This window comes from Silene latifolia, chromosome 7, assembly GCF_048544455.1.
Source record: "Silene latifolia isolate original U9 population chromosome 7, ASM4854445v1, whole genome shotgun sequence".
NCBI lineage: Eukaryota > Viridiplantae > Streptophyta > Magnoliopsida > Caryophyllales > Caryophyllaceae > Silene > Silene latifolia.
The window spans coordinates 111,028,906-111,100,994 of NC_133532.1; the positions used below are offsets into that span (position 1 = coordinate 111,028,906).

General features: G+C 38.2%; 1 protein-coding gene and 1 non-coding gene across 2 annotated transcripts; one reads left to right on the plus strand and one right to left on the minus strand.

Moving 5' to 3' along the window:
* The first annotated feature begins 15,117 nt into the window (after positions 1-15,117).
* On the plus strand, positions 15,118-15,224 carry LOC141593805 (small nucleolar RNA R71). The gene has a single exon (XR_012521867.1). It is a non-coding gene; the product is annotated as a small nucleolar RNA R71 (small nucleolar RNA).
* A 3,821-nt stretch (positions 15,225-19,045) lies between these two features.
* On the minus strand, positions 19,046-20,535 carry LOC141590519 (protein FAR1-RELATED SEQUENCE 5-like). The gene is made up of 4 exons (XM_074411107.1): positions 20,369-20,535; positions 19,959-20,277; positions 19,419-19,864; positions 19,046-19,145 (listed from the first exon to the last, which is right to left on the minus strand). The coding sequence occupies exons 1-4, from the start codon at positions 20,533-20,535 to the stop codon at positions 19,046-19,048; spliced, it is 1,032 nt and encodes a 343-aa protein (XP_074267208.1).
* Between the last annotated feature and the right edge of the window lie 51,554 nt (positions 20,536-72,089).

A 72,089-nucleotide genomic window follows, 5' to 3' on the forward strand; every position in this document is an offset into this window, starting at 1 on the left:
CAGAAAGTGTAAATGTCATGACATTTAAAGTGTGGATGTGATTAAGAAGAAAGTGTAAATGTCATGACATATGAAGTGTAAACGTGAGACATAGTGAACTGTAAATGTCGTGAGATATTGTGAAGTGTAAATGTCATGACATATAAAGTGTAGATGTGATTAAGAAGAAAGTGTAAATGTCATGACATATGAAGTGTAAATGTAAGACATAGTGAAGTGTAAATGTCATGATGTATAGTGTAAATGTGATTATATAGAAAGTATAAATGTGATGACATAGGGAGTGTAAAGGTGACTAAATAGGAAGTGTAAATGTCATGATATATAAAGTGTAAATGTGAATATATGGAAAGTGTAAATGTCATGACATAGGGAGTGTAAATGTGAGACATAGTGAAGTGTAAATGTCATGATGTATAGTGTAAATGTGATTGTTGACACCACTGACCCACGGTGGTTCCAGAGGTGGTCATACTTCCCCTTGACCCACTGCATCAACCACCACAGCCACCTAAACCCGACAACAACAACAACAATCAACTCTCCCCTGTTTTGCTAGGAAGTGTAAATGTGATGACATAGGGAGTGTAAAGGTGACTAAATAGGAAGTGTAAATGTCATGACATATAAAATGTAAATGTGAATATATGGAAAGTGTAAATGTCAGGACATAGGGAGTGTAAATGTGAGACATAGTGAAGTGTAAATGTCATGATGTATAGTGTAAATGTGATTATATAGAAAGTGTAAATGTGATGACATAGGGAGTGTAAAGGTGACTAAATAGGAAGTGTAAATGTCATGATATATAAAGTGTAAATGTGAATATGGAAAGTGTGAGACATAGTGAAGTGTAAATGTCATGATGTATAGTGTAAATGTGATTATATAGGAAGTGTAAATGTGATGACATAAGGAGTGTAAAGGTGACTAAATAGGAAGTGTAAATGTCATGACATATAAAATGTAAATGTGAATATATGGAAAGTGTAAATGTCATGACATAGGGAGTGTAAATATGAGACATAGTGAAGTGTAAATGTCATGATGTATAGTGTAAATGTGATAATATAGAAAGTGTAAATGTGATGACATAGGGAGTGTAATGGTGACTAAATAGGAAGTGTAAATGTCATGACATATAATGTGTAAATGTGAATATATGGAAAGTGTAAATGTCATGACACAGGGAGTGTAAATGTGACGAATTATTGAAAGTTTAAATGTGAAATTTTATTGAGTGTAACTGTTATGTCTTTGTTGTCACATCTGCCAGGTCTTCATCCCGGTCTTATCTAGCAATAATGATCATTATAGTTGTGCATGCATAAACTTCGTATATGAGCAGATAGAGTATTTGGACAATCATCGCTACGACGATGATTTTGAGAAGCTTCCATATTTTGGAATTTCGCGTATTGCGGTAATAATTATAAATAGCATACCTTAATTTGTTCTTTAGTGTATATGTATTCTGGAATTGTAAACACTGTTTTTAAATTGACTATTTTTTTGAAATACCTTTTATAGTGTGATTTAATGGGCGAGTATCTGGAGTCTAAAGGGTTTGTCAGAGGTTCAAAGGCCGCCGGGTTTAAATTTGTCAATGTCGAATTTAAATGGCAAGGTAGGGGGTATTCTGCGTTTGATTGCCGGGTGTACATGATGATACACATGCTGCTTTTCAATGGGAAGCTTTTTGACTGCGATTTAGGTGAGATGGACGTTATCAACCTCGTCCGGGGTGAAGTGATGTCGATCCTTATCCTGAGTGACCATAACAAAGTGAGGAAGAGCGTTCGCGTAAGGATAACCCAAGTCAGGCAAAAGTACGGTCAAGGTTTGAATTCGGTCTCCAATGCTGCACAGAAGCGGAGTCTGGACGATGAGGAAGAGATTACGTACGATGCGGCCCGTGTGCGACCCACCCCTAAACGCGTAGAAGGAAGCCATGTGGTCAATCCTGTAGCCATACCGGCGGAAAGCAGCCCCGTCGTTATTGGAGCGTCAGTGCAGTCTTCAGGTAGCCAACCCTTGTCAGCCGTAAGGAGCCGTCCCCGGGCCGGGGGGGATGGCTTGGATGCTCAATTGATTGTGGGGGGCTGGCAGTGCGCGAACTCTTGTTGTCTCGACCTTCTTACGGAACAATCAAACTTTGGTCAGGGGTGTATGATCACGTCGAAAGCATGCGGTGGACTAATGCTTGTTAGACGACTACAACTTTGAAAATTCGTTAGTATCTCTCAGACTCTTACAACAGGGCCAATTAGTTACGATATTTAATTTTAACTATTTCTCAATTTCTTACTACTATACGTGTGTTTCATTGCAGCGAATCAATCTCTTGGTACAGTAGGCATGTCGCGCTACGCCGGTCCGACATCATGTCCATGCTTCCTGAGGTTGTAATGTCGCATGTTGTCATTGAGTCCTGGGCTGTTTTACCGAACCATTTGGAGTCTGCTGAATACTTACTTCCTAGGATGACCTTCTTTGGGATACGTCATATGGTACCCCCTCTGCCTAAAGCCTAAAAGTTATACATTATTTTTACTTTTATTATATAGGCTCACTCACTTCTCTGAACATGAATGTATCATGCAGCTTTTGGATATACGTGAAGCAGGCTCACAGTCTAATAACATCACTGATCGGCTGTATCACATTTGGGATACCTTCATCCAGGACTGTGATAAAACTTTCAACCTGAATGCCGAGTTTATCTTCGTACCTGTCAACATTGGTGGGCACATTGCATGCGTATGTATAAATTTTGGACAACAAACTGTTGATCTCATTGACTACCAACATCATGCCAACTGGGATCAGTCTGAAATGTGCAATGTTACTCGCCAAGTGGTAAGTCTGATGCCAATAAATCATTTTCGAAGAGATGAACAATAGATGGTTTATTTAATTATTAGTGCTTTAATGGCAGGCATCAGCTGTTAGCGATTATTTGGATGTCAGAACGGACAATGGGTACAAGATTACTAGCTTTGAGCATCGGCAAATCCCGTTCAGGCGCCAAACACCCCTTCCTAACATAACAGAATCAGGGATTTTCTGTATGATGTATATGCTGATGTACGAGGGTCAACCTTTTGAGCATCCAGACTTGGAGAGGAAGAGGAATCGACGGTACTTGGTAGTCGAGTTGGTGGCGACGCTTGTACTAGCTGACATAAATGTCAACAGAGACGTTTTTGAAGCAAAGTTGAATGGGTTTATCGCTGGAAAAGAAGATTTATGGGCCAAGTTACAAAAGAAGCGCAAAATTAAGGCTGTGTTATCGAAAAAGTAAACAGTTTGTGGACATATTTTTGATTGAAATGTATTTTGTTTGGCAATGTTGAAGTTAGAAAAGAATGTTGACTATTTGTATTTTGGTTGGCAATGTTTACACAAATGTGTGTAATTTTTAAATTGCAAGTGTAATCATTACAGTAATGAAGTGTAATGGTAAATTAAACTAATGAAGTGTAATGGTTGACTATTTTTTGGCAGTTATAATCATAGTTTTTTCAAAGTATAAATGTGACTAAATTGCAAGTATAACCGTTAACACACTTGCAATTTAGTCACATTTACACTTTAAGTGTAACTGTTAACACACTTAAAGTGTAAATGTTAACACTGAAATTGAAGAATAGTTTCATTCAGATGAAACTATTATTGACAGTGTAAACTTTATCATACTGAAAGTGTGAATGTAAACACACTGAAATTGAATTTCAATGTAATTGTGGTGACATAGGAAGTGTAAATGTGGTGACATGGCAAGTGTAAATGTTAACACCAGTTACTTGAAAATAAGTGTAACTGTTACTTGAAATAACATAAGTAATCCAAAATAAGTTTTAAGTAACACAATGTTTGGCTATCTAATAAAACAAAGAGATTTTGGCCTTATGACAGTGTAACTCTAACGTTGGTGTTACTAAAAGTTACACCAACTGCAGTTCAGAGTTACGCTGCCATGAGACCAATTCCTAATCGCTCGCTCCAGTTATAGCACATCAAAGTTTTAAGTTACACACTCAAAATATATAGAGCAACATTTGTCACTGCTCTGACGTCTATTCTTGTTCTGATTCCAGCTCTTCCTCCTCCTCTCCTTCATCCTCTTCTGGTTCAGACGACCCTTCGCACAATGGCGTGTGTGCTGAGAAAGGGGTTATGGCAGTTCCTCTTGTCGTGATTTGTCATTCTCTTGCAATTCTTACACTTACGTTTGGGTTTCCTAGCCAACACCATTGCTTTTGTTTTGGCTGACAGCAATCTTTTTCCGGTACCCTTGTTTTTCGAATTCTTTGGTGGCAATATCGTCACTACCTCACATGCCGTACAATTCAGAAATTTCTCCATTTGTTGATTTTTATTCAACACTTCCCCGAATGGTGACAGCGACTTTTTAAATGCCCTAATTACAGCGGAAAAGTTGTCAACATCAGCTACTCCTTTGTCTCGAAGGAGCCCTACAGTTTCATGAACTTCTGACCACATTATTGACATTGCAATTTGTTTTTCATCGATGACTTGCACGTTTTCAGTCCCTTCACCATTACTATTGAAAATCCTTAATCGGAGATACTCTTTCATCCATCTATTTACAACATAATCTTCTGGTATAGTCTTTATCCCACTTGCTGAAAAAATCCATATTATATGGCGGCATAGGATTCCGGTTCTTTCAAACATCGTACAACTGCATCTTGCTTTACGTGTACCTGTGTCATCAGTTAAAGCTAGCATGTAAGTGTGAATGTTAAAAATAGTATAACTAATTATATAGAAATTTAAACGAGATAAAAACAGAAACTGTAAATGACATATCATGGAAAGTGTAAATGTCATATGATGTAAAGTGTATATGTCATGAATTGTAAAGTGTAAATGTTAAGTTATTATAAGTGTAAATGTAAACTAATAGGAAGTGTAAATGTCATGAACTGTAAAGTGTAAACGTTAAGTTATTAGAAGTGTAAATGTTAAGTTATAGGAAATTAAATGAGATAAAAACAGAAAGTGTAAGTGTCATATGATGTAAAGTGTAAATGTCATGAACTGTAAAGTGTAAATGTCATGAAGTGAAAAAGTGTAAATGTTAAGGTATAGGAAGTGTAAATGTCATATGATGTAAAGTGTAAATGTCATGAATTGTAAAGTGCAAATGTTAAGTTATTAGAAGTGTAAATGTAAACTAATAGGAAGTGTAAATGTCATGAACTGTAAAGTGTAAATGTCATGAAGTGGAAAAGTGTAAATGTTAAGGTATAGGAAGTGTAAATGTAATATCATGGAAAGTGTAAATGTCATATAATCTAAAGTGTAAATGTCATGAACTGTAAAGTGTAAATGTTAAGTTATTAGAAGTGTAAATGTTAAGTTATAGGAATTTAAATGAGATAAAAACAGAAAGTGTAAATGTCATATGATGTAAAGTGTAAATGTCATGAACTGTAAAGTGTAAATGTCATGAAGTGGAAAAGTGTAAATGTTAAGGTATAGGAAGTGTAAATGTCATATGATGTAAAGTGTAAATGTCATGAATTATAAAGTGTAAATGTTAAGTTATTAGAACTGTAAATGTAAACTAATAGGAAGTGTAAATGTCATGAACTGTAAAGTGTAAATGTTAGGTTATTAGAAGTGTAAATGTTAAGTTATAGGAATTTAAATGAGATAAAAACAGAAAGTGTAAATGTCATATGATGTAAAGTGTAAATGTCATGAACTGTAAAGTGTAAATGTCATGAAGTGGAAAAGTGTAAATGTCATATAATGTAAAGTGTAAATGTCATATAATGTAAAGTGTAAATGTCATATCATTTTAAAGTGTAAATGTAATATCATTGAAAGTGTAAATGTTATGAACTGGAAAAGTGTAAATGTTATGAACTAGAAAAGTGTAAATGTTACGAACTGGAAAAGTGTAAATGTTAAGGTATAGGAAGTGTAAACTACCTGAACTGTATGCAACTTCAAAATTCTTCTTTCTGGATGAATCTTTGACAGTAGTTACCTCTAGCTCGACTCTCTCAGTGAAACCTCATGTTCTACATGTATGATGACCGGGGTTTTGCCGTCACTTCCGGTACCAAAAACTATTTATAAAGAACCAAATAAAAGTAGTATTTATTCGGGTGTCGAACACAAAGATGGCGGGGGTGTATACTTAGTCCGTTTCAAGTCCTATTTTAGTCAAACAAAAGTAAGATGTTGATTTATCTAAAACTAAGATGCAAACAAGTTAAATTAAACTAAATGGGATTGTGTTCAATTGATGGAAGAACTAGAGTTTTCGGGTTCACTTGGGTAGGAGGGTATAAAACAAGATCAAAACAAGACATGGGTGATGACAATGGTCAAGGAATTAAGACTAATTTCCTAGTCACCTCGAGTTCATTAACAAGTTCTCACTTAATTAATATGAACTCAATACTAACATGGCATATAGACCTTCCAATAGCATAAGCATCAAGACAAGCCAAACATGTCAAAGAAAGAGTCAAACTTTCGTTCAAACTATTCTACGAACACTTAATATGCATGAGAACAAGACCGATCGATCTACTAATCATAGCATAAAGACCATCCAATAGCTTAAGCACCAAGACAAGTTAAACATGCTAATGAAAGATTCAACTTTCGTTCAAACATTTCATCGAGCACTTCATATACATGAAAGTAAATACCAATTAATCACCCAATTCCAAATGTTAATAACCCATTTTTACACCCATTAATAACCCAAGATCCCCCTAGACCCTAGATTAGACTACTCACACATGTTCATGGATGAGGATTCAACAATAAATTGCAAAAAAACACAAGTAAACATTGTAAACATGATAAAGATGGGAACTTTGAATGAATAACAATTAACCAACATAAGAAATGTAAACAAATGAAAATAATGTAAACAAAAGATGAGAATTCTACCAACAAAGAGGAAAGTAGCAAGCTTGGATAATAATGGAAGAATGAATTTCTTCAAATCTTCAAATACAACCCAAATGACTATTTGTATACTAATGAGAAATGAAGAACTTGCATAAACAAAGGAAGATTTAAGCTAATAATTAAAGAAAGATTACTTTTTATTGAATGAAAAATGAGAAAGGAAATATTAGGGTTCTACAATATTGAGAGAGAATGATGGACTAATCTAATTTTCTATCTAATGTAAGGTTGTGTTAATATGAGGTGAGAGTGTGTATTTATACTACTAATATAATAATAATAATAATAATAATAATAATAATTAATAATAAAATTAATCGACACTTAACAAAAGAAAAGGGAAGGGGATTTGTAAAAGAGACGCCATAAAAACAAAAGAAAAAAAGGAAAAGGAATGGGGAAAAACAATAAGACAACAACGCAGTCATATGGGGGCCTGTGCCGGTTCACCGGCATCCGGCGTAGGGCACCGGTAGCGAGACACTGAATCAAGGGGAAGAATTGAATGTGCGTGCGTTGTATGCCGGCTGGTCGGCTGCCGGGGCACCGGTAGAAGATCACAAAAGTTGATATTCGAGATTTGATGCGTGTTGTATGCCGGTAGGCCGGCTGCCGGGGTCATGACCGGTAGCGAGTGCATGATTAATTGGACCAAAATGTTAAGGTATTCCCTGCCGGTTTGAGGGCGGCTGCCGGTTGACCGGTATAGGGCACATATGCGGTTTAAATTGAGCGTGAGAATGATGGTGTGGTCGGGTTTTCGGGCTTCAATTGTTGATAATGTTGCTGCTGCCGGTATGATGGTGGTTTGCAGATGAGATGGTGGTAAAGTTCTGGGCTGCAATGGTGAGGTGAAAACGAAGGTGAAAGGTCGAATATGGCTGTTGGGTTTCGGTTGCGGGTTCGGTTTGATGATGCAGGGAGATGGTGTTGGTGGACAAAAATGGTGATTGTGAATGGTGGTGAAGGGAGATGCAGGGGGTCGTGGTTGATGATGGTGAGATGCGGAAGAATTGATGTGGAGATGAACTGATGATGCGTGAATGGTTGTTCAATGTTGTTGATGTTGAAGATGAGGGAATGAATCGTGGTGAATGGAGATGAGCAGGGGAGATGTAAATGGTTCGAGTAGGTGTCGGGTTATGGTTGTTAATGGTGATGAAGATAGTGGATTGATGGTGGGAATTTGGAGGTGATGAAAATGGTGAAGTTGGTTAATGGTGATGGAGTAGTATGGTGTAATGGTGGTTTTTAATGGAGGTGAGTTTATGGGTGAATGATGGAGGTTGGGTGCAGATATATGGTGGGTAAACTGACGGAGTTGCAGGTTGAAGGTGATGGAGGAGAAGGTGGAGAGGAGTGGTGGTCTTTGGCTGGGTTCGACTGTTAGCTGCCATGGACGTCAATGTTGAAGGAGCAGCAGCTGGTGATGGAAATGAGGTTGAAGACGATGAAGGTGAAAAGAGCAGGGGAGTTGCAGTTGACAAAGTCAACGGTCAACATGGGGTCTATTTGGGTGACTCGTTTCCCTTCCAATCATTTGACTCCGTCTTATTTCCGTCTCGACCCAAGTTATTCCTCAAATTCCGTCTCATTTTCCCTTCCTGCCTACACATTATTATAATAAACTATTAGTACTAATATTATACTAAAAACCGACTAATTATTAAATCTAGCTAAAACGACTAATTATTATAAATTAGCTATAATAGTAGCAATGCGAATATTATAATAAAAATACGATTAAATACTAAACATGACTAAGACACCTAATTATTATAATTAAGTTAATAAATGAGCTTTTTAGACATTTAAGCACAAAAAATCGAGTCGGAATAAGGTATAAATGCGGGGTAAAATACAACTAAAATGCTACTTATCAAATCTCCCCACACTTAAACCTTACTCGTCCTCGAGTAAGCTCATTAAATTAAACTAAGACCCGTAATATAAAAGGACTAGATAAACTAATAATATCCGATGAAAGGCAATTAACGGGCCTCCTCCGTCCCTTCAACTCACACTGAAACACAATGAGGTATGCACTCCAATGCAAGGCAAGTGGGGGCTTGCGAAAATTTTTGACACATCCAACATTTAAGCACGAATCAAGATATAAGATGAATCACAAAAAGTGAAACCGCTTTCCTCATCTAAGCGGCCGTTTTACTTTGAACAATTAAAGGTTTTGGTCGGGAGATACCGTCTCATAGTCTTTGCGGGGTGTCAATGCCCTAATTGTGGCTCAAGCAACCTCGAAATGACAACCAAATGCCTAGGAAACAAATTCAAAGGCGGGAAAAGGGGGAAGCAAAGCCTAACCTTCGAGATTTACATGACACATACAAGATTCGACCAAATTGACCCATGACTAAGGGGACCTAGACTACCGACTTCCTCACGGTTTTCACTAGTCTCTCGTTTTCTTTTTAGAACGGGTGATTTTTGTGCAAAAAGTAACCAAAATCACTCAACTACTCGACTCGTGAGACATGCCCGCAATCTAACATGGAATCCTCTCCTACAAGACCATTTATGAGATGCAAAAAAGGAAAACATGCATAAAGAGAAACAAGGGTTGTAACGGGGCTAGGTGACGGGTCGAAACGGGGTTGGTGCAAGCACCATTTTGGAAAAATGTGGAGGTACACATCAAGAAGTTGCCATAATTCCATTTCTTCCACTTTATTACAACAAATGAGTAACGTCTACACCCTAACAAAAATTGGTTTCCCGAATTTATGTAAACATTGTGCAAACCCGACTCACTTTGGAAAAACACGAAAATTATCACCTTATTGCAACCAATGAGTAACGTCCACACCCTAACAAGAAATTGGCTTGCCAAAATCAAGAAAAATTGTGTAAACCCGACTCACTTAGGAAAAACATCAAATGCCCATTAATTCTTGCAACGCCTTTTTCTACTCCATTAATGAAGGAGTGTTGCTTGGCTTTTTCTCATCAAACAAAGTAATAGTGCAAATTTTTTTCTTTTTCATTACATTTTTCTCCTTTTCTATTTTCTTTTCTTTTCTTTTTCTATTTCAAAAACTTCTTATTCCAATAACAAACCAAATTAAGAACCATTATTTCAATTCAAATCATCAACTAGGACTCAAAACACCCTTCTTCATACAACCAACAACAAGTAAGCAACTTTCTTGACAAGGGAAGGTTGTTTATGGTATGTAGCTAGTTTTGTAGGTGCCAAAAGAGAGGTTTAAGCTCAAAAGGGGTTAGCAAAATAGGACCTAGTCTAAAGGGTCGAAAAATAGGCTTATTTGGCAATGTGAGGCTCAAAAGTGAAATGCAACTAATTGTTTCAAAATATGCACATAAATGAACATCTCATGGTCTAAAAAGGAAATGACGCCATGCTTGTGCGTCGTGATGTGACATGCCACGCAAGGAGCCTACTCACACCTAGAGGGGGACCGGGTATGGATGTACCGATCCCAAGGAGGCTCTATCCTCACCTTTGAGTATCTATGTCGAAATCTAGGCCTAGTCTACGGTCTTGGTCTCACATGGTGGTCAAAACTTTCCGGTCTAGCCTCATTTCCCGGGTATTTGCAAGCAAACACCCTAACAAGGAGGTCACAAGGTGCAAGCCGCCAAGAGGGGAAAGACACGACCTAGACAATATCATCATAGAGGGTATCATACTCCCTTCCTAGACCATATTTTGCTCAAAACTTTATATACAAACTCAATGCAACAAGAAGGAAACACAACACATATATACATGTGAGGCAAATGCATGCAAGAAATTGAAATGAACATAAGGTAAACATGCAACAATTATCTAAACCTAGCAGCACGTAAGCAACACACACCAAGTTCGAAAATGGAACATCCTCATCAACATAGCCCATCCTCCTCCATATATCCAACAATATAAAGGAAAAGAATAGTAAAGGAGAAAGAAATAGGAAAGAATAAACCGAGCGGTCTTCTAGTCTCCTAATGCCTCAAATGTCCCGTATGTGCCTGCGCCACTTGTTAGACAAACATATATATACAATGCAATATTTTTGTAATTTTTGTAATTTTTTCTATTTTTAGGCATTTTCTTAAATTTTCTTAAATTTACAAGTATATAATGATATGAACAAATATAGACAATATTCACAAAGTGGATATTTCCCTCCCCACACTTGAAATTTACATTGTCCTCAATGGAACAAAGTATAGGGAGAGAATAGGAAAAATAAACAACATATTTTTGGTGGTTTTTGAATTTTTCGAAATTAAAGAACATGTTTTTGGATTTTTTTGAATATTTGAAAATAAATAACATGTTTTTGTATTTTTAAAATGATGGAATTTCCTCCCCACACTTATTTATTTACATATTTCCAATGGAAATAAATGTGTGGAGGAAATTCGGAAATGAAATACATGTTTTTGGTGATTTTTGATTTTTCAAATTTTTAGTGGTTTTCAAATAAGAATGCAATGCATGATCTAACCTATATGCAATATTGAAATACGATGCAAGCTACACTATATGAATGCAAAGAAAACTAATTTATATTAGCTCCTTTTCTAATCATGTTACTAAATGCAAAATGCGGTAAAAACTTAATTAAAGAGAAAGAGAATATGTACATTGCGGTGGTTCTTAAGTAACTCCACCAAACCTCTTCATTCAAAGACTTCACTCAACCGGGATCAATATCCCGAGATCCCACCAACCTTCCAACTTCAACGCAAGGATCAACAACACATGAACCCTTGTTCTTCATCATCAAAGCATGCAACTTACTCATGGCATCTTGAATCTCTTGCCATTTTCGATTCATTTCTTCTTCAAACTTTTCCTTAGTCTCTTTGTCAACATTAGGGTCACATACCCTATTTACTTTCGATCTCTTCCTCCATCCTTTTGGTTTCTTCTTTTCAATTCTTGGTTTTGAATTTGGAGGGGCATTTGTGCTAGAATCGAACTCGGTTTCCCAAGTCTTGCCCATTTCCCCACACTTATCTTTAACATTCACTTCTTCTTCAAGGAACTTATCCGGTGGCTCATCATCAACTTTTGGCTCACAAGAAATTAAGAGCTCCATGTTCTCATCTTCATTCTCATGGAGTTCTAATGTTTCCACGGCAAACATGTTTTGAACCACGGTTTTCTTTGAAGCATGTGGTAGCTTGAACTCAACTTTTTCCTTCCCAACTTTGAATGACAATAATCCCTCTTTGACATTTATGGTACCTCCTCCCGTGGCCAAAAATGGCCTACCAAGAATGACACGAGAGCGTCTTCCCATAGGGATGACCAACACTAGGGCAGAGTATGGATCAGATATCTGATCCGAAACCATACTTCGGTTCGGATATCCGATCCGAAAATACAAAATTTCATTATCCATGATCTGATCCGAAATGATCGGATATCCGATTTTTACTATCCGAAAATTTCGGATCAATTATCCGATATCCATGATCTGATCCATAAAATACATAAAATAAAATTAGGCAATGTTGCTAATATAATGTCTCCAATACATAAAATAAGGCTGCTATAGCCTATAGCCAGATATACAAGCACTAAACAAAATGCAGGCCGTCTTCATCTTCATCTTCGACTTCTCCCCCTTCTTAGATATACTCATCACAAGCGGAATACTCCTCCGACACCTCTGCAAGTTCTGTAAAATGACAATACATTATACAAACCATAATAATACCCTAAAACTTTGGTTTTCACTATTTATACAACTATTTATACAATTACGGTTATCAAATAAATGAAATCAATGGACAAAGATCAAAAAAATCGAATCAAAATGTAAGATCTGAACTATACCTACCTTAAGATATGCTCGTAGTTGTTGCGTTGTCGTCGACCGTCGTTGTCGTTGTCGAGTCAAAATTAGTCGAGACAAGGTGTCATCAGAATGAGGGATCAGGAAGAAGATGATTTTTGTGGTGGTCGTTTTTGTCGTCAGAAGAAGCGGAGGATGAGGGCGGCGATATTAGATGAAGGTAATGAAAAAGTTTGATGAGGGATTGAGAATTTGAGATTAATCAGATGAGGGAGGCCAGGAATGGAGAAATGAAATGATTTTAGGGTTTTTGGTTTATATATGAGACATAATATGTATGCAATGATGGGCATGTAATGTTGGGCTAACTATTACTACAACTAACTAAGCCCAAAGTTCAAAAATCCAAAAAAAATGCAGATTGGTAATTTTTGCATCGGATATCGGATATCCGAAAAATTTTAACCTACTATCCGATATCTGATCCGTATCCAAAAGTTTCGGATCAGATACTTGATCCGAATTGCTTTTCGGATCGGATATCCACTTTTTCGGATCAGATACGGATCAGATATCGGATCAGTTCAGATAATCGGTTTTTTTGCTCAGCCCTATCCAACACTACAAAATCGGTAGGAATTGAAAGCTTACCAATTTGAACCATGATATCCTTGAGAATCCCATTTGGAGATTTGATTGTTCCATCGGCAAGTTTGATTGTAATGGAAGTGCGGGCTAAGCTTGAAATATTCAACCTCTTCACAAGGGCAAGTGGTATGACACTCACACTTGCCCCTAAGTCATACAAAGCACTATCCACCTTTTGGTCACCAACGGTACATGGAATTGAGAAATTCCCGGGGTCATCAAGTTTGATGGGGATTTCTTTAGATTTGACCACATTGCACTTCTCACTTGAGGCATCAACCTCATGGCTACTAATGTCCACTCTTCTAGAAATGACTTCTTCTTGCTTGGCCAAAGAGTGTTCTTCCATCATGACCATCTCTTCCTTTTCCGGGTTCTCCTCAACTTCTACCATCACATTTGGTGATTCACAATTTCTTCAAGCACAAATTCTTCACTCATAGTGGTTGGTGAAGTCATAATCATCTCTCCCTTACCCGGGTCAACTTCAACATCCAAGCTTGTACCATGAATTGTCATTATTTGATCAAGCACATAGTCTTCTATGCTCTCTTTTTCGGGCTCACGGTCAACTTCTTGAAATGTTTCCATAGCCATGGAAAAGGGAGTAGTGTAAGATAACTTCTCTTGACTTGGCAAATCAAATGACTCTTCTCTTTCCTCTTCAACTCCAACCATGATAGCATTAACTTCCTTTGACTTCATAGGGTCTCTTGGATTTTGCGCTTGTCTTAGAAATACACCCGGTGGTTTTTGAGAACTCATGAGAGCTTGGGAAGCCATTTTTGCTTCAAGACTCTTGATTTGTTGTTGGGTATTACTTGCCAAATCCCCTATCAATTTCACCAAGTTTTCATATTTATCATCTCCCATGGTATTGTTTGCTTGGGGTGGTGGCTCTTGGTTAAAAGGTTGGTTGGAAATTGGAAGAGAAAAGCCATATCCTTGATCTTTAAAGTTGGAATTTTGGTTGTTCCCTTGGTACCCTTGATTGAACCCTTGATTTTGCCCTTGGTTGTACCTTTGATTATTGTTGTATCCTTGATTGAACCCATTGTTGTTGTATCCTTGATTGAACCCATTGTTGTTGTATCCTTGATTGAATCCTTGGCCACACCCTTGGTTAGCTTGGTTTCCTTGGTAAAAGTTTTGATTACCTTGGTTCCCTTGGTTACCCCTATAATCTTGGTATGCTTGAGATTGGTTGGCAAAGTTTTGGTTGGATCCTTGGTTGTTGTTGAATGAGGGTCTAGGTGGACGGTTGGAAAAATTGTTAAATGCTTGGAAAGCATTCACCTCTTGCACATTGTTCCCATCAAAGTTGTTGTAATGGTTATTTGCACATACTTCATAAGTGTGACCCATACCTCCACATGACTCACATGTTGATCTTTGCATCACTTCCTCCATGGATGGTCCATGAGAAGTGGTAGTTTGATTCACTTGGTTCACTTGCTTCTTCTTACTCAACTCTTCAAACTTTTTGGTGAGCATATCAAGCTTAGCATTAGTCTCCACATTCACTAATAATTCGGGAGGGTGCTTGCTTCTTCTCAAGACATTCACTCTTGTGCCATAGTTTGCCTCGGAGTCCACCGTTTTCTTGATTAGAGTAGTGCCCTCCTCATCATCCAAATGATCGAATCCTTCTCCCGCGGAGGCATTCACCATTTCTTTTGTTCTTGGCAACAAGGTTTGGAAGAAGGTTTGTGTGACATACCAATCTGGAATTCCATGGTGAGGATAACTAGCAATGAGGTCTTGATATCTATCCCATGCCTCACCCAAGGATTCTCCATCCTCTTGTTAGAAAGTGTGGATCTCATTTCGGAGCATGGCGGTCTTAGATGATGGATAGTATTTTGCTAGGAACGCCTTGGCTAAGGCATCCCATGTAGTAAATGTGTCCGGAGGGTGCACATTCAACCAACGATCCGCCTTTCCGTTAGAGAGAATGGGAATAACATCATCCTTAAAGTGTCTTCGGATACCCCGTTCTTCTTCATCATTGAGACCTTTCTCTTGAATTTCCGTAGGTGAGCATGAGCATCTTCTTCAATGTGTCCTCCAAACAAGTCTTTTTCAATTAACCCTACTTGGGCGGGGTGCATCTCAAAGTTGTTGGGAGCCAAGGTGCCGAAACTAATTGGGTCACAAGCATCATTGTGGTTAGGACGGTTATGGTCACGTAAAGCCATTGGTGGTGGTGGATTTGGTATATGAGGGGGTGGTGTTTGAGGTGGGCTATTTGGAAATTGGAAGTTGTGAAATGGATTTGCTAGTGGAGAATCAATGATGTCGTTTGGTTGTTGTGGTGGTGCGTCTACAATAGTAGGTTGGGTGGATGAAATTGCTTGGTTTATGGTTGCTTGAGAAGAGGTTATAACCCTTGCAATGGTCCTATTCCTTAAGGCTCTAAAAAGCCTTTCGGGATCGGAGTCAAAGAGCAAAGCTTGGTGGTTCCTCCTAGGCATACAACTTGTCAAACCGTAAGACTCCTAGTGCTTTTACACACTAGGGGAAGGCAAAAATCACACACACTCTACAAGAAGCACACAAACTACACAAACAAGCAAACAACAAGACTAAGACTAAGCCTAAGACTCTAACTAACTAAGCATAACCTAACGCCATCCCCGGCAACGGTGCCATTTTGATGACCGGGGTTTTGCCGTCACTTCCGGTACCAAAAACTATTTATAAAGAACCAAATAAAAGTAGTATTTATTCGGGTGTCGAACACAAAGATGGCGGGGGTGTATACTTAGTCCGTTTCAAGTCCTATTTTAGTCAAACAAAAGTAAGATGTTGATTTATCTAAAACTAAGATGCAAACAAGTTAAATTAAACTAAATGGGATTGTGTTCAATTGATGGAAGAACTAGAGTTTTCGGGTTCACTTGGGTAGGAGGGTATAAAACAAGATCAAAACAAGACATGGGTGATGACAATGGTCAAGGAATTAAGACTAATTTCCTAGTCACCTTGAGTTCATTAACAAGTTCTCACTTAATTAATATGAACTCAATACTAACATGGCATATAGACCTTCCAATAGCATAAGCATCAAGACAAGCCAAACATGTCAAAGAAAGAGTCAAACTTTCGTTCAAACTATTCTACGAACACTTAATATGCATGAGAACAAGACCGATCGATCTACTAATCATAGCATAAAGACCATCCAATAGCTTAAGCACCAAGACAAGTTAAACATGCTAATGAAAGATTCAACTTTCGTTCAAACATTTCATCGAGCACTTCATATACATGAAAGTAAATACAAAGTAATCACCCAATTCCAAATGTTAATAACCCATTTTTACACCCATTAATAACCCAAGATCCCCCTAGACCCTAGATTAGACTACTCACACATGTTCATGGATGAGGGTTCAACAATAAATTGCAAAAAAACACAAGTAAACATTGTAAACATGATAAAGATGGGAACTTTGAATGAATAACAATTAACCAACATAAGAAATGTAAACAAATGAAAATAATGTAAACAAAAGATGAGAATTCTACCAACAAAGAGAAAAGTAGCAAGCTTGGATAATAATGGAAGAATGAATTTCTTCAAATCTTCAAATACAACCCAAATGACTATTTGTATACTAATGAGAAATGAAGAACTTGCATAAACAAAGGAAGATTTAAGCTAATAATTAAAGAAAGATTACTTTTTATTGAATGAAAAATGAGAAAGGAAATATTAGGGTTCTACAATATTGAGAGAGAATGATGGACTAATCTAATTTTCTATCTAATGTAAGGTAGTGTTAATATGAGGTGAGAGTGTGTATTTACACTACTAATCTAATAATAATAATAATAATAATAATTAATAAAATTAATCGACACTTAACAAAAGAAAAGGGAAGGGGATTTGTAAAAGAGACGCCACAAAAACAAGAGAAGAAAAAGGAAAAGGAATGGGGGAAAAACAATAAGACAACAACGCAGTCATATGGGGGCCTGTGCCGGTTCACCGGCATCCGGCGTAGGGCACCGGTAGCGAGACACTGAATCAAGGGGAAGAATTGAATGTGCGTGCGTTGTATGCCGGCTGGTAGGCTGCCGGGGCACCGGTAGAGGATCACAAAAGTTGATATTCGAGATTTGATACGTGTTGTATGAAGGTAGGTCGGCTGCCGGGGTCATGACCGGTAGCGAGTGCATGATTAATTGGACCAAAATGTTAAGGTATTCCCTGCCGGTTTGAGGACGGCTGCCGGTTGACCGGTATAGGGCACATATGCGGTTTAAATTGAGCGTGAGAATGATGGTGTGGTCGGGTTTTCGGGCTTCAATTGTTGATAATGTTGCTGCTGCCGGTATGATGGTGGTTTGCAGGTGAGATGGTGGTAAAGTTCTGGGCTGCAATGGTGAGGTGAAAACGAAGGTGAAAGGTCGAATATGGCTGTTGGGTTTCGGTTGCGGGTTCGGTTTGATGATGCAGGGAGATGGTGTTGGTGGACAAAAATGTTGATTGTGAATGGTGGTGAAGGGAGATGCAGGGGGTCGTGGTTGATGATGGTGAGATGCGGAAGAATTGATGTGGAGATGGACTGATGATGCGTGAATGGTTGTTCAATGTTGTTGATGTTGAAGATGAGGGAATGAATCGTGGTGAATGGAGATGAGCAGGGGAGATGTAAATGGTTCGAGTAGGTGTCGGGTTATGGTTGTTAATGGTGATGAAGATAGTGGATTGATGGTGGGAATTTGGAGGTGATGAAAATGGTGAAGTTGGTTAATGGTGATGGAGTAGTATGGTGTAATGGTGGTTTTTAATGGAGGTGAGTTTATGGGTGAATGATGGAGGTTGGGTGCAGATATATGGTGGGTAAACTGACGGAGTTGCAGGTTGAAGGTGATGGAGGAGAAGGTGGAGAGGAGTGGTGGTCTTTAGCTGGGTTCGACTGTTAGCTGCCATGGACGTCAATGTTGAAGGAGCAGCAGCTGGTGATGGAAATGAGGTTGAAGACGATGAAGGTGAAAAGAGCAGGGGAGTTGCAGTTGACAAAGTCAACGGTCAACATGGGGTCTATTTGGGTGACTCGTTTCCCTTCCAATCATTTGACTCCGTCTTATTTCCGTCTCGACCCAATTTATTCCTCAAATTCCGTCTCATTTTCCCTTCTTGCCTACACATTATTATAATAAACTATTAGTACTAATATTATACTAAAAACCGACTAATTATTAAATCTAGCTAAAACGACTAATTATTATAAATTAGCTATAATAGTAGCAATGCGAATATTATAATAAAAATACGATTAAATACTAAACATAACTAAGACACCTAATTATTATAATTAAGTTAATAAATGAGCTTTTTAGACATTTAAGCACAAAAAATCGAGTCGGAATAAGGTATAAATGCGGGGTAAAATACAACTAAAATGCTACTTATCAATGTATCAATTGAGAAGATGGCTTCTTCTTTGAATTTCTAGACAGCTGAATAGGTGTACATCTTTGCAGCATGATTCTCTAATGCCAGATGTGTTGACGCCGCTGCGGACGAGTGCTTATCCATGTTGTCAAGCTGCTTCTGTGTATGTCTTTGTTGGTCCATAGCGCTCTCAAAACGCATCCAAAACTCAACCAATGTTCCTGACTTATGCTCAAACCTCTTGAAAAAGCTATTTTCGCTCTCTGATATTTGAGTCGTCCTCATAATCGACGCCATCCTCAAGTCTCTGCAATGCGCCATCACCAACTGTCCCTTTATAGCATACGTATCTGCAAACCAATCATTTATGCCAACACCATGATCTTCAATTATTTGCTCCCAGATACCATCAAATTCTGCTGCTTCAAGCTCATCATCCCATATAATGTCATTAATTTTACACATGAAGTCATTATAATCACTCCTAGAGACACCAAACTTACTGGGCATTTTCTTCATTATATGCCACATACAAAACCGATGGCGCGCTATCTTGGAAACAAGAGGGACATATTTGATAATACCTGGGTCCTGATCTGTAATTATGTACTCGGGTTCCTTACCCCCCCATTGCTTGTAAAAACCGGCTGAAAACCCAATTAAATGACTCATAATCTTCCCTTGCAATTAGAGCCCCACAGAACGTTACAGATCGTTTATGGTGGTCAACACCTGTGAATGGTGTGAATACCATAGAATACTTATTGGTGGAGTAAGTTGGGTCAAATGACACCGCATCACCAAAATTTTTGTAATTATCTCGGGCAGTACCGTCCGCCCATATGGCCCTACGCAGGATGCCATCATTGTCAAGGTCATAGTCAAAGTAAAAACCTATTCTTATTTCAGTCATTTCCTTGAAATGGTCAACAAACAACTGACCATCCCGTTCGTGAATGAAACATTTAACATCCCTATGGAAGTTCTTAAAATCATTTAAGCTTGCTCCAATGTTCTCGAATCCATTCACTTGTTCTTTGCAGATTCTGTATGTCTTTGTTGCTCCTATCTTGTTTGCCAATCAATCATTAACGAATCGTCATATAAATATAACATGAATGGAATTATTTATTTAGTATAGAGAGTGATTATATATTACAAACCCTTGAGTTCGAAACGATTATCATCTTATGATAATTTGTTATGTTACGCGACAATCTCTGGAACTCTATGTCCTTAAGTGAGATAAGCTCGTGGTTGTGACCCTCGTGGAACCGATCAATTAATAAAAGACCATTCTTCATATATAGTCGTATCCTCGCTTTACACCCCACTCTAGTGACTCCGAATATCCTCTGTGACTTCTCCCCAACCAGTCCGTCATTCCGATCTTTACTGGGCTTCTTGTGAGCGAAACCTTCTCGATTGCAGATGACGAGCTTTGACTTGATCTCACCGCCACACCATTTTTTTGTTGTGTACCTACGCACATCAAACCCACAAGCAATGACGTATATCTTATTAAAAGTCACCGCGTCCTAAACCCCCCCCCCCAAACTCCTGCCCGATGTACGGTGTAAACCTCTTCTCGACCTCCCTACACAGCTCCTGCATGTCAGGTTGAACTCCATTCTGTTTTAGCGAGTCTGTAAATGTCCACAGAGTGTAAGTGTAAATGTAAATGTCATCAGATATGAAGTATAAGTGTAAATATCCATAGAGTTTAAGTGTAAATGTCATCAGATATGAAGTGTAAGTGTAAACGTAAGTCGAAGTAAAGTGTAAATGTAAAGGGAATGTTCCATAAATGTAAATATTCCAAAAGTGTAAATGTCCAAATTATGATGTCCCAAAAGTGTAAGTGTAAATGTAAACATCCAAAAGAGTAAGTGTAAATGTCAGCAGAAACGAAGTGTAAATATGTTGTTCTGAAAGTGTAAATGTCAGCAAAAGTGTAAACGTTGTCAGAATGCTAACTCACATAAAAAATATAACAATAAAAATGCAAAGGTGACTATAACAATTAAAAAGTGTAAATGTAAAACTACACCAAAAGTGTAAATGTCGTAAAATGCATGTAAATGTGATGGTGTAAAAGTGTAAATGTCAGCAAAAGTGTAAATGTTGTCAGAATGCTAACTCAAATTAAAACTGTAATAATAACAATTAAAAGGTGACTATAACAATTAAAAAGTGTAAATGTAAAACTATAACAAAAGTAAACATCCAACAGTGTAAATGTCAGTAGAAAATGCAGTGTAAATGTGATGGTGTGAAAGTGTAAATGTCAGCAAAAGTGTAAATGTTGTCAGAATGCTAACTCAAATTAAAACTATAATAATAACAATTAAAAGGTGACTATAACAATTAAAAAGTGTAAATGTAAAACTATAGCAAAAGTAAACATCCAAAAGTGTAAGTGTAAATGTCAGCATAAATGCAGTGTAAATGTGATGGTTTAAAAGTGTAATTGTCATCAAAAGTGTAAATGTTGTCAGAATGCTAACTCAAATTAATGATAATAATAACAGTTAAAAGGTGACAATAACAATTAAAAAATATAAATGTAAAACTATAGCAAAAGTGTTCATGTAAATGTTGTCAGAATGCGTTGATGAAAACCCAGCATGAAGATTTACTTCTAACAATCTTCATTTCAAACCCAGTAACAAATTATAATAACAAGAATGAACAAATTCGATGACATGCAAATTTTATCATGACCTTCATCCATCCTATTCAACTGAAAATATTAAAAAGTGACTGAAAACAATGAATAAAATGAAGAAATACCATTGATGCCATCTATTATTTGCATGTTTACGCTGATTTGCAAGATTTAGAGAGAACTTTAGCTGAAAAGTTCGTTTTCAAAAGGAAGAACCCAGTTTTAGAGAGAAGAAAGAAAGAATCCAGTTGGAAATAAGTGTGTTAAGGAAGGAAGAATGTGGGAGTGTAAAATAGTACAAAGGATATATCCTTTTGTCCGCCAGTTTTGATCATTGGGAAGGACAACTAGCAGGAAATATTGTCCTCTTTTCTACCCAAGCTTTTCCCCTTTTTTTTGGCCTATATTTGATCAATTTAAGTTGATTATCTCATGTTTCACTATACAAGTAGTATATGATGATGATCTTAGAACAAATGATAAAATAAGTGACTTGAGTTGAAAACCAAATCACAAATATCCAAAGCACAACAATTGTTTAAAGGATACAAACAAATTTCCAAGTCACGCAAGGAAATCAAAATAGTTCTAAAAAGTCTCAAAATACACCATAAAATTAAAGACAAAGCAAATTGAAGCCAAGCTTCCATAGATCCATCACCACGGTCGGCTACCTCTAGCTTCCCAAATGATCCTCTAAGCTTGCTTTTCCTTGCCTTTGTCGTTGCTAGGATGCCCTATTTACAATAAAAAGGGTAATCATCACAACTTGTATCATCATACCAAAGTTGAGATCGAAACATAAAAGATAACGATAGTTATATACTTACCGGAATAACCTTTCCAGCTTTGATGTCGCCAAGGTATTTTGAACAGTTTCTCTTCCAATGCCAAACCCCATAACAGTAGTGGCACTTGTCCCCGAAGTAGGCACTGTACTTCGGCTTAGAGGAACTAGCTTCACAAGCTTTACCTTTCTTCCTGTTGGGAGTTTGCTTCTTTCCATTGTTCCTAATTGTTGAAAGTTCCCTTGCTCTTATGATTGACATTGAGCACATCTTTGGTGGAGCTAACACTTAGCCCCATATCCCTTTTGGCTTGCACAAGAATTTTGTGCAACCCATTAAGGGAAACCTTCTTGTCTTCAATATTAAAATTCACCTGGAATTGAACATATGCTTTGATTTTGTTGAGGGAATGAAGAATCCGATCAATCACGAGTTCCTCGGGAATCTCCACCTTATGCATTTTCAAGGTTTCAACATGCTCCATCAATTTGAGCACATGAGAGCTAACATTTTGGCCCTCCTTAATGTTGAGATCAAAGAATACGGAAGCCGCCTCATATTGTATGATCCGTGGAGCTCGTGAAAACATGTTCACAAGTTTCATGTAGATCTCATGAGCGGTGCTAATCTTTATAGCATTTCTTTGGAGTCCGGCCTCCATCTCAAAGATCAACACATTATTGATCGCGGCTGACTCCTTTTGCTAAACCTCATAGGCTTGCCTAGCGGCGGGAGATGCCCCGGTAAGGTAACGAAGCGTGTTGTCACCCTCCACGGCCAAGCGAAGTTGCGCGTCCCAATCGGTGAAATTGGACAAAGGTTCTTTTCTAACTTACAACGATCCATGAAGGATCGGAGCCATGACACATTGGTGAGCGTGTTGGAACTAGTGGTTGGGGATGTGATTGGAGTTGCCATTGCAATTGAGAAAACGATTTTGACTAAAAAATAGGAAGTGAAGGAATTAATGAACATCTATCGTTTTGACAATACTTGTAAACATTTTAAACAAGTTTTAAGCATTTATATAGTGACCTCTACCCAACTATCATAAATGATTCCGAGATCCAGATTCATATTAACTCGGGCACGGTGAGCTGATTCATCCCTTATCAATATAACTCGATGGATTAACCTCTTAATCGATTCTACTTCTAGAACTCTCGGTTGATAAAAATTACTTTAATATTTATCTTTAACCCGGAACACATGCGAATACGGTCACAAATACTTCCGTTGAGCTCAATCCAAATTTCGATGTAATAACGTTTTATTACCCACTTACCCAACGTAACAAGTTTAGTACCCCGGTGAGCCGAGCCTACTTCCTCACAAAATTGGGACTCATGGTTTCTACTATTTGGTAACGCTAATTCTCAATTATTATAAGTGAGAGGTCTTGTCAATTTATTATCTATCACGTTTTAAGTGAACTAAATCGGTGAACTACGATAATTATAATTGACATGGTCGATGACTCGATATGATATGCATGTGTAGTTATGGTGATTTGGCAATACATGTAACATATTAAAAGAAATGAAAAGCAATAATAATAAATTCCTAGTATGGCCTTCCTAAAAAAAAATAGAAAATCAAATATTCTATTACATATTCGGAAACCAACTCCGTTGGTCCCTTGAATCTTGAAGTGGCACGCCTCCCAAGAACTCCGTCTTCGTCGGATCACCTTTCCGAATGGCACCGTCATTGAAGATACTCCATAATTACAAATAATAATAAAAATACAAAGCTATTCCTATTAAACATTTGTAAAATGAAAAAACTAGTAAAAATAAAAAGTGATACGAGATCACATTAAATTACAACCGAATCAAAATTCCCTTTCATTACGGGTAATATCGATTAAAACTAAGGCCATACTAAGATAAAATTACACAATTCAAAATTATATAAATAAAAGACATTCAACAATTGAAATATGCAGCATTATAATATGAATCTATCATGCCAAATTATGTGCCAAATCGCCTTATTTAACTTATATCGTATATATAACCCGATTTTATGGAAATGTGTGATAATAACTTCTTAAAATCACAAATTAGCACTTAAATCACATCTAAGATCAAGTTGATTATCGTAAAACTCTTAGGACTCAAACATTAGTCATCACTCAATTTTTGACAATAATTCAACTTGATTTAATTTTTATGGTCATTTTTGACCTTAAAATCATAATATTTATGAAATAAATCCAAATTAAATTACAATAATTTTAAAATTTTAATTTTAAATTTTTGAACATTCTGGAATATTTCCATGACACTCATAATGTCAAAAATTATTGTTAAAATTTTCGAATTAAGTTTGAGCAAATATAGTTTTATTTTATCGGTTTTATCTCATAAAACATCTAAAGTATCCAAAAATTAATCCAATCAATTTTACAACCTTAGATTTGATTAGTGGGATATTTATGCAACCTAAAATAATTTTCTCATGCCATGCAATTCGTTTTAGCTATTTATGCTAAAATAGTCACTATTTATGCCATTTTTATTCTAATAATTCATAAATCATGCTAAATGAGATCATTTCATCTCAAAATTTACATACACTATGTAAATCCTGCACGTGACAATATATTAAAGTTTCATGGCCCAATTCGAAATTTAACTATTTTTAACCGTTTTACCTCTTTTAATCTATTTTTATCTCATAAAAATTATAAATCATGCAATATTAATCCAATTAATACGAGATTTTACAAAAAACTTGTAAAATATACATGTGAGTTCATATAAAATTTTCAAGGCCAGAGAGTAAGTTTAACCATTTTTAGTCATTTAACCTCCATTTATGCCATGTTTACACTAAAACTTCATAAATCATGAAATATTAATCACGTTAATATGATATTTTACATGCAATACAAAAAAATTCATGTGAGTTCATACTAAAATATCACGGCCAGTAGTGAAGGTTAACTTATTTTAGTGAATAAAAGTTCATTTTACTCATAAAAATGTAATAAAATCACTAAAAATCATTAAAAGGAACTATAAATTTCCATAAATCATAAAAATGACCTAAAAACATTTTAGGACCAGAATATATAACATGCATAATTATTTCATGGCTTACTCATATAAATCACAAATTTTTAGTTTTATATGTTAACATTTTAACTCGGAAAAACAATAACCGATTATGCATGCAACATCCTACGCTCCGATACCACTTGTTAGGTTTATTTATATATTATTAAACTCCTCTAATATTGAACTAATTAACTTCTTAATTATTTGTTCTTTAGATCTAGTGCATGCATAACAAAATAAGAGATTTATGAGGAAAAACAATGTCCCTTACATTGTAAATAAGTCCGAAATATAGGGCACAAATAAGGCTATCGTCCATTTTTGTTCTTGAGCTTAATATGTTGGATGATCCTCCAAAATCCCAAATTAGAGATCCTCCTTAGATTGCACCCAAGACTAATCCCTTAAACTAGTATACTAATTAACTAGATTAATACACTAGTACCCTTAAAATTAATTCTAATATTATTACTATTACTACACTAGTAATCTTATTTTGATATTAGAATGGATGAACAAATGCTTGTATTTCTAAAAAAAACTTGTTTTAGAGAGATTGAGAGAATATGAGAATGTTTTGCATGTAGAAAATGTGAATGAATGAGTGAATGGAAAAATGAGAACAAAGTTCTCATAAAGAGGAGGTGGAGGCCAGGTAGGGTGTGTTCAAAGAGGGCATCTTACTTTTTTCTTTTTGTCTTCACAAGAATTGGATGTGTAATATGTGTAATAATAGGTGCAAGGCTAGTTGTAGGTAGGCATCATCATGCTATTTTTATCAAATAAAATAAAACAACCATAACCCACTAGCACTCCCTCCATTTCGGTTTAACCTCCATAAAATGGACTACCATTTTATTTTGTCAATTGTCACACAATATTTCACAGGTAGTATGTTACATGTTATTAATTAATTTAATGCATATTTATCACATAAATATCATTTTATAAATTAATTAAATTATATATAACAAATTGACTAGTGATACTTGATCACATAAATAAAATGGGTCATAAAATTATAATTCACAACATCTTGTAATTATAATTAACCTTTCATTCTTATCTCAATTGTTTCTCAAACAATAAACAATTTTAGTAATAAAGTATTTCAATTTCTAAAATAAATCTTATTTAATCCCATTATAATAAGATATCAATATTCTCTCTCACAAGTGAATTGTTCAATTTTAAGGAATTGATCAACTTGTATCGTCATACAATTAATCAATTTATCCATTAAGGGAGTTGTCCTTTAGGTGTGACCTTAAGGGATCAAATGACCACCACCGTCGTATGACAGTAATGTCAAACTCTAGTCAGCCAATCATTACCGATTAATGATGATCAGTTGATTATATAATGAATCATCCCTTACGTATTCTTAATATGAGATTTAAACATGTGATCTCACTATTGTTGAGAACACATTTTCCAACAGGGGCATGACCCTATTGGTTGTATGGCGGATGTGGAACTTGCCATTGCTTATCTAAAATACAAGCAAGGGGTACCATTCTCCAAGCTTTATGAGGATTTGACAACAAAAAGTGTCTCTAACCCTTCTACTCCAATGCCGCAACCAGATTCGCTCTCTACAAATGGGGAGTTAGCCGAACTGAAATCCTTGGTATTGAACTTAACGCAACAGCTTGGGAAGAAATGCGACAAGGATAATACCGCCATATCTGAGCTAAGAGAGCAAGTTGCGCGTCTAAAACTTGCGCAAAACCAAGCGAATCAACCACCTCCATGTGACCTAATCAACGCCATTAATCTCCGAAGCGGTCTTGCTTATGATGGACCGAGAATGCCAGAATACGGGGTTGTGACAGCCGATAATACCCCGGATGACGATTTGAAGAGCTAATTGACGATATCCCTGCTGAATATCGTCCCGCAGCTCGATCGAATGAAATTCTTGTTCGATCGAGTGATTTAACCCCTCCCGTTACTCGATCGAGTATAATTCCAACTCGATCGAGAGGTGCCCATTTCACAGACTTTGATCGAGGAGTTGATTTTTCTCGATCGAGTAAATTGACAGAAAAAGTTATTCGATCGAGTGATTCTGGGACTCGATTGACAGAACCAGAAATTCAAAAACTCGATCGAGAGGTTCAAATGCCTCGATCGAGTGATTCTCCTGACAAAACCATTAGATCGAGTGAAGAAATTGTTTGATCGAATGCCAGAACTAGTGGAGCTTCGGATATAATATCTAATTCCGCTACCAATGTCATCTTCCCCTGCTGTGAAGGCGTCACGTGCTGATAAAGGTAAAGAGAAAGTTACGGGTCCACTCATTGCTACTAGAGTACCCTATCCAGGACGTCTGAAGGACGCTAAGGTTGAGCAACAGTACGATAAGTTTGTGGACGTGGTCAAGAACCTCCAGGTAACTGTTCTTTTACCGAACTTATTACCCAGGTACCTACTTACGCTAAATTTATGAAAGATATTGTAACGCATAAGAGAGAGCTAAGTGAATTTGGGACTGTTGTATTTATGGAAGAGTCTAGTAATTTACTTTTAAATAAAGCTCCGACTAAAATAAAAGACCCGGGTAATTTCCCTATTACCTGTACTATAGGCAATGAAGTAATAGACAAGGCTCTTTGTGATTTAGGAGCCAACGTCATTGTCATGCCCTTTTCTATCTGCAAAAAGCTTAATATAGATCACCTTAAAATTACTAATATCACGCTACAGATGGTTGATAGATCTGTAAGACGGCCCTTGGGTATCTTAGAGGACGTGACTGTGAACGTAGGCAAGTTCTTTATATTAGTGGATTTTATTATTTTAGACATAGCTGAGGATACCTGGACCCCAATTATACTAGGAAGACCATTCTTATGTACAGCTGGGGCCATTATTGATGTCAAACAACGGCGTTTGACTCTTGCAGTGGGGAATGATGCAATTACTTTTAGTCTGCCTAGCACTTTAGCTCGACCAATGATAGAGGATACATGTTATTCTGTTGATATTGTTGGCGAGTCTGTTTATGACTTCTGGTTGGGTTCTTTTATAAAGGACCCACTAGAAGCCCTAATGCTTTTGGATGAGTGTGCAGATAACCCAGATAACAATGACGCCGTGTTGGATTTGCTTGAAGCTGCTTTAAATGAGCGTGCACTCACCGACGCTGAAGGAGAGAGAGTGGAACAGATGGTTAGTACTCTCTGCGCCATATAGGTAAAGGTACCTAAGCGTAAGCCTCTGCCTTCTCATCTTAAATATGCCTTCTTAGATGATATAGAGCATTATCCAGTTATTGTTAGTGCTAAGCTTGACTATGATCAGTTGACTGCTTTGTTAGCTGTGCTTAAGAAAAACAGGAAAGCTATGGGTTATTCATTGGATGACATCAAGGGGATTAGTCCCGATATTTGAATGCAAATGATCGAGCTTGAGGAGGATCACAAGCCTTGCAGACAGGGTCAGCGCCGACTGAAGCAGAAGATGCAGGATGTTGTGATGGCTGAAGTAATTAAGCTGTTTGATGCAGGTATTATTTATTCTGTTGGTCATTCTAAGTGGGTGAGTCCAGTTCAGGTGGTTCCTAAGAAAGGAGGGACTACTGTGGTCAAGAATGACAAAAACGAGCTAATACCTACTAGAGTAGTAACTGGCTGGCGGATGTGTATAGATTACAGACAGCTGAATGCCGTCACAAAGAAATATCACTTTCCCCTTCCTTTCATTGATCAAATGGTAGAAAGGTTAGCTTCTCATAAGTTTTTCCGTTATCTAGATGGGTACTCAGGGTTCTTTCAGATCCCTATTCATCCAGATGATCATGAAAAGACTACTTTTACTTTTTTTTTTTTTTTTGGTGAAAGGTAAGTATATATATAATATCAAAAGAATCACAAAGTTTATGAGTATACAAGCCAAGCAAATTTACTATCTTCTATCTATCAAAACATTAAGAAATCGAATCTATCCAAAGTTGATCATAATTCCTGAGAGGACGTTTGTTCCTATGTAACCATCTGTCTTTGACCTCCTTCCAAACTTGATTCACCAACATACTTGGTAATTGCACCTGCTGCTGCAATCTAGTACAATTTCTGACATGCCAAATCCCATAAATCAATCCAACAAAACAAGCACCATTGACCATTCTTTGTAAACCGCTTCTAGATCTACTCAAGGAGTACCATTTCACCATCTGCTCTACTTGAAACTGAATGTGGAGTTTCTGCTGCATCAGTTGCATACATCTTTTACTATACTCACACTTATAGAACAGATGTTCATGACTTTCTGTCCCAGAATCACAGATATAACATACAGTAGACTGGACAATACCCATCTTATGCAATCTGTCAAAGGTAAGAAGTTTACCATGCTGAAAGGCCCAAAAAATAAAGGAAGTTCTTGGCACATTCAAATTATTCCAACACAAATGCCTCCAAGGAACCTGAGGAGAAGCGTCTCTTAGCCAGTTATAACCATCAGCTACTGAATATCCAGAAAGCTTAGCAATCCACTGATTGTTAGCATAGCCTATCTGAAAAATATCCTTCACTTGCATAATTTTTCTCCAGGACCAACTACAATCAGTAGGAGCAGTATAATCTTTCCAATCACACCCTTTCATATACACATGGTTAACCCACTTAACCCACAAATGATCTTTTTTTTTTTTTTTTGACATGCAAGCCACTTGTATATTTACCAAGAAGAGCTTTGTTCCACAGCTTAGCATTCTTAAGACCCAAACCCCCTTCAGCTTTAGGTTTACAACATGTATTCCAATTTATATTAGGAGCTTTTAAGTAAGAATCTCTTCCTCCCCATAAGAAATTCCTACAAATAGAGTCCACCTTATTCATGATACCAGATGGAATTAAAAACATGGAAGCCCAATAGGAATGTAATGTAGATAGCACTGTCTTAACTAGCACAAGTCTGCCAGCATAAGACAACTTCCTAGCCCCCAAGCTTCTAATTCGTTGAACAATCCTCTCAATCAGTTTATGTCCCTCAAATTTGGAGATTTTCTTTGATGAAATTGGGACACCTAGATATTTAAAAGGCAGAGTACCAATTCTAAAACCAGAAACCTTGACAATGTCCTCAATAAGTTCCTTACTGACTCCACTGAAATAGATATCAGTTTTATCATTATTCAGAACAAGCCCAAAAGTAGCAGAAAATGTAGAGAAGCCTCTCAGGAGCCACATAATAGACACTGCATTACCCTTGCAAAAAAGTAAGAGATCATCTGCAAAAAGTAGATGATTGAGCCTGATGTGTCCACACATTGGATGGAACCTAAACCCCTCTTGTTGGCCAACAACAACAAGAATCCTCGAGAGATATTCCATGCACAGAGTAAAAATCAAGGGAGATAAAGGATCCTCTTGCCTCAGTCCCCTCTTGCCAGGGAAAAATCCAAAAGTGTTCCCATTGACATTAAGGGAATAAGTAGGAGATGTAATGCAAGTCATGATAAGATGAATGAATTGAGAAGGGAATTTCAAAGCAAGTAGCATTTGATGAACAAATTTCCATTCCACAGTATCATAGGCTTTTCTAAGGTCAATTTTGATAAGAGTTCTAGGAGAGGTGACCTTCCTATTGTACATCCTTACCAAGTCTTGACAAATCAATACATTGTCCACTATATTCCTTCCCTTAATAAAACCTCCTTGACTACAATTCACAATGTCAGGTAGTACCTCACTCAATCTAGAGCAAATAATTTTAGTAATGCACTTATACAACACATTGCAACAGGCAATGGGTCTGTATTCAAGTACACTCCCAGGCTGTTTAACTTTAGGAATTAGAGTGAGGATAGTAGAATTAACCTGTCTCAGCATTTTACCAGATGTAAAGAAATCAAGAACAGCTCCAGTAATATCCTTCCCAATAATGTCCCATGAATCTCTATAAAATTGACTAGAGTACCCATCTGGTCCTGGCGATTTAGTGGAAGGAATGCTAAAGATACAGTCCTTTACTTCCTGGGGAGAGACTGGCTTCAACAGGATACTCCTGTGCTGATCAGAAATTAAACTCCCAGTTCTGACAGTAGGCACATGAACATCCAAGTTTTCTTTACTGTCCCCTAGCAACTCCAAATAATAATCTAGGAAAGCTTTCTCAATATTGAGAGGATCTGTATGCTGCTGACCATTTTTATCCTTGATTTGGAGTATTTTATTATGCATTTGTTTTGCCTTAATTTGATTATGAAAATACTTTGTATTCTCATCACCTTCACACAACCATCCAATCTTTGCCTTCCGACTGAGGAAACTATAATGTGCTTTGCTCAGGGTTCTATACTCCACTGCAGCTGCAGACTCCTCCTCCAACACAGCAAGATTGGTAGAATCCTTGTGCATCAGAGTTTGCAGCTCAGAAAGTCTTAGTTTAGCCACCTCCACTGCATTTTCCACATCAGCAAATCTAGTTCTATTGAGCTGCTTCAGAGGGTGCTTGAGATTTTTTTGTTTAGTTACCACCTGAAACATCCAAGATCCAGTCACTTTTTGACTCCAAGTATGCTTGATAATATCCAGAAAGTGAGGATCATGCCCCCACATATTAAAATATCTGAAATGAGGCCTCTGTTGTCTTTCCAATCTTCTATAACAAATACAAGGAGAATGATCAAAATTGCCTTCAGGTAAGAAATAAGCATGACATTCAGGGTAGAGATTCATCCAATCAGCATTAATCATAAATCTATCCAACCTAGAGAACACTCTAGAAGAAGGCTCATGCTTATTATTCCAAGTAAAATAAGATCCTTGTGCTTTAACATCAATCAGCTCACAATAATCAACACACTCCCTAAACTCCACAATATCATTCCAGTGAACAGGTCTTCCAATTCTCTCATGAAGGGCCAACAGATTATTAAAGTCCCCACAAACACACCAAGGACCCCTCCAAGAGTTTTTAATATTTTTAAGATTAGCCCATAAATTCAACCTTTCTTTATCATCATTAGACCCATAAACCACAGAGAAAAGAAATACATCAGATGAAGCAAGCTCAGTGACTTTAGCAGTAATATGTTGATCAGACATAGTCAGGACTTGCACATCAAATACCTGATCAACCCAAACAAGCCAGATTCTGCCCCCAGGATGATACTGATTATTATTTACCCCTCTCCAATGAAGACCAAACACAGACAAAATACCAGTACAATCCAACTCTTTAACTTTAGTCTCAACTAATCCATAAAGGCCTACTTTATTCTGAAAAAGAAATCTCTTTATTTTAGCTTGCTTGATACTCTTATTCATACCCCTCATATTCCAACTACCTATGTTATCCATTTAAATTATCTCCTGGTGGATTCTCCGGTCCCCCATTCATGTGCTTCTTAGGACTAGTGAGCACTTCAGCATATGTAGGTGAACCAGGCTCACCAACAGAAGGAGGTGGCTGATACTCCTGTCTTACCATACTTGAAACAACAGTGACAGGGGATAGAATTGGTGAACCTGGTCTGGAAACCCTAGGAGTGACAACAGGTACAGGATCACCCACTGGTTTGGTCCCAGATTGAGCCCTAGGCACAACAACCTGAGTAGCTGCAGTAGGCACAATAGTTTGACCCCTCTGCACAGGTCTCCATTCCTGTCTCAATTGAGGCTTAGGTTTAGGCTCAACTTTCTTTTTGCAGGCCCCAGTGATATGACCAATGCCCTTACACAAAGCACACACATCTGGCTTCCAATCATATTCAACAAGCACCCAAATATCTTTGCCTTTCTCATCCTTGAAATAGATTTTTTCAGGGAATGATTGTCCCACATCCACTTCCACCATAACTCTGGCATAGCCTAGCCTAGTTTTATCCATAGTCGGCTCATCATATCTCATGAATTTGCCAATCAAAGATGAAATTTTCTCCAGACTAGAAGAACCCCAGAATTTTAGAGGAAGTCCACACAACTTACTCCAGATAGGAACCTTTTTAACCTTCTCCTTAGCCAGACTACAATCCTCAGACCAAGGTTTGATAATAAGAGGCTTATTATCATACATTGGGAATCCTTGTTGAAGCACCAGATTTCTGCATTCTAGGGTAGGGAAGTGAACTAAAAAGGCACCATTAGGAAGAAACGAAACTTTGCCAAATTTGTATTTCCCCCATATACGAGAAACAAACCCAGAAAGAAGTTCCCAAGGAGGGTTTCCCCCTAGTACATAGCAGACTATTGCAGTAGACCAATAGTTAATCTCAGGTTGAACATCCTCAGGAGTTAACTGTAATACACTTAACTTAGTAGTACGAGGAGTAGAAGACGAAGCACGAGACTTACCGGTGACCTTCGTCCACCCTTCTTCCTCAGCCGCAACATCGTTTTCCTCCTCAGATTCAGTTTGAGCATCTTCCACTATAGCTTCCAGATTAAGAACCGGAATACCAACAATTTCCCCCAATGTCTTCGTAGCTCGCGAATCTTCAGATTGAGGACCATCCAAATTCACAGAAGTTGAGGATTCTGGTATCTCCATATCTAAATTTAAATCAGGACAATTACTAAACGATAAACGTATTTTTGCTCTAGGTTTACGAATTTTATTGTGAGATTTTTTAGGTAATTTTTTAGGTAATTTCTTCCTTGCCATTTGCCAGGAAGAACCCTAAAAAATTAGAGAGAAGGAAGAGCTTTCTCTCTCCATTGACATGACTATTTTTCTAACAATATGAGATAGACTACTTTTACTTGTCCTCAGGGGGTTTTTGCTTTTCGCAGGATGCCTTTTGGTTTGTGTAATGCCCCTGCCACCTTTCAAAGGTGCATGATGGGGATATTTTCTGAGTATATTGAGTCTATTATGGAAGTCTTTATGGACGATTACAGTGTCTATGGAAGTGATTTTGCTAACTGTCTGTCTAACCTTGATAAAGTATTGCAGCGCTGCATTGAGGTTAATCTTGTGCTTAACTGGGAGAAGTGCCACTTCATGGTCAACAAGGGAGTTGTCTTAGGGCACTTAGTTTCTGACAGGGGTATTGAAGTTGACAACGCAAAAGTGTAAGTGATTCAGCAATTACCTCCTCTTGTTAATGTCAAGGGAGTGAGAAGTTTCCTCGGTCATGCTGGCTTTTATCGCCGGTTTATCAAGGACTTTTCAAAAATTGCTAAACCACTTACACAGCTGCTTCTTAAGGATTCCCCCTTTGTATTCACTGATGAGTGTCTTTCTGCTTTTAACAGGTTAAAGCAGGCCTTGATTTCAGCGCTGATTATACAGCCTCCCAACTGGGATTTGCCGTTTGAGATTATGTGTGATGCTAGTGACTATACACTAGGAGCGGTGTTGGGCCAAAGGAAAAACAAAGCCTTGAATGCAATCTATTATGCGAGCCGAACTCTGGATGGGGCTCAAGTAAAGTACACCACTACTGAAAAAGAGCTGCTAGCTGTTGTATATGCGCTAGAAAAATTTTGTTCTTATTTGATAGGGTGGTTCTTTTTTTACCGACCATGCAACATTTGAGACACCTTCTCGCTAAGAAGGAAGCTAAACCACGGCTGTTGAGATGGATACTCATCCTTCAGGAGTTTGATTTGCAGATAAAAGATAAGAAAGGTGCTGAGAACATAGTAGCTGATCATCTGTCAAGACTGTCACAGCAAGAGGGAGAAGATTATTTACCTATTGATGATTCTTTTCTTGATGATTCTTTGTTTGCTGTTTTGTCTTCTATTATTAACGAAGATCCTTGGTATACAGATTTAGCTAATTACGTTGTCAGTGGCACACTGCCACCTAACCTTTCTTATCAGCAGAGGAAGCTTTTTCCTTATAACGCAAAGCAGTACTTCTGGGAGACCCTTATTTATTTAAGGAATGTGCAGACGGTCTCTACAGACGGTGTATTCCGTAGTGGGAGACCAAAATGATCTTGGAAGGCTATCACTCATCCTCTTATGGTGGTCACCACGGTCCATCGCGTATCGTGGCTAAGGTACTTCAGTCTGGTTTTTGCCGGCCTACTTTGTTTGCTGATACTAAAGCTTTTGTTTCAGCTTGTGATGCCTGCCAACGATCAGGGAACATTTCAAAGAGAAATGAGATGCCACAAAATGGCATCCTATAAGTCGAGGTTTTTGATGTCTGGGGCATCGATTTCCAAGGACCCTTCCCATCTAGTAAAGGTAACAGGTATATCTTGGTAGCTGTTGATTATGAGTCTAAGTGGGCGGAGGCCATTGCTTCACCCCATTGTGATGCCAAGACCGTGATTAAGATGTTTAAAAAGATTATAGTTCCCCGATTTGGTGTCCCTAGGGTCGTCATCAGTGATGGGGAAATGCATTTTAAAGAAAAGAAACTAACTTCTATCTTGTCTAAGGTTGGTGTTCAACACCGGCGTGGTTTGGGGTATCATTCCCAAACTAGTGGTCAAGTTGAGGTTTCTAATCGTGAGATTAAAAAGATCTTAGCTAAAGTAGTTTCTAAGTCACGGAAGGACTGGAGCCTTAAGCTGGAAGACACATTATGGGCATATCAGACTGTCTTTAAAACACCGATTGGTACATCACCATATTGGTTAGTTTATGGGAAGTCATGTCAGTTACCTGTTGAGTTAGAATGTAAAGCTTGGTGGGCAATTCGTGAACTTAACTTTAATCCTAAGTTATGTGGTCAGAGTCGTTTATTGCAGCTAGATGAACTGGAGGAGTTTAGGCTTAACGCCTATGATAGCTTGCGGATCTACAAAGAGAAGAAGAAGAGATGGCACGACAAAATACCTCGAGAATTTCATTTCGGGCAGAAGGTGTTGCTGTTTAATGCCCGACTGCGGTTATTTCTTGGCAAGCTGAAGTCCAGGTGGAGTGGCCCTTATACAGTGACAGCTGTCACTAAGTTTGGGTCTGTTGAGCTAGAAGGTTCTGAGGGAAATAGGTTCAAGGTAAATGGGAAGTACGTGAATCATTATCATGAGGCAAATGATGCAGACAACCGTGTTGAAGTCCTGTACTTCGACAATCTTGATGAGCCAGCTAATTGAAGCCAGAAAGATTGTGCGGGACCTCTTAAACCTACGCTATCCGGGAGGCAACCCGACCTGTTTTATTGTACTTTTGTTTAAACTTATTTTTCTTTTCTTGTTCTGTGCTTGAGACTCCTTTTACGCTAAACTATCACGCACCTCCTAGTCTTGTATGTCCCTTTTATAAGATTTGCAGGTGTTTTAGTTGGATCGAGTGGTTTTTCTATTCGATCGAACACTTTTTGCTGGAATTTAACTCGATCGAGCATCTGCCGCTCTCGATTGAAATGTTGCACAACCACTTATCTCGATCGAGTATCCCGTCTTCTCGATCGAGCTCTTTTGGCACCAATTTCACTCGATCGACCCATCCTGACCTGTTCGATCGAGTTATTACGCAGACCAACTCCTATCTTTCGCTCTAAGAGCTGCTAAGTGGCTACCCATGACTTCCCATGTTCATGGTCGGTTTGGGGAGGTCCCTCCTTACGCTGTCTTGTAAGTTCTCCGACTCCCGTTATCCTTTTCTCTTTAGTTTGCATTTCTTTCCCTATTTTTGGTACAATGAGGGCATTGAACGGTTTGGTTTGGGGAGGTATGCATCCATATCTGCGTCTGCATGTTTTCTTGCATTTTCGCTTACACGTTTATTTAATCGGAAAAAAACAAATTAAAATAAAAAAATTTCACGTTTATTTTGAGTCCGAATGTTTGAACTTTGACTCTACTTTGAGTCTTTACCCTTACCTTGCATATTCTTGAAATTTTGTTGGCATGGTAATGTGCATAATCTACGAGTTTTTGTTTCTTTCCTAACTGAACTAATAGACTTGACTTATTTATTGGCAAACTACATTACATTTCGAGGTTAGAGCTTAATAAACTGGTGACATTCATGACCAGTTTCAATTAGAATGTGAGTAGTACTCTCTATAAGACATGTAACATCAATTTGCATAAGCATGAATTTGGTCTTCTTGATACCTGTATGCATTCGGTCTGTGAATGGTGACACATGTTAGGAGAGGCAGTTCCCTTTATTTCATTCTACCCATGAGCTCCACATAGCCAAATTGTCTTATTTGTCATGTTTAGCTACAATCTATAATTATGCCTACCCTAGTCAAGCTAGTAATTTGCAGTTGTTTGGAATGTTGCATTATGGTTTGGTTACATATCTGATTTGAGAAAGTGGTGGAAGAGTTGAGGGGAATGAAAGAAGAAAAATATGAAAAATTGTTGTGAAAAAGAAAAAAAAGAACCGAAAAAAAGAATTAAAAAATTTTTGAAAAAAAAAAGAGAAAAGAGAAAAAGAAAGGAAAAGGATTACGAAAAGTCATGAGCTGAAAATATTCTATGCGGTGACTTGTGCTCCCATGTTCTATCTGTACCTTATGGGGAGTTAACAATTTTATGATGGTTAGCGAGTTTTGTGCTGCAATACAACACCGATTTGTACTGATCTATTGAGTATGAAGTTGGGATGTGTTTCTAGTTTGGATCCATTGTTGCTAGCTTGGCTGCTAACTCCACATTTTCAGATTCATTATAGCCCTTCTTACCCAGTACCTCACTTACCCAAATGTAAGTCCTCGGCATGTGTCTTGGTCATTAGTTGGTTGGAATGCGTATGTACGGTTGTAGAGGCTTTATTCATGTTAAACTGCATGCATGTTCTTGTAGGTCGAGTTAGATGAGTGTCTTTACTTCTTTCTATCTTCTACATATATACTCGCCCTGTGTATAAATTGAGTGATGAGCGACCCGTGAGTGTCCGATATTTATGAGTCTTGTAAGGTCGACAGTTCAGTAGTTTGAAACATTGATTTAATTCGTTTGCACTTACCACTTGCCACTTTGTTAGTTGTTGCATTAAATTGGTTTGGGTGGGTGACTTGTAGCTGATGAGTTGGTCCCATTCCACTAGTTGTCTTTAGTTGCATTCATAGTTTGCTTGAGGACAAGCAAAGGTTTGGTTTGGGGAGATTTTATGCGTGTATTTTATATAAGGTTTTTACCTCATTTTTACACGCATTTATGTACTATTTGTGTAGCATCTAGCTACAAATACCCCTGAATGGTCTACTTTGGTTTGTCTTATGTAAATTGCAGGTACGGACCATAAAGGAGCGAAACCGAGACGAAACTTGTCTCATTTGCATGCATTTATGGAGAATAAGGAATCAGAGCTTGGGAAACATCACTTGAAGATGCTAGAGCTGACTTCGGAAGACGCCAATGAGTCCTATGTGCTAATATAGCTCGATCGACTAACTATTTAGTCGATCGAATGCTTTATTAGTCGAAGATTCACTCGATCGAGCTGTTCTGATGCTCGATCGATAGGGCTGATACAAGAAGTATTCGATCGAACTCCATATTTGTTCGATCGAGAGGAATTGCTGGATATGTCCTCGGTCGAGTGGTTTCCTTCCACTCGATCAAGATATTTTACCTTGTATGCGTGTTTTTACCTTATTTCGAGTTGGGCTTTGTAATTAGGATTTAAGCTAGGTTAAGTAGTACGTGATACTACTTCTTCTTCATCTCTTAGACCTCGACATTCTCTCTTCCCTACTACTCTCTCATACTCTTACTCTAGAACTATTGCTTGGATCTTGAAATTGTAATCGGTACCATTACTCTCCTTTATTTCTTAATCTTAATCATTTATTGCTTTTTATTTCTTTCTCCCTTTTACTTGAAATTACTTTTATTCAATCCTTTTATTGCCTTGTTATCATGTTGAATTTCTCTTGCTTATGTGCGATTGTTGCTGCCTCGATAATTATGCATTGCTAATCTCCCTTGCTGAGACATAGGGGAGCCATGATTATAAGGAAAGTGTGAATTGAATTATTAGGTTTAATGCTAGTTTAGCCTATGTTGTTAATCGCTGTTGTTAATTGTTTTTGCCTAATTGAGTCGATGCAGTTAGTCAACAAATTACAGTAAACCTTGACCTAGATCGGAAGATTGGAAAGGGTGAGACTTGTAGCGAACATTATGGCACTTAGTGAGGATGAAAGGTAAGCTATTTGTGCTTTAGGGCGGATTGAGACCAGAAGGAGATATTCATTGCCCCATATACCATACTTGCATTGACCTGAGACTTAGATTGCATGACTAGCGAATCATGGTGAACCGATTGTCTTAGCTACTCTTCCCCTGCTTGTTTGATCTTCACTCTCTTGCTTTCTTTATTTTCCCTACTCTCATTAGAATAGAACATACATCTTAAACCCCCAGAACTGGTTACCTAGACGGACTTAATTAAGGCTGACATTTTCCCATCTCCTTGTGGAAATCGACCCTACTTGCTGCTAATTTTTGTTAGTTGTATCTAGGTTTTTATTTTTGGTACCTGACAACGGTATCATCTTGTCTGCTTTGAACTATAGTTGTTCTTTTTTTTCCAAATTAACCCGTAACTCGATTACAATATGTAGCGAGCGTTTTATATATACTTCGCCGTCCCAATAAAAAAAAATGATTCGTACGGGTGGATTATATGCTTTATGATGTTGAAGGGTAGCTGAGATGTTCACTTTTCTAATCTAATTGTGTTTTTTTTTTTTACCCTAAATTTATTTTTAACTATGCCGAAAGAGTCTTCCAAATATTTTGAAGTTAATATTTTGTGAAAAGCGTAAGTTTGGATGAAAGTGGTGAAGTGAGAACTCATGTGCACCACATTCAGGACAAAAAAATCTAGGCTTTGGGGTTTGTTGATGGAATAAGCATGTCGTATTTAAGAAATCCTTAAACATGTAATGCTACACTTTAGCGCAACTATCGGGAATGGTGTAATGAAAACTGAAAGTGTTGTTCAGAATGGTTAATATGTCATAATTTAATCATCGTAATTTCTTTCACAAAACTATTTTCAGCTTTACAACAAATGGCTATGGGTTGTAGGATTGTTATACCAATGTCTACGAACCGGTTAAGATCTTCGGCACCCTTATGCCTTCTTCATATCTAGGTTATTACATGTTCCGACTCCCGTCGCCTCTTTATTTGTGGATCCTGCAAAGATTGAGGTTATTCCTTCTTCATATCTAGGTTATGCCTTCTTCATATCTAGGTTGTCTTCTTCCAAATCGTCACCCGAAATGGACCTAGATGACGTAGCAATGCTTTCCGTGGCCAATATGGTCGATCGAGTAAGTATGGTACTCGATCGACAACTTTCCTCTTGAATATCACTCGATCGAACACATGTAACTGCTCGATCGAGGTCTTCTTAAAAAAAAATAGTTCGATCGAGTGGTTATTTCCGTTTGATCCAATACTTCCTCAGATAACCCACTCGATCGAATGCTGTAACTAGTTTGATTGAGTGTTTGTTGTTGTATAGTACAGAAGTCTTCATATGTTGCTTCGTTTTCAGATAGATCTTCGTGTTCCGAGTCATACAGACTATTGTTGTCAATAGGCAATCCAGGTCCTTCGGAGGAAAGACTGCTTTCGGTGTAGGTAGCGTGTACCTTCTATGAGTGCCTAAAGTTCGACTCGACAGCTAACTGGGCTATTTGAGACTCAAGTTCATTGATTTGAGCTTCCATAAATCTATCATCTTCTTGCAGTTGAAGTGTAAGTGTCTTCACCAAAGACTTCAATTCAGCAATCTTTTCTTTCTGTTTATCAGGAGGAGGAGCTTGTTGTTGCAGTGGCCAAACAAAAGGAGGCTTTCGATAGGCTCGTTGCGGAAGCGGATGTGGTGGCACATATGTAAAGGGATGACTAACTTGTCTATGCTGCCTAAACGCATATACTTCATCATTCCCCGCCGAGCAAATAGTAGCTTCGTGCCCAGCAGCACCACATCTCTCATAGTGCCCCACCTGTTGCGCCATAAGATGGAACATAGGTGGAAGATGAAAGGTACTCAACCCTTCCCTTTGATGATCTTTTACCTAGATCTGCCTAGGTAGGACCTTTAAGACCTATCAAAACAGCACTAGAGGAAAAGATAAGAATTGCCTCAAGGAATAAATTCCTTGAGTGTAAAGACAAACAAAAAGAGACAAGTAAATAAAATAGTTGCCTTCCCGGCAACGGCGCCAAAATTTAACACGACTGTCGCAACCCTATCAAAAATAAAACCAACTGACTCTACTAATGCAGCAGAGGTAAGTAAGGTATCATATCCATAGGGAGCAGTCACTATCTACTCGTTATTCAGTTTGTCTACGGTCACAAAACGGGAGGTTTGAGTTGTATAAACTGAAATAAAAGCAAGGGATAAAATAGGAGATTAATCAGATAGAGAGAAGTATGTCAGGATATCGGTTCACTATGATACTATACAAATCAGCTAAAGGTAGGCCAGTCGGTCTGTTGGAAAAGGGTAAAGGAAAGGTTCTTTCGGTCCTATATCCGCCCTAAAATACTACTAACTTAGCTTTCACCCTCATTAGAGTATTCTATTGTTCATAACAGGTCTGTTCATTCCAATCTTTCGATCTAGGTCTGAATTTAACCAAGTTAACTAATTTAGTTGCATGCATTCAACTAAACGATTACAATTATATTGCTAATGATATAATTCTCACAACAAAACCTTTTAAGCCAACTATCACATCATCGCTATAATACCATGGTTCCCCTAATCCTAGCAATCAAGAATTAGCTACGCATAGATGGAGTAAGAACAAAAAAAAAAATAGAGACAACCACAACAAAAAGACAAGCAAGAGAGAAATAGCATAAAAGAGAGAGAGAATTACAGAGAATGAGATCCGGAATAAATAGCAAAAGTAACGTTTAACCAGGAAAGGGTAAAGTGATATCTGAAGAGACACCTAAATCTAATTAGGTCTCTCCTTATATAGGGGAGATATTTATTCAACCTAAGATATTAAAACACGAATTAAAATCTCACATCTAATAGCAAGCTACTCGATCAAGCACTTTGGAAATGCTCGATCGAACAATATCCAACAAAAACCTCTCGATCGATGCACACGAGTACTCGATCGAGGAACTCCTAAATAGCTCCTCTCGATCGAACAAACAATCCATTCGATCGAGGTCTTATCTTATCAAAACCACTTGATCGAACATTGAGAGCCTTCGATCGAGTCATTCGTCACTTAGCCAGCTCATTTAAACGTTGAATTACTTTCAAAGCAACTTCACGCGTCCCAAGGCAGCAGCATTTCCACTCCAATTCCACTCATCTTCTAAATGTAAGCAAAATGGACGATAAAAGGCTTGATTTCTCTACTCTCGGGTCCATTCCTGCAAATAAAGCAAAATAAACCAAAGTAGAATATTCGGGGCATTTTGTAGCATATAACTACGAGAACTACATGGAAATACGTGCATAAGAGGCCAAAAAGGACTATATAAAATGCACGTATCAATGTGTATACATATAAGTGTATGAGATTTGACGTGATATAGATATGCAATAATAATCGAGTTATAACATGTGATAGATATGTATTCACATAACAAACATGAGCTGGGAGTTATTATGAGATTAGAGTTTCGAACCGTGGGCTGGACCTTATGCTTTGATGTTTGGGAGGCTCGTCAAGTGGGATTAGATCAATGGAGTTATGATTATATGTGATTTGATTACGTAGTTGCAATAAGTAAGATAGTGTGTTGAACTTGGAACTTAGTCATTTGTGGAATTGGTAATGAGCTGTTGAGAGCACATTATGAGGTTTGACAGTTAAACTTCGGGACGAAGTTCTCTTTTAGGGGAGTGAATGTAATAATTCGGAAATTAAGGAAAGAGAAAGTACAGAGTGAGAGGAAGTAATCAGAGTTGAACAAGGAACTTTGGGATGAGTAATAAACGTGTGTGGTTAATAAGAGTGACAATGACAATAAGAATCTTAATGGACTTTATCATAGAGTAAAATGGCGAGGGAGTACAAGAAGATTGAGGAATAATTGTGAAAACAGAGAGTGAGGCAAACTTCGGGGACGAAGATCATTTTAAGGGGGGGGGGGGGGTGGAGATTGTAACACCCGGATATTTTAGGACCCGCAAAGGAATCTTGGGATGCGTGATAAGATCTTACACTAGACGAGAGACCACTCGGGATTTAATTATAACTATAAAGGGGACCGAGTATAACCTATACTAGACTTAGTGGAGCTGTTATAATATCCGACTATAGAAGGGTCGTTTTAAAACTATCATAACATAAGATCTAGACATGGTATTGATATGATTCTAATTGGAGGTGATAGCTTGTTCTCCTAAGATTCCAACGGTAGGTCACACGACCAAAATGACCAAAAAACGAGTGAGATATGTCTGTTTTATGAAAAATGGTCATTGCTGAGAACTGCGTTGCACTCGACTGAGTGGACTCGGCACTCGATCGAGTGAGTGACACTCGACCGAGTGGACTCGGCACTCGATTGATTGGCGCTGAATAAAAACACGGGATAAGGATATCTTATCCCTTTATCCTCATTCATTCTATTTTCTTTCTTCTCACTCTAAATCCTCTCTCTTCTCTCTAAAATCCCATAAAAACCTTCTTCTATGAATCGAAGCTTGCTTTACAGGAATCTCTCATCTTTTTCTTCAACATCTATACTTTTTAAGTTGAATACCACTCCTCTTTGTTTAAGTTTAAACCCTAATTTTGGGGATTTCCACTTGGTAATTAGTTAGTAATTAATATGAAGATTAAGGGTAATTAGTGGGTAATTGTAATACCCGTCCTTTTAGGGACCCGTTGACTGACGTTGGCCGACCTTAGTGACATGTCTTAGTCTTTGGGAAACCTTACGAGAGATATCTTGTGTCATGATAAGCGTTGGGTGTGTGGTACTCGATCTAGTCGAGGTCACTCGATCGAGTTGATGGGAGGCTCGATCGAGTAGGGGCCACTCGATCGAGTAAGTTAGATACTCGATCGAGTAGCGTGTTTAGAGCGAGGATTTATATATCGTGTTTCGTGAAACGTTAAGTCATTTCCGCCATTCATTTCCTAAACCTAGATGTCGTCACTCTTCCTTCTCCTTCACCTTTGTCCTTCCTTGAGGTACTTGAAGATGCTTATGCCATGGGGATAGGTTGCTTGAGTCGGGTAGCGATCTTGACGCCGGATAGCTATGCGTAGGTATGTCATCGTCATCATCGTTGTCATTGTTGTTTTCAGTTAAGATTATAGTGGTTGTGATAGATGATTGTACTTTTTGTATAGGTGTGTTGCGTGGTTGTTATTTGACATCTTGTGGTCAGAGATGGAATCGCTGCGGTGCGCTAAAGGTAGGTTCTCCTACTCCATACTGTTGATTGTTTAGTGGGTCTTTTGTTGTGGGTTGATTGTTGTTGTGTCTATGTGGTTGATTGGTTGTTGTAATTAGTTGGATTGTGTTGTGTTAATTATTGTTATGTGGTACAGCTTTCTGTGGTTGTTGTCTCCGGTTCTCAAGGTGCGTCCTCGGCTGAGTGGAGTCACTTGCGGGAGTGGCTTCATGCCCTAGTTTCGCCCTCCGTGGAACCTACCACGGAAAGGGATGTGCACATTAATGGGACAGGGTTATCGCTCGGTATGATGAGCGGGGCTTAAGTGGGAACGGCTGCGGTCCCCCACTGGCAGGGCTGGTCCAGTGGACATTCGATGACGATGATTGATGGGTGGAGATATGGCTGGTGTGTGTGTGTATGTATGTACTGTCGTGTCTGCTTTGTGGTATCAGTGATTGGTATTTCTCTTCAGTTACTGACCTTGCGTGGTTTGTCTTCTTGTTTGTTTCTGTCGTGTCTGTCGTGATCCCTTATGGTGAGCAGTCAGTCTTAGCAGGTCATGCCTTGGATGATAGTTGGATACTCGGCGGGACGAGTCTTCCACGAGTCATGACAGAAGTTTAGATCACCTAGTTGATAGTAGTTCGAGTTGTATCTTGTTATCTCATTTGTTTATTCACTTGTAATAAATTTTCATTGTTCTTTTATCGATATTTCATTATTACTGTTCTCGGGCAACCGAGATGGTGATGCCCTTATATGCTAGGGAAGGTCTTGTTAAGGCTCCTTGGTATATGAGGGTGTCAGAAAGTGGTATCAGAGCGATAATTTTGGAACCTGTAACAAATGATCTTAATGAACGTAGTGAGTCTAATAAAATGAACCTGGTGTATGTATATTGGGAACCCCAACTGATGCTATATTTTGGGTAAGTAGGCGCCCTCATTTCAAAATCAAGGCCCCATTATGCTTAAGCCAGTCACCAATTACGGGAAGTATCGAGTCGGGAATTATGTGCCTAGTGTGTATAATAGTGATGTAGGGATGTTTGTGATGGAGTCTTTATGGATACTAGTGTGCATAATTGTGATTAGAACTGTGAGAATCTATAGCTGAGTCGTAATGGAAGTGGTGATATGTTTGCAATATGTGACAGTGTGTATGATATGGTGTTGGTAATGTTTGTTCCAAATGGTTGGTTTTAGTACTTAATATGAAAGAGATTGTGAGTATGGTATGTGTTAACGATGGCAAATAGCAAGTTTTGAATGAGTCGTAGTAACTGTCCAAGTAGTACTTGGAGGATATGATAGATGAATGTTTGAATGCTTCCGCAATGTGGTGTAATTAAGTTGATTAAACTACTTGATAATTGTTGTGTGTCATGGTTAAACTGTTAGTACGCTTGAATGATACGGAATGGTTACTTGTTAGACGTATGTTTAGAATGACATGATTAGAAGTTGTTTTGTTGTGGTCACGATTGTATGATCATAAGTGAGAAGAAGTGTATTCAATGTCTACATGAGAAAGCTAATAGTACAGTCAGCAGATTGCGTAATGTTGTCATAGAATGAGGTTAAACGGGTTGCCCAAAGTGATAGATTTGTTAGATTGACACGTTGTATTTGTGTGAAAGTAATTTATTGTGAATGTGTATAATAATCTGTGACGATTTCCAAATTTGTTTTGGAATCGACACGTGTTGCTGTTTTGCAGGAATCTTTAGTTAATCTTATATTTCCGACCGTGTACCTAGCCTTACTTGACCGAGTACGAGTGCCTACTAGATCGAGTAGACCTCATTCGATCTAGTTAGGAAGCTATTACGTCGAGAATGTTAGAATTTCCTGTGAATACTCGACCGAGTAGCTCCAACACGATCGAGTGGAGGCCACTTGATCGAGTAACATACTTACTCGATCGAGTAAGCTGCTACAGTGTCGCTGAAACACAGGTTCATATACCCTTTTCTAATTCTTTCCTCCTATTCTTTCTCCTATTCTGCAAGCCCTAATCTCTAAATTCTCTCAAAATACTCTGATTCTTGTTGATTTTGTGCTTGAACTTTGGTTATTTCTTTGTTTAATTCGTTCCTTTTTCTTGCTAATCAATCAAGGTATGGATATCTATCCTATTTTGATGTTTTTAATTAATTAGAAGCATGTAGGATGTTGAAAAATTGCTAGAAGATCAAATTGGGAACTTATATGACCCGAATTTTCTAGGGTTTACAATTTTGAATTAAATTTTGGTTGTCTTTTGTATGAAAAAGGATGAAAATTGGGTAGTATATGTCATACACATCATGTTTAGAGTTGATTTTGATGTTTTTCCCTACAAAAATTGCCTTAAAACTCCATCTTAAAAGTGCCCCAAACTGAAATTCATCTTACATTATAATGAAATTTGTTTATTGGTAAAGCTAGTTGGAAAGTTGACTTCTCAAAAATAGTAGTTATGATGTGAATGGATGCCATACTTATTATAATTTTAGCAGCTGTAGAGACCGTCTGATGACAAGAATTGGGGGTTATACTTATAACTTTTGTATTGTTGGTGAAAGTATGTACTTAGTTGCTCCTTTCTATGATTATACATGAATGTCTTGCATGTTTTTCAAATATATGTGGTTGTATATTTAAGTTATATGTTGAAACAGATGCCGAGACCAACCGTGAGAACCCGACAGAGCAAGAGGGGGAGGGCTTCCGAGTCCGAGGTAGGAGAGGGGAGTGGACCTACGGTCCCAGCGGTACCGGTGTACCCGTCAGTAGTCTTTGTGGACTTTACCCAAAGGGGTAATTTTGTGGCCTTGCAGAAACGAAAGATGAGACCTACCCGCTGCATAGACACGACCCTTCTAACTGACTTGGGGATTGAGACCGATGTTAGGCATATCTTCGAGACCTTTGGGATTACTGGGTTGTATCACCTCTGTAAGAATTCTTATGCCTTCTTGACCCTTGAGTTCATGAGTTCGTTTAAATACGATGCGGTGGAACAAAGTGTGGAGTTCCGCCTTATGAACACAAGCTTTCTTCTGACCATGGATATGTTTGCTTCTCACCTTGGCCTCGCTAAACCCGCCAAGGGAGCTCTTCGGGATATACCAACTGAGTGTGGGGTTAGTAGTCTCATGCCTTATTTTACCGGTAAATCAGCTCCTACTTCGAGTAACATGTTGATCAACGATGTTCAATATGTCACTTTGAAGATCTTCCTTCGTGCCTTGACTTGTTTACTGTATGAGAGAAAGGATGTGAGTAAGTTAAAATCACATGAGTTGATGTTGCTGATGGCGTATCTTAACCCCGCCCGATCTCAGAGAGTGGCCTTTAGTGCCCCTGTTATAGTGTGTGTCGGTCTAGCGCTTATGGCTTCTTCTGACACCAGTTTCCTGAGTTGTGGGGCCATTGCCACTCGGTTGGCAGAGAGACTTACCACCTTTGAGGCCTCCTCGGCCTACACTCCTTTGACCACTACGGTTCCCACCTTGGACCGAGCCTAGTTCCTCGACCAGAAATAGTTGAGAACCTTGGAGGATGGCAGTTTAGCATGGAGAGTGTGGGGGTATGAGTTGGATGCGTATACCAGCTCCTGAGCACATCCTAGTGACAGAGCCTTTACCAGCGGCAGTGGTGTCTGCCGATTCTGACGAGGATGAGGAGGAGGAGCTTCCTGCGGGGCAGACACACCTCATTGACCCGGAGATCCTATAGGTCATGCCCGAGCCGAGGAAGGGGGGGAATGTGGAAGCTGAGAATGATCGACCTAGAGTGGGGAGTCGTCCATGCCGAGTGAGAGAGAGGACGGCTGAGACTCAGCCAGTGCAACCGGAGCAGTCAGTGCCGCCACAGTACCAGTTTCCTGGTTACCCTTCTTTCGATAGCCCAGAGATGCGTGAGAGCTACCTTACAGAGAGAGTGTCTTCTCCCTTGACACTCCGGAACCTGCATGAGATGGCCTACGTACAGGGCATTGGGACCACGTGACCTCAGCCGATTTGGTGGAGAGGTGTCGAGGACGACAGTGGGATCTTCCACACTTGTGGTGTGGATATGTCTACTTGGGGAGAGCCTCAGTCGTACCCCTATGGTTGTTTGGCACCTTGGCGCATGGGAGCAGATGCTGGCGTTGGTGGGGATGCAGGCCATGATACTAGTGGAGCGGGCACTTCTGGAGGTGGTGGTGATGATGAGGTCATAGATGAGCAGCATGGGGAGTGATGATACTCCTTTTCTTCTTCTTTTGTTTCGTGATTTGTAATGGATAATAATTGTTTTCGGTTGGTACTTTCTTGGATGTTCGGTTTGTATGGTTGGCTATAAGTCCGTATTTTGAATATTGTTAGACTTTTATACAGGATTTGAGGGTCGAGCTAGCATCCCGACTCGTATTTATATGGTTGTATGCCTTATGTTTGAACTTCAAGGGACTTTTCGACCTATGGCAACTCGATCGAGTGCCCCTCACTTGATCGAGTAGCTGCAGGTGTGTCATTGGAGGAGTATTCTGATATCTGCCTACTCGATCGAGTAGCTGATGAGCTCGATCGAGTAGGGCCAACTCGATCGAGTGCCTGACCAACTCGATCGAGTGTCACTGTTACAGGAACATTTTGAGTTTAGAATTGTTTTAATCATCATATTTTTGGATAATTTTACATTAATCTTTATTGTTGGTGTTTAGTAACATTGTTTAGCTTCACCGTCAATTTTGTAAGTGTGTGTGGTCGTCTTATGAATGTAGTTCTCAATTTTATGCGGTATATGTGGGTCGAAATGATAAAACAAATTGTTGAGGAACCATAATATGCGGTGGTATTGTTCAAGTTGACAATCGTATATATATATATATATATATATATATATATATATATATATATATATATATATATATATATATCTATGTTGGGTGAGTCATGTTTTAGGTAATGTTAAGAAAGTGTTTATTGCTGTCATAAGTCGCGTATGCATTTTGGCCAACTCACACAGTTGTTCAGTGGTATCTGTATTGCTTTATAGTCTGTATGCAGTCAAGTTGGATAAATCGAGTACTATGTTTATAATGTGGTCGCTTGTCCGGTTTCGTCGTATAACGAATAATTAATGCATTTGCTGCCAGTTTGTAATAATATGTCCTGCGAGGTATTTACATAGTCTCAGTGGTTTTTATGTTTGTAGGAGTTGTAATCATGTAATGTCAAAGAGTAGATTTGGTTATAGTATGAATCCATGTTGTTTTTGATGTATGAGTAATGTCAAAGTAATATCATCTGTATCAGTTTGAAGGACATGGAAGTTGCTTGTCGGTGAACTTCGAGGACGAAGTTCCTTTTTAGAGGGAAAGAGTAATGTCGCAAATGAAAAATGATGTAATTATAACAATTTTGCAGTATTTTTGTGGTATTTTAATGTACATGAATGATTGTTTGAATAGTTTCATATGTATGTTTTATAGTTTCATATGTATGTTTTGGTAACTTCATGGTGATTGTAGTGCAATTGAGTAAGGATTTATAACTATTGAATAAAATAGCATGTTGTATACTTTATTTTTAGTAATTGTTCATTATGATGACTTGAGAATTCAATGTTAGTAGCAGGATTGAGTTGTAGGGTCAAAGTAATCGAGCATACTGAAACATATGTGGTGATGAATGAAAGTATAGTCTCGTGGTTGTGTTAGTGCATGTTTGAATAATATGATGTTGTAGTATAAGTGATAGTCGAGTTGGTCGTCCTCAGGGTTGGTATGTGTTCAGTAATTCGAAAAGGAAGTTAGTGATTTGTTGAGGATCATGTGTGTTGTGTGCTAAGGTGGATGATGATGACGATGTTTGATGGACATACGTAGCGGGATAGTATTTCTAAACAGTTATGTTGACCTGTGTCGGATAAACGGGGTGTCAGCCTTGGTTCTTTGTGTTTTGTTAGGGAGAGGATGAGTCGAACTTCGGGGACGAAGTTCTTTTTAAGGGAGAAAGGCTGTAATACCCGTCCTTTTAGGGACCCGTTGACTGACGTTGACCGAACTTAGTGACATGTCTTGGTGTTTTGGGAAACCTTACGAGAGATATCCTGTGTCATGATAAGCATTGGGTGTGTGGTTCTCGGTCTAGTCGAGGTCACTCGATCGAGTTGATGGGAGGCTCGATCGAGTAGGGGCCACTCGATCGAGTAAGTTAGCTACTTGATCGAGTAGCGTGTTTACAGCGAGGATTTATATTTCGTGTTTCGTGAAACCTTAAGTCATTTCCGCCATTCATTTCCTAAACCTAGATGCCGTCACTCTTCCTTCTCCTTCACCTTTGTCCTTCCTTGAGGTCCTTGAAGATGCTTATGCCATGGGGATAGGTTGGTTAAGTCGGGTAGCGGTCTTGACGCCGGATAGCTATGCGTAGGTATGTCATCGTCATCATCGTTGTCGTTGTTGTGTTCAGTTAGGGTTATAGTGGTTGTGATAGATGATTGTACTGTTTGTATAGGTGTGTTGCGTGGTTGTTGTTTAACATCTTGTGGTCGGAGATGGAATCGCTGCGGTGTGCTAAAGGTATGTTCGCCCACTCAGTACTGTTGATTGTTTAGTGGGTCTTTTGTTGTGGGTTGATTGTTGTTGTGTCGATGTGGTTGACTGGTTGTTGTAATTAGTTGGATTGTGTTGTATTGATTATTGTTGTATGGTACAACTGTCTGTGATTGTTGTCTCTGGTTCTCGAGGTGCGTCCTCGGCTGAGTAGAGTCACTTGCGGGAGTGGCTTCACGCCCTAGTTTCGCCCTCTGGGGAACCCGCTTCGGGAGGGGATGTGCACATTAATGGGACAAGGTTATCGCTCGGTATGATGAGCGGGGCTTAGGTGGGAACGGTTGCGGTCCCCCATTGGCAGGGCTGGTCCAGTGGACAGTCAGTGACGATGATTGATGGGTGGAGATGTGGCTGGTGTGTGTGTGCTATCGTGTCTGCTTTGTTGTATCAGTGGTTGGTGTGTCTCTTCAGTTACTGACCTTGCGTGGTTTGTCTTCTTGTTCGTGTCTGTTGTGTCTATCGTGATCCCTTATGGTGAGCAGTCAGTCTTAACAGGTAATGTATTGGATGATAGCTAGATACTCGGCGGGATGAGTCTTCCACGAGTCATGACAGAAGTGTAGATCACCTAGTTGATAGTAGTCCGAGTTGTATCTTGTTATCTCATTTGTTTAATCACTTGTAATAAATTTTTATTGTTCTTTTATCGACATTTGATTATTACTGTTCTCGGGCAACCGAGATGGTGATGCCCTTATATGCTAGGGAAGGTCTTGTTAAGGCTCCTTGGTATATGGGGGTGTCACAGTAATAATAAGGGGTTTTGTATTATGATATAGTGTAGGATGATTTGTGATAGTTGTTATGTGGTATTGTAGGATGCGACGGTCTTATGAGACGGATCTTGCTTATTAATTGGATTGCTTGTGAAGAAACAATATTCTCTATATTAAAGAGGTAGCTTAGTGTGTGAACGAGTAGGCACTCCAACGTGTAATCACCAAATTCTTTCAATATTTCCAGGTCCTTACTATCAAGTATGTTTTCATACTTCTTCTTTTCTCCCTCTAATAAAGACTTATGATTATCAAGGATTTGCATCCTACCTAAATCATCCAATTTATATTTTCCACGAAAGAATTCTTTTGCGTTAGGCTTATTTTTTTTTCGTAAGCATAGCTAAAAAGTAGGTTTATCCTACTCGATTTCAATATTTTGTGTGCATATTTGTGTGTCTTGCATCATCATTTTTATGTATGAGTCGATTGGGATAACATGATGGTATTTGGGGAAGTTTTATCCATGGTATGTTGGGATTAATTTCATGTTGAGTCATGTAATTGGTGTTGTGTTGCATTTCCCATGTATGGTTATTGTTGTGTTGTGTTGTGTTGTGTTGTGTTGGAGATCATTGGTGGTGTTACTTGGTTATTGAGGAGACGTAAGACGTTTGGGAGACCGTCTTACTCTTGAGTCACCTCTTGGAGCTTCCCACTCCAAGAGGGATGTGAACATTAATGGCTTGAGTTACGGAGGGACTCGTGTGGTTGAGACACGACGTCTGGCAGGGGATCCGGTTGGCTTCCGGACCCGGTACGTCTGGGCGTGTCCCAGTACCTATTTGTGACTGTTGGTATGTCTGGGCGTGTCTCAGTACCAGTATGGTTATCGGTATGTCTGCACGTGTCCCGGTACCGTGGTGGTTGTGGGTACCTCTGGGCATGTCCCGGTACTAGAATGGTTGTTGTTTGATAGCGTCTCATTCATGTTATAGTCATGTTGCATACTCACACACTTTGAGTTGAGTCACACTATATTCATTCAGTGAAACTGACGTTTGTGTGTCTGTGTAAGTGTCACCTAATGCCGGGGTGACCTGTGTCGATCCATATGATATTCCCGATCATATAGGGAGCAGGTTGAGTACAGGTTGTTTTAATGTCACGCGGGAGATGGGATGAGCTTCAAACTTAAAGTCGAGTCGGCATGAGATAATATTCATTAGAAGGAGTATAGTAAGTAGTCATGAGTTGTACTTTTATTTCATTTATTCATTTATGGTTATATAATCCACTAAATACTTTATTTATATTAATTGTTTCTTAATTGCAACTCCAATTTCACCGCCTCGGGAAACCGAGATGGTAACATCTCCCAATTACCTTGGTCGGGTAAGAAGGGGTGTTATAGAGAAGCAGTTAGTACAACGTGTTGTCTGATAAATCAGGGGCCTCACATGAGTCTGAATCTCAAAACTCGATTTGAGCTGTAGTCTGATAAGCCTGCTGACTATTCTATTTTAAGAGCTTTTGGTAGTACTGCTTATTATCAGGTGAGTAAGGGTAAGTTAGAGCCACGAGCTTAAAATGGAGTATTCGTGGGTCATGGGGATGGTGTCAAAGGATACCGCATCCGGTCTCCATCTGAAAGTAGGGTTATTTTGAGCAGGAATGTCATCTTTGATGAAAATTGTATGCTTAATCCTACTGTGAAGTCCATTATTATGCAAGTAGTAGTAGTAGTTGTTGTATTGTCGATAAACAGGTGGAGCAACAGGTCACCCTTGATGAGGGTGAACCACAGGAAGAAGATCAACCACTACAACCCGAGTCGGAGTCTGAACCATCGGGTTCTTCATTACCAGTTCAGAATGAGCAGTTTTTTGCTTGTGAGTGGTCAATTAGACCTAATTTTGGGAAGCCTCCCAATAAACTTGGCTATGAAGACATGGTAGGTTATGCACTTCAGATCACTGAAGAGGTGGATCTTGACTTACATGAGCCATCCACTTACAATGAAGTAATTACAATCTGCCTAATGCCTTGCTGCCATGGGAAATGAGATGGAGTAACTTCAAAAGAATCAGACTTGTGAATTAAACATGAAGCCTCAAGGTAGAAAGATTGTTACTTGAATGGGGTTTCAAGAAAAAAGGAAGGAGAAATTGTTGCTGAGGGTACAAGGTATAAAGCTCGATTAGTAGCTCGTGGGTTCAGTCAGAAAGAGAGGATAGACTAAAACGAAATATTCTTGCTAGTGGTGAGACATACTTCCATCAGAGTGCTACTAGCAATAATTGCACATCAGGATTTAGAACTCGAAAAGCTAGATGTGAAGACAACTTTTCTACCTGGAGAGTTGGAAAAGATATATATATATATATATATATATATATATATATATATATATATATATATATATATATATATATATATATATATATATATATATATATATATATATATATATATATATATATATATATATATATATATATATATATATATATATATATATATATATATATATATATATATATATATATATATATATATATATATAGGCCGGATCCGGTGAGGCACCTCATTATGGCGAGGCGGCCGGCCTCACCAAATTCCTTCATTAGACTTAGAGCGGACTGTTAGCGCGGAGTCCTTCAAATTGGGCTAAAATTTTGGCCCAAATATTTTATAAATCTGAAAATTTATTCTATTCTTCGATAAGCTATTCTTCATAAACAAGCTCCATGGATTCATGAAATTGCAGCCATCATACCAAATCTGCTCCATAAACTAATCAATTGCAGCCATTCTTCGTAGATTACAATTGCAGCGATTTGCCGATCAACAAGCTACATCAATAATATCGACATTTGATCAATTTCAGAAGACTTCATTCGATTAATTTGAAGGTAATTTTATGATTTTGATGAAAAATTGAATATATTCATATATTTTTATTAATTCACTAATAAGTGATGTTATAAGGTTCGAATTTGATCAAAAAGAGCGATTTTGAAAATAAAACGTTCAAATTTGATCAAGATTGAGTGATTTTCCTTTACCTAACGATTTCATACTACTTTTTGACGATTTTGCCTCTGCAGGATTAGCGTGCTTGTAAAAGTTTAATTGTTTGCTAATATGGAGTTGGTTGGGAAAAGTGATTTTAATTGTAATGAGGTGAGATTTTTTTGTCATTTCTGTTTATTTTGTGTAATTGAGGATGTTAAATGCGTTTATTTGTTTGCCTGATTGTGTTTTTGGATTGGAATTATGTTGAAAATTAACGCTCGTGTTATTTTGGAATTATATAAATATCGAGAATATCGAGTTTTGATGATTGTGTTTTTGGATTGGAATTATGTTGTAAATTAATGCTCATGTTATTTCAGAAGTATGTGAATATCGAGTTTTGATGATAGTTTTAGTCGGAGTAATGCTTGGTATTGACGACTGTAGGCATGAGATACTAAACCGTGGCATCAGAATCAAATTGAGGTGATACGAATACTTGTCAAGTGAAATGTGGGGGTAAAATGGAGGACTATGAGAAATTTGTGATGATAAGGATGCATTAAATAGGTTAGACTTGTTAAAGGAGTGTTTGTTTGAACCTTGCAAACCAGAATTTGAATACTATGATTGTATTTCAGATTTCTTCATTTGGTGATCATTCATAAATTTATGCATTGATAGTTTTGGACAGTCTTTCATCTAGATGATTGCTATGGCTGTGTAACAGTGTGGTAGAAATTGTATAACATTCATAAACTTGTAGCATTTTATTTTGAAGATTTTTGGACATTAACTCCCCTTTTGTCAACTGTGATGCGAACAACTAAACTGATTTAGTTTAGTCGTTTGTCTAAAAAAAAACTAATTTTGTCTAGTTGGTTTGGAAATGGTCGACCTTTAAAAATGTCAATGGTGCAATGGATGAAATGAAACAATCTCAGGGTAGGCATAATTAATATGAACTGTGTGCTCAACTTCAGAATGATAAGCAAAGCCTCTAATATTTCCAGTTCAGTTGGTCTGTTATATCACGTGTTTTACAAACTCTTCTTGAGATAGAGCCCATTAATTCATAAATTACTTATGTAAATATAACATTTAGAGACAAATTCTTGTGTAAGATTGGGCATATACATTTTGAACATGAAACTGGCCAATTACATGTATGGGACGAAAAGTAGAGTGGCTAGGAAATTTCTTAAATTTGTTTCATCTATCTATGTAGCCATGAAACGGGCCAATTACAGGTATTGAAACAAATATTTCTTTTTTTGAAGCTTTAATTATTATGTGTATTGAAACAGGTATTGAAACAGATATGTCAGGAGCGACGTAAAGGCAGAGCTTGCACAGAGGATGAACATAGGCAAGTGTTTTTATGTTTGCTCTTATTGTTTATCGGTTCTCTTGGCATAAATACATGCTTCTTATTTTTGTTATGTGCGTTCATATAGTCTTCTTCAGCTTAACTGAAGGCTTAATACTCTTATAATGCTAGATTTGTGGATCCTAGTTTTGTTGTTTGCCTTGAGTATTTATGAATAGGCTGGGACAATGCTATAACATCCTCCATAAATCATTAAGGCTTGTTTTGTGAAACTTGCTCATCAAAAGTGTTTAAAATCACCTATTTTGCTCTTTTCTTTATTAGGTGAATCTCAGACTTTGTTTTGTGAATCTCAGACCTTGTTCAGTGAATCTTAGAGTTTGTTTTATAAAATTGGTCATCATAAGTGGTTAAAATCACGTTTTTTGCTCTTTTCCTTATTTGGTGAATATCAAACCTTATTTTGTGAATCTCATACCTTATTCAGTGAATCTTAAGGCTTGTTTTGTGAAACTTGATCATCATAAGTGGTTAAAATCACATATTTTACTTTTTTCCTTATTTGGTGAATCTCAGACCTTATTTTGTGAATCTCAAACCTTATTCAGTGAATCTTAGAGCTTGTTTTGTGAAACTTGGTAATCATAAGTGGTTTAAATCACGTTTTTTGCTCTTTTCCTTATTTGGTGAATCTCAAACCTTATTTTGTGAATCTCATACCTTATTCAGTGAATCTTAAGGCTTGTTTTGTGAAACTTGATCATCATAAGTGGTTTAAATCACCTATTTTGCTTTTTTCTTTATTAGGTGAATCTCGGACTTTGTTTTGTGAATCTCAGACCTTGTTCAGTGAATCTTAGAGTTTGTTTTGGTGAAACTTGGTCATCATAAGTGGTTAAAATCACGTTTTTTGCTCTTTTCCTTATTTGGTGAATCTCAAACCTTATTTTGTGAATCTCATACCTTATTCAGTGAATCTTAAGGCTTGTTTTGTGAAACTTGATCATCATAAGTGGTTAAAATCACCTATTTTGCTTTTTTCCTTATTTGGTGAATCTCAGACCTTATTTTGTGAATCTCAGACCTTGTTCAGTGAATCTTAGAGCTTGTTTTGTGAAACTTGGTCATCATAAGTGGTTAAAATCACGTTTTTTGCTCTTTTCCTTATTTGGTGAATCTCAAACCTTATTTTGTGAATCTCATACCTTATTCAGTGAATCTTAAGGCTTGTTAAAATTACCTATTTTGCTTTTTTCCTTATTTGGTGAATCTCAGACCTTATTTTGTGAATCTCAGACCTTGTTCAGTGAATCTTAGAGCTTGTTTTGCGAAATTTGGTCATCATAAGTGGTTAAAATCACGTTTTTTGCTCTTTTCCTTATTTGGTGAATCTCAAACCTTATTTTGTGAAACTTGATCATCATAAGTGGTTAAAATAAATGGGGGTATGATTTTCTTTCACATTCTTTCAAGATGGAATGAACTGAAGCAGCACATATTCAAAAAAACCGCAATTAATTTTGTTCCTCAACATGAAGGTGGAAAAAGATCAGATACACAACTATACTAGTATAGGGCAAAATACCAAAGTGACAACTATTTCTTTTCAGCGTAGCAGTTAACCAAAAAATGGAAAGTTCCAAGGTAAGGACTAGAGCACACCTCGAGAATCAATTTCTTCAGTCGTTCCTCTAATGGCAGGGGGAGTAGAGATAAGGGAACAACTCACATGATGAAAACTAGTAGAATGATTTAATTATTGTAAAACCAATTAGCTCAAATGGCAGAGCGTTGTGCAATGCACAAGGTGTGGGTTCGACTCCCATGTTGGTTATTGACTGCTACTGTTACTTCAAAGCCTAATTGGTATTTCTTTAGTGGACTTTTGGGTTTTGCCCTTTTCTGTCATGTCCAATTGCACCCAATTTAGATAATTTCTAACATTGACTTTACAAAGGACTCAAAATTGTAATCCTTTGCTCCTTTAGTGGCTCTGCACGACGTTTTGGCTTATGCACGCCGTTTGTGCACATCTAAGTTTGAGCTTCTTCTACGCATCCTCAATTTTGTACATCTGAGTACGGATTTGGCTAACTCATCCTCAATGTTATTGTATTTAAGTTTAATACACTAAATTCTTAAATTAACTAGGCTATATGAGATTCGAACTCATACTTTTGTGCAAGATTTGCACATTACTCTCCCATTTGAACTAATAGCCGTTAAGATATACGAGTACATAACAAAGATTAAATAAGAGAGAAAAACCAGTAGAAGTGACATGAGCACAAACATGAGCAGTCAATCGAGGTATACATTGTTTGTTCACTTGTTTGTTTATAGAACAAACAGATAGGTAATTCAATTTAGAATAACATGTCTTTAATATAAAATAACATGCATATATAATTAGAATAACACTACTAGTATTAATTTTAATAGCGAACATGGGAGTTGAACCCACATCTTGTGCATCGCACAATGCTCTACCATTTGAGCTAATCGGCTTTCAACAAGAGTAAGGAGGCACAAGAGAAAACTAGAATGTTCAGGTAGAAAACAAGAAGAACTCAATACTCACCTCAAAAACCTACAACAAATGATAAATTTTTGTCAATGATATTAAGCCAATAGTGTAACACTGATAAGTCGTTAGAGTAACACCGGTTAGTCGTTAGAGTAACACTAGCGAGATCTTATTATAACACAACTTAGTCTTTAAAATAACATTTTTTTTATTAAAATTGTTAAGTATTCCATAAATAACCAATAGTAGTTACATTTTGGCAGACACGAGTTATTCTGCTCAAGATGCCAAAACATTCCACCGAGGAGGCGACGATGACCAATCACAAGAAGAAAATCCATTGAACTCACACACATTTACGCCAAGGCATCATCAACACCACATAACCTGTAAAACACGAGTAAGACACAAATGGAGCATACACACATACTTGACACAATCAGTAGCTTCATACACCAACCTTCGTTTACAAATCCAAGACATCAAGTTGCATTTAAAACAACAAACTAACTTCACTAGCATAAAATTTGAAATCAGAACAGACAAATTCCTTTGATAACAACTCATATGTGGTACATCTAAAAATAATCATTCAGAAGAACGAAGATAAATATGTTACAATAACCACACATATATGTTATAATAATAAGTTACAGGTATTACAAGAATAAAAGACATGATTTTTATCAGTAATGACAATTGAATATTTGTTACAATTACAATAAAATGTGGTATATTAACAACATCACATATTACAGGAAGTCACATGTATATCGATAAAGTATCAATTCTACGCAAATAACATATGTTAATAAGTATCACATTAACTAAAAAATCACTAAATCTTCTACATATCCATGAAAATTATAGTGCACATCTAAATCAAATAAAGTTTCAAATTAATTAAAGATAACATCTAAAATGTAGCTTGTACCTCGTTTTAGATAGAAACACATAATATCCCATCGTTTGATGAATTTCTTCGCTTTTCTCTTGCGATTTTGTTAATTGCGCATTTAATCTGGACAAAGGTAGTAGAAGAAGAAGAAGAAAACAAATTGAATAAATGACAGGATGTAAGTTGTTGATTTGATAAGGGAAATATTAGAATCATCAATTACCCATCCAGTATGCATCTGATGTGTGCCCAAATCAAAAACCTAGATAAAAATTGTACCTGAAAGTCCCAAATCTGTTTGGTATAGGATGATGATGGGAAATAATCGCAGGCAACAACAAAGAAACATTTCCAATACACTACAAATCAAAAGCCTTTCAAGCAACCTAACATATAAAAGGTTAGTCTATAAATGACAATACCTTCAACATAAACCCTAAAAAGGTAAAAATCAAACAAAACTAACATAAATTGATGGAAATCAGAAGAGGAATTACCATTGCGGCTCAAAAATCATAAGAAATCGCAACACTCGGCTCTGAAATAAACATATTTCGCCATTAAAATCGGAGACGGAAGTGAAATTGGAGCGTTGGAAATGGAGTTGAAGAGAGAGAAAGAGTTAGTGAATATGAAACAGTAAGAATGAGGTGAGATTGAGAGTCAGTTGGTTAGAATTAAAATTATATAGGGACACGTGGCATAATCTGGTGAGTCTATAATTTTTAGATCTAATGGTTTAGAATGAGTCCAGCTGCCTCACCCTAAGAAGGGTGCCTCACATGATTCAATCTATATATATATATATATATATATATAAATTTAGGATCCGGTGAGAACGATCACTCGGTGCAAATGGTGAGAACGACCTTTATATTAATTACTAACCATAGGTATATACTCCGTATTAAATTAAAATACCCACATATTTTCCACCCATCTTCTCGCAAATCTCAAGACCCAACCATCGTGATACAGCTAGAATCACCGACGAACTGTATCATCAACAACATCATTTCAATGGCAAAATCGCAAAAAAAAAAAAAAAAAAAAAAAAAAAAAAAAATTATTTTATTGTCTTCAATTACTCCAATTCGTAATGGTTAATGGTGATTTGTGTAATTGGGAGTTTATCAATCAATCTGATTGTAATTAGCGGACGTCGATGCCGTTTTCGATGTTCAGAGCTTCGATCTTGATGATTCTATACATTCTCTTTCCTATGATTCTTCATCCGATCATGATGATCAAGATGATCATATCGACCCAGTGGCATCAGACAATGTCACACTACTCACATAACTAAAGATCTCCATTATCGTCACTTTTGCTTTCTCCTTCCAACGATCTTCAGAGTCGGAGCTCTAATCAACTTTTCTATCCATACTTTTCTAGCCTCAAACGTGCCAATCCCAAACACATCGATCTACGGCGATCGTCGTCAAACACTCTTCCCCTTCTTAAAAATTCGCTACATAATCATTAAGCTAAATGAAACTAGTGTATCTAATTTCTATATTGATGTATCTAAAACCAAATTAAATGTACCTAGTAACTAATTATGTGTATCTATGGTAGATACATTAAAACAACCATTAGATACATCAAGGACTAGTGTAGATACATCGAAATAAATTGGACATCAACGAAGCAGAGAAGGAGGTAAGGTAATTGACTCCGGCGACTTGTTGTCTGCCGCTCAGTAATTCCACTTCCCGTATAGTGCTCAGGAGTTTGATGGAACGACGATAGGGGCGTCATCGGAATAGTCGGGGAAAAGGGAGCACCGTGACCGACATATGGTTGTTTGGTGTTTCTATCGCCGGCAACGTAAAATACCGTCTCCGTCGATCATCTGAGCAGGTCCGATGGGTGGTGGAGGGATAAAGGAATTTTGGGGAAATAAAGTGGATAAGGACTCTTGGTTAATGAGAATGGTACTCTGGCAGGGAGTATTGAAAAATTGTTATTGAAAAATTGTTTTATCGGGAGAGAAAATGAGGTTGGTGTGGATTATTTAGCTTGTTCTCACCGTTCTCACCGAGTGATCGTTCTCACCGGATCTCACCTCTATATATATATATATATATATATATATATATATATATATATATATATATATATATATATATATATATATATATATATATATATATATATATATATATATATATATATAGAAGAAGGATCAAGTGAGTCCACCCTTTTTCATTGAGTCCATAAGTCCCATTTAGAGCCCTTAAAAAGATGGGATGGAGGGTTGAGATTGAAGAGGAAAAATAAGGGATTAGTGCAAAAAAGATGGGTTTGTTACTAATTAATTACTTTCCCTCACTACCATCACTAATCAAACCTCTAATTTCACTATATAAACCTTCTTTTTCCACTCACTTCTCTCTCCTATCACACAAATATCATCCCTCCATCTCTCTAAAAACCAAAAAAATCCAAAAAAACAAAAAAATTCAAAAAACCAAAAAATTCAAACTCCCTCCTCTCATCCTCACCACCACCAACCACCACACCCTACTACCCCGACCTGTCAGCCGCCACCACCACCACGAAATTCAAAAAACCCAAAAAAATTCCCTCCTCTCATCCTCACCGCCACCGATCTGTCAGCCACCACACCACCATTGTTGAAACCCCGACCACCAATTCTGTCACGACCACCGCCACCCAAAAAAAAGGCTCCACCAAACACCACACCTGCGCCACCACCGCCACACTACCACTGCTCTTACCACCTAACCCACGACATCAACAACCCACCACCACCACTCGACATCTCAGATCTGAAAAATATATATATAAAAAAAAAAAAAAGGAGAAGGGGATGGGGGCGAGATCTGGTACGGGGTAGGACGGAAAAGGCCGAACTGCCAACCAACAACAACACCAACGCCGCCATCGACGTCAGTCGCCACCATCAACCAACAAATAAACGAGATTTGTAAAAAAAAAAAGAGATCCGAAAAGGAAAACGACGGTGGTGTTGTTTGTCGATGTATGGTGGTGTTGTCGATGTTGTTGTATTGTTGTTGTCAATAGTATTGTTGTTCTATTGTTTTTGTTTTTTGTTTGATGAAAAATTGTGTTTTTGGCCTGTTAGTGTCGATGTTTTTTTTTTTTTTTTTTTTTTGTGGTTGGTTAAATTTTACTTGCATACCTTGTATTTTTTTTAGATCGATAAAGTTACACTTTGGTGGTTTCAGATCTATTTGTATTTTTTGTGTTCTATATTTTTGTCTTATATTTTTGTTTTGTTATATTTTTTTTTTCAGATTTACACTTATATTTCCTCACATTTACACTCGTATTTATTTAAATTTACACTTGTATCTCCTCACATTTATACTCGTATTTCTCTTAAATTTACACTTGTATCTCCTCACATTTACACTCGTATTTCTTTAAATTTACACTCATATTTCTTAACATTTACAGTCGTAATTCTTAACATTTACACTCGTATTTCTTTACATTTACACTTGTATTTCTTTACCAAAGTTGTACTACATGGTGGTTGATATGAATTGACTAAAAAATAAAAATTTTGTGGATATTTACACTCATAATTCTTTAAATTTACACTTGTATTTCCTCACATTTACACTCGTTTTATTTAAATTTACACTCTTATTTCTTTACATTTACATTCGTATTTCTTTACATTTACACTCGTTAAAATTATATAAATTTGCACTCATATTTTTTGTGGATATGAGTTGGTGGGGAAGGACGATGATGGTGGCGTTTGTTGGTAGTCGGACTAAAGTTTTACTCGTAAAGGACAAAGTTACACTTATAAAGGTCTAAAGTTACACTCGTAAAGGACTAAAGTTGTACTCGTAAAACATCACATTTACACTTGTAAAATGTTAAAATTATATAAATTCAAAATTTCCGTCACAAAAAATCAAATTTACACTCTTAAAATGTTACATTTACACTCGTAAAACATCACATTTACACTTGTAAAATGTTAAAATTATATAAATTCAAAATTTCCGTCACAAAAAATCAAATTTACACTCTTAAAATGTTACATTTACACTCGTAAAACATCACATTTACACTTGTAAAATGTTAAAATTAAATAAATTCAAAATTTTCGTCACAAAAAATCAAATTTACACTCTTAAAATGTTACATTTACACTCGTAAAACATCAAATTTACACTTGTAAAATGTTAAAATTATAAAAATTCAAAATTTTCGTCACAAAAAATCAAATTTACACTCTTAAAATGTTACATTTACACTCGTAAAACTTCACATTTACACTTGTAAAATGTTAAAATTATATAAATTCAAAATTTCCGTCACAAAAAATCAAATTTACACTCTTAAAATGTTACATTTACACTCGTAAAACTTCACATTTACACTTGTAAAATGTTAAAATTATATAAATTCAAAATTTCCGTCACAAAAAATCAAATTTACACTCTTAAAATGTTACATTTACACTCGTAAAACTTCACATTTACACTTGTAAAACTCATACAACATTACATTTACACTTCTGAAATCTGAAACTCAAAACTGATTAATTAGGGGCTACAGAGAGAAAGAAAAATTAATTAGTGTATAGAAATTTGATTAGTGGTAATTATTTTTGGTAATTTTTAATCTCAACCACCCATCTCAATCCAACCATCCACATTTTTTACCTTTTCTTTTTAATAGCTTTTAATCAAATTCATCTCAACCATCCATTGAGTCCATCCAATGGCCCTTAGTGGGACTTATGGACTCAATGACACATGTTGGACTCATTAGAACTCCTCTCTCTCTCTCTCTCTCTCTTCTTTCTCTCTCTCTCTCTCTCTCTCTCTCTCTCTCTCTCTCTCTCTCTCTCTCTCTATATATATATATATATATATATATATATATATATATATATATATATATATATATATATACACTACTACAGATACAGGCTATAACAACGGTCAAAAATCGTTGTTATATAAAAAAGCGGACGTTGTTAAAGCGTCCGTTGTAAAATGTTTTAACAACGGTTGTTTTTCTTAAGGAAACCGTTGTTAAAAATATTAACAACGGTTTTAAGTATAAAAACCCGTTGTGGAAAGTGTGACTCAATTTTGGGGGGAAATGATACGTGCCTAATGTATAGTCTTTTTGGCCTATTTCAGCACGTATTTCTATGCATTTATATACTGTTTTTATAGTATTTTGCCCCGAATTGGCTACTTTGGTGTATTTTGTCCTTTTTGTAGGGATAATCGCGGAAGTAGCGAAACCATGCTCCATTTCGTCCTTTTTGCATGCATTTAGAGGAGACGGGATTGTCCCGGAGTGAGATGCTGCACTTGAAGTGTCGTTGCACGCATTACGAAGCATTTGGGTGAAGACGTGAGCTGAATTGAAGACTCAAGTGGTCTATCGAGTTGATTGGTGGTCTATCGAGCAATTGGGACGATCGAGAGGTCCCTAAGCTTCCCAAGACTCGATCGAGCTGTTCCTCACTCGATCGAGTAAGCTGCATTTGATCTGGTCCTCGATCGAGAACCCTTCTGGTCGATCGAGGGGTTTCTGCCAAGACGTTGGTCGATCGAGTGGTGTTCCCTACTCGATCGAGAGGATTTCCGTCTGTGGGCTTTAATTAGTCCGTGTTTTAATAATTTCGCTTAAACACTTTTTTGTTTGGCTATATAACCTATGTTTAACTAGGTTATTAGGCATCTTATTATTCTCTTTTCATCCAGTATTCTTTTTATCTAGTTTTTACTCTCTTCTACATTAGACTGTTACTTTCGACGTTGGATTTTCTTTGCTCGGATTTCGTTCTTTAACGCCGAAATTGCTGGATTGTAATTCTCTTTCCCTTTTAATAATAATTAACCTTCCTTTGTTGTTTAATTCTTGTTTTATGTTATTGTCTCTTTCTCGCCTAATTTCTATTAGCAATTTTTATTATCATTTCATTATGTCATCTCATTGAAATTTACATCTTTTGTTAGTTTTATTACGAATATGAGTAGCTAAACCCCTTCATGTCGGGATTAGGGGATCTGAGGTAGAATAATGACGACGTAGTGAATGAATTAGGCGAATTGATATAAGAGACTCTGTCACTATAGCAATATAATTGTAATTCTCAACCTAGTTGAGTGCACGCTTCTATGTCACCCATTAATCTGGCTACAATTAATCCTGGATCGAAAGATTGGATTAAATAGGCCTGCTATAAACAGTAAACTACCCTAATGAGGACGAAAGTTAAGTTAGTGGTATTTTAGGGTGGGAAGTGGACCGAAAGGACCTTCTAATATCCGTCTCACATTAGTTCGTCTGAGTCATTTACTGCTGAGTTGTTGTATTACCGTAGTGAACCGAATTCCCGACATGTCCCTCTCTATTTGATAGTTTAAAAATCATTTTCTTGCCTTACTGCTCTACCCTTATTTCTCTTCCTTTTACTCCGTAGTTTAGAACCAAAAATTAATCAAACCCAATTGTTACCTTAGAATTAGAAATAGATAGCTGTAGTTACATTCCTCCCTGTGGATTCGATACTCGACTGCCTCTACTACATATTTAGTTGAGACCGTTAGGTTTTATTTTTGACAGGTACGCGACAGACGTGTCAAATTTTGGCGCCGTTGCCGGGGAGGCAATTGTTCCAATTACTAGCTGTTTTATTTTTAATTCTCCTTTTTAGTTTAAGGAACATCGTTCCTTAGACTGTTCTCACATCTTGTCTGTAGTTTCGTCTTATGCGCAGGTCGCAAGGTGGTCCACTACTACCTTTTGATCCCGAGATTGAGAGATCTCTACGCGTAAAAAGGAGACTATTTCAAGAGCAACAGGCAGAGGAAGAGCCTAGTTCTCGCAGCAATTTTTACGAGAACGAGCTTTTCGAAAATAATCCGCCGTCTTCTCCAGTTTCCGATTATTCACTTGAGTCTATCACTTTCCCAGAATTTCCAGAAATGGCCGAGGAAGCAACCATTGCTAGTCATTCGAGCCCACAGTGACAATCTTTATAAAGGGTTCGAATCTACGGAGATGCCGAGAAAGTTCGACAAAGCCTTCTTACATCGCATGGTAGAGAAAAATCGTTCGGGGAGCTGCTAAGGAAGATGCAACTCGATATGGAGACCTTCATTGATTACTGCTGCTCCATACCTCCTCCCACTGGCGTGACAGCTGATCAGATCAAAGAAACTATGTTCATCTTCTCACTCCGCGATGCTGCAAGGGAGTGGTACAGGGATTTGGACCGAGCTGCTCACGGCATCACGGATTGGAATTCGCTAGCATTGGCGTTCTATAAAAAGTATTTCTCTGCTTCGAGAACCATAGCCATCGAGCTCGGATAACCGATTTCAAGCAAGGGCCCGACGAAAATTTCCATGAGGCATGGCTTCGATTTAAGAAGCTGGTGCGGACCATACCGCATCACGGTTTCGAAAAGTGGAGCCTTTGTAACCATTTTTATAATGGTTTATATGATGATCAGAGAGCAATACTAGATGCGGCAGCCAACGGTCGATTTTCTGACAACTTGGGGCCGACAAAGGGATGGAAAATTATAGATGATTTAGCCACTCACAGGGCTGAATACGGGAATTCAAGAGGAAACCAAAGGAGAGTGCTGAATCATCATCGAGCCGCATTAGAAGCCCTTCTTGCTAGGTTCGACAAGTATGAACTAGGGGAGCTTTCAAGCCGGGATGTACCAGGTTAATGCTATGACAGACGGTCCTTTCGTCTGCATACGAGGTGCGGGGTAGACGGACATGTCTCGATTTCTGTCCTAGTCCTTATGAGCAATGTCTTTGCCTTTCAACACTATAGGCAAAACAACAACCAAGATTTAGCCAAATATCCACCCCAATTTGAGGTGGAGTAATCAGAGTAACATACTCAATCCCACCGCCCCTCCAAATCAGCAAGAAGAGCGCCCTATATTCCTCCACATCAGAAGCAACAAGGCTATCAAAAGCCTCCGTCTTTCAACCCTCCTAACCAAGGTGCTTCGTCATCTAGTGGGGTGAGTGAGATAAGTGAGCTAAAGACCATGATGCAGTCCATTGCAAAGCAATTACAACAAAAGGACACGGCATTCAAGGCCCTTGAGACTCAAGTTGCGCAATTAGCGAGAATCAATCCTCCAGGAAGCTTGGTCATTTACCGACTCAAAATGACAAGAACCCAAATGAGACGGTACATTTGATAGAGTTGAGAAGCGGTCTCTCTTATGAGGGACCAGAATTGAAGAAATCAGACCTGGAAGTAGCTGTAACTGATGATGAACGGTGCTCTGTTAAGAAAAAGGGACTCACGACGAAGCAGTTACTCGATCGACTGAAGTCTGGTGCTGAAACAGTTCGATCGAGTGGAATTGGTGAGGAAAGCCCTCGATCGAGTAGTCACCCTGCTCGATCGAGTGAACTGGAAGCTGAAGGTGGTCGATCGAGAGGGAATGTTACTCGATCGACCGAAGTTGATGAAGAAGATGGTCGATCGAGTGGACACATTGCTCGATCGAGTGATATTACTGACGGGAAGCTTATTCGAGAGCCTGCTAGTGCTCGTTTAAGCGAGGAATTACCAGAAAGACCTCGTTCGAGAGGTAAGAAGCGTCCAAAGGATACCGAACTTGCTCCGGAAGACACATTGGAGGCGCGAAACAAGGGACTTGAGATTCCAATTACGGTTCCCTTTCCGAGGCCGCGAATACCAAGATTAATCAACAGTTTAGCAAATTTGTTGAGCTGTTGAAGAGTTTGGAAGTTTCCGTGCCGTTCACTGAGTTGCTTACCAAGGTACCCTCTTATTTACGATTTATGAAAGATATTTTAGCACGTAAGAGGACCATTAATGATAATGAGACTGTCGCTTTGACTGAGATGGGGTCAGCCCCGTCTCAAAATAAGCTACCTGCCAAGCAATCAGACCCGGGTAGTTTTTCGATCCCTTGTCATATAGGTATGCAGTTGATTGACAATGCGTTATGCGATTTAGGCGCTAGCGTAAGTGTTTTGCCTTTGTCTCTAGCTAAGAGACTTGGTGTGACAAACCGAGTTGCACCAATATGATCGTCCGGATGGCCGACCGTAGTCTATCACGGCCACTAGGTGTAGCGGAAGACGTACCTGTTAGGATCGGGAAGTTCTTTATTCCCGTTGACTTTGTCGTCCTAGATATCCCCGAAGATGTGCATACCCCTATCATTTTAGGGAGACCATTTTTGTCCACTGCCCGTGCAGTGATAGATGTCGGGGGGAAGACTTTGACCTTCCAGGTAGGGGACGAGGAGCTGACTTTTCATCAGTCCAAGTTCCGGAGGGCTCCCATGCAGGCTCAGCCCTGCAATGCCCTCTCTTCTGTTGACCCTATTATTGACACTCCAGATGAAAATTTGGAGAATACTGCCGTTATTGCTGACCCTCCGCCTCATACTGAGAGCAAAAAGGAGGAAAATTCGTCTGTTTTCCTTACTGCAGGTACAGATAAAGGCAAGAAAGGAGTTGTCAAAGGACGTGGTACAACCATTATCAATCAATCTGGAGCAAAGGATGCCAAGGAAGATGACAGAGGGGCGACGACGAAGACAGTTCGAACCTACGTAGATTGGAATTATGTTCCTCCTCCTCTCAGAAATTCAAGTTCATGGAAGTCAAAGAGGACGGTCAGTATCGCTGAAGTGACGTCCTCCAGTCAGAAGCCCACGAAGGGGCTACTGACAGCTGATGGGAATTAAACGGGGAAATGCCCCGTGTAACAAATTGTAATAGATTTTTGGTTTGAATTTCTTTTGAATTTATTTTATTTATTACGTTTTTATTAGGACAATTAGATTAGACAATTTTTAGCGTAGACTAAGATTATAGACTGTTTTTCTGTGTATTTGGTATTTGGGATATGTTTTATGCAGGTTTGGGGAAATGTCACGCATTTCGAGGAGTAAAGACGGAATTTCAAGGGAATTCACACGAGGAAGTCCTCGATCGAGTATTTTTGTACTCGATCGAATGGCAATTGGGTCGATCGAGCTTGCTGGTTACTCGATCGAGGAAGACCAAAAGGAAACAGGTCGATCGAGAGGCATCGTACTCGATCGAGCAAAGGGACATCAAAAAGTCCTCGATCGAGTGAAATGAACAGTGGACGGGAGTTTCTTTACTTAACTCTTTATTTCCGTTTCATTTCTATTTTTTCCCTAATTTCCTCTTAACACTCCCTTTATTGCGATTTCCTTTTCCCCCAAATCCCTAATTTTTGCCCAAATTTATCAAATTCACCACCTACATTCTATCACTAGCACTTGATTCTTCAATAGCCCCTTATATTCCCCTTCTTTTGTGCTCGTTTTTGCGGATTTTAAGAGGAATTAGGGTTTGCGGTTTTTCAATTGAAAATCCGCCCTTGTTGCGTGTTGTTTGGAGTTCAATTGCTAAATTGTAGGTTAATCATCATCAAGTAAGCGTTCATTCATCCTCTTTGCAACTTATCTTCAATTATTTCGAATTTTTATGAGGTGATTTGAATTAGGGCTCGAAAATTCCATGTATAGTCGACTTGTTTCGATTTTATTGTGTTTATTTGCCCTTGATTAGCTTATTGATGATGTTTTAGCAATTCCTCACTGTTTTTACATATTAAATTCGAATCTTGCGCGATTTTCGCAATTAGGGTTCCTGTGAGTCGGAAATTTCGACTGTCAGACGGTTGTTTTGCTTTGTAATTGCAGTTATCGCCTACTTGTCACCGTTGTTAACCGCTGTTAACTGTTTTTTCTCCGTCCCCTGTCGCCATTACATGCTTTGAATTATTAGGAATCTCGCGCTATGAGTGGTTATTCTCGGCTGCCCAGAGTCATACATGCCCCCATCTCTGGTTTTCATGCTGTTTTAGCCCTTTTGCAGTCACTGTTTTATCATATTATCACCACTCACATGCTGTTTTTCGAAAATTTTTGAGGAATTGCTTGGTTTTGTATGCTGTACGTCGATTGTTTCGACTGATAGGGCCTCATATTTGCTGTCACATGTTGGTTAGCGGGTTGTTTTAACCACGGTTAGCAGCATCGTTTCTTATTCGTGCCCTTTGATACTTTGCAGGATGGACGCGAGTTCCTTGCCTTCTAGTAGTACGTCCTCCAGCTCTTCTGTGAGCGAGCAAGTGGCTCCTACTGCTACCACTAGCTCTGCCTCAGTCACCACCACAGCACCAGTTTTACTTGTCTCAGCTGCAGGGACAGTCTACGGCGCACCCGGCTCGGTAGGGAGCTCGGTTCGAGCTTCACCACCATCACTCCCGGCCTTTCTCTTTCTTTGGATGCGGATTCAGGCCTTGTTTTCCGCAGCTTGGTACGGTGCCACCGAGGCCACACCAGCAGGCTAGTCAGTTAGCCATCACTTCCAGCCCTTCCGCGGCTGTTGTTATGAGAGAGGGCGCTCTCACACCTTTACCGAAGATGCCCACGGTACATTACTGAGATGAGACGGGATATGGCTTTAGTTCGTATTTAGGCGCTCTACGAGTTCCACATCCGAGCCCGGCGACCGATTCCAGAGGGGTGGCCGCATCCTTCCTTCTACCGATACCCGGGGACGGGTACCCTCCACTACCTTCCTCGACTCGGAGGAGGAGCCGGAGGAGAGACAGCGGTAGCACGAGAGATGCGATTCTGAGGCGGAGAGCGATCGGCGCGGCGAGAGCTGCCAGAGAGGAGCAACGTGATCCTCCGTTCGTACCTCCTGGTCCGGATGATCACCGAGATGACGACCGAGTCTCCCCCTTGTTCGTTGCTGGTTTGGGGAGACGGGTTTGTTGAGTCGGAGTATCTGAGAGATAGCGGTGCCGACGACGAGTAGCTACTGGTCTACTCACTTCCCCAGTTTTCTGGCTGGTTTGGGGAAGTTCGTGTTTTGTATGTCCTTTCACTCTTTTCATTTTTCGTCTCCTCTATTTTTCTTTTTATTGGTTGTATACCCCCATCCCCCATTTTTCCGCTGGTGTATGCTGGAGGACAACGAGGGCGTTGTCCGTTTTGGTTTGGGGAGGGTATTGCATCCTTTTAAGTCTGCATCTGCATTTGTTTTGCATTCACGTTTAATTTTTCAGCTTGCATTTTTTGTTTATTTTCATTAAAATCAAAAAAAAAAAAAAACTCAAAAAAATAAGAAAATGTTAAAAATTCAAAAAATTTCACGTTTATTTTTGCATTTAGGTTGAGTCGGAACGGTAGATTTCCGTGATGAAATTGCACTTAACTTGTCGATTTACTTGAGCCTTGCACTTTATTGATGGTTTTTAGCTTTGTCATACGCATAATCTACGAATTTCTGTTCAAATAATAGCTGACTGTTTAGACTTGACCTGATAAACTGGCAAACTACTTAAAAAATTCTGAGTTTTAGAGCCATAACTGGTGCCACTCATGACCAGTTCATTAGGAATTTTGAGAGTAGTACTCCTTGCATAGCATGTTT

What these genes read in the sequence shown, in the direction of transcription:
- LOC141590519 (XM_074411107.1), bottom strand. Translation starts at nt 20,535, where the DNA reads ATGACATTTACACTTAAACTCTATGGATATTTACACTTATACTTCATA. An exon ending in GTCGAGAAGAGGTTTACACC is followed by an intron (nt 20,278 to 20,368) that starts GTACATCGGGCA and finishes TGATGTGCGTAG; the next exon opens with GTACACAACAAAAAAATGGT. An exon ending in TTTTTACAAGCAATGGGGGG is followed by an intron (nt 19,146 to 19,418) that starts GTAAGGAACCCG and finishes ATTGGTTTGCAG; the next exon opens with ATACGTATGCTATAAAGGGA.